The following is a 72,089-nucleotide window of genomic DNA, read 5'->3' as shown; positions in this document are numbered from 1 at the left end:
CTAACTCATTACAGTGCCCCATAAAAATAAGACTATACTTAAGTAAGTAAAGTAGCAATTTAATTTTTTTAAAAGAAAAACTAAAATACTACTTTAATTATCAAAATCTTATCATTTAGATAGTGACTAATTGCGTGCATCATTGATTCAAAAGATTGACTTATGTGTGTATCCCTATTTTTAACTATGAGGTGAAAAGGAGTTTCATAACATAAGTCAAATGATTATCTTAATTTTGTTAGAGATTGATTCTTAGTACTATAATCAATTCAATCATTTAACTTAACTCACTTTATAAGAACTTGCGTAAAAGTACCGTACTTAACCGACTAGGAACACATACACGTGTCTCATTTCACCAGCTACTCTATATTTTTCTGCCATCCACCTCTTCCTCCAATCAATCTAGTATCTCTCAATCTTCAATTCCTTTTGAACTTAGAGAAAATGGGAAGAATCTTTGTGGTGGAGTTGGAGGGCAGGTCCTATAGATGCAAGTTCTGCAAAACTCATTTGGCACTTGCAGATGATCTCATCTCTAGGGTAGGTAAACCCTTTAATCTTCTTTTTTTCTTTAATCGTTTTTGGAGGAACTGTTTCTTGAGTTATTAAGGGTTTCTTAGATTTTGTTTTTCTGTTTTTAAGATGATTGCTACTATAAGCATTATGCATGGTTTGTTAGCTTTCTTGCTCTACCTTGGTTGCAAATTATGTAGTGTTTGTTTGGTTTGAAGTTGAAAAATCACATTTAGAGTTAAAGTAGTTTTCTATAGTGATTGTTGTATCATTCATCCTAATGATCTTTGATTATCGGTTTTTCAGACTTTTCATTGCCGGAGGGGAAAAGCATACCTTTTCACTAATGCGTGAGTATATTTCAGTTTTTATTGTTGACGTGTCAGTGTCAGTGCATGTGTCCGTGCTTCATAGATTCAACATGATCGATATTACAAATAATCCTGAAAATATGGTAGTCATGTTCTGCAATGATCATGTTCACATTGTTAAGGAATTGGATTCATGAGTTTAGAATGAACACAATGCAAACTACCCTAATCTTTGAATTCAACTGAATAACATATGAGCTGGTTTGAACTTCCAGCTGTTGAAAGGGAATAATACAGACATGGTGCAGTATTACACTGTGGCTGTGCTACATTTAATCATGGTCTTAAATGTTGCATCTATGTAAATTTTTGTTGCAAAATTGTTTAACTCTTAGGTTTATGACTTTAGTAAATAAGCCTATGATGTACCTAGGAATATGAAGCCGATAACTTTTATATGTTCGCTATCTATTCGAAACATGTATGCTTTTATAATGTTGCTACTAACGCACATTGATTCAAACCTTTGGCGAAAAGAACATGTCTAAAAAAGAACCGAAGCTGGTTTGAGATGACTGCATTTTGTGTATTAGAACTTGTAACACGATTTCTATGTATAACATTAACATGTCTTGTTTGCACATGAATTCAACAAGAATTAGGGAACACTACAATTGTTTGACTGTTGTCATGATTAGTTGATAGTATCGCTAGACCTGAATATTCTATACTCTCTACGGTGTGCTTATGTTTCGAGTTTGTGAATCAGTGTGAACACGACAACTGGACCACCAGAAGAAAGGATGATGCTTTCGGGATTGCATACTGTGGCAGATATCTTTTGCTGTTGCTGTGGTCAAATACTTGGCTGGAAATATGTAATCCTCCTTTTTTACTCCATCTAAGTTTCATGTAGCAGATGAAATCTACTACTGCCTCCGTTCCTAGATATAAGATCTTGTTGACTAAATCACAAAAATTAAGAAAACCGGTAGTATTTACAATAGGTTGCAAAAAAATGTAATGTAATTCGGAGTATGTTCGTAAAAAATAGTTAATGCAGTTGAAACTATGAAAGCCGTCATACAAATTAGGGACAACGAAAAAAATTAAGAGGGTTTTATATTTAGAGACTAATGTAGTAGACGAAATCTCTTAGCTCACAACTTCCGATCCTTTGTTAAATTTATCATTCCTTTTCAGGAATCTGCACATGAGAAGAGTCAGAAGTATAAGGAAGGGAAGTTTGTTCTTGAAAGGTATTTACTTTTCATATTACGAAGTCGCTATATCTTGCTTAAGACAATTTAGTTGAACTTTTTACTTTTATAGTGCTTAATACCTTATACTTATTGTGCATATCCTGCATATGTTAATACAACAGAGGAAGCATTGTTGACGATATTGATTTCTCAACGGAATTCTATATCGATAGCCACGCTAGCATGAGTGACAGTGAAGATGCTTAGTACCTTGAAACCTTATGGAGGACTTGCTGAATCAGTGCTTCTGTATATGCACAGCAATAATAGTGGCGTCCCGAGAAAATGTTTAGAATCAAAAGAAGCTTTCATTTAGTTTTACTTTTTTTTTGTTTTATGTAGCAAAAGAGGAATCTCAATGGTGTGTAACCTATGTAGAAGGAAAAAAGATGCATCATGAAAGAGATGTTTTAGATTTTCTGCAAAATCTTTAAAAAGAACATGTTTAGAATGAGATTCGAATTTCATAGCTCCAATAAATATCGAAATAAACTACTCACTTTCTCAATCATAAAGTGCAAATTTTGTTGGCATTTGCTTAATCTGAGAAATTTCTACTTGAAGTTCTGCCTAAGAATTATCTTAAGTATGCAAAACATGTTCCTTATAAAAGACTTTAGGTGTTTAGAGGAGTAGAATCTATGGTGTTCTATACAGGGACAGTTCATATCATTAGCTTTCTCTTATAATTATCTATATTTTGTAATTACAAGTTAATGAATGATTTTGTTTTTACTTTTACTTAAAGTTAAGTATTGCCTCTACTAATTTTTTTTGAATAGTTTTGTTTTTATGGAAGATTAAATATACAACCATATGAGATAACTTGTTGAACATATATACATATAACACCTTAAAAATAGATGACTTTTAACATGGACATACTACTTTAGGTCAATGGTTGGAATTTTTTCAATGTTATTACTGGATTGTAGTGATGCATCTTCAGACGCATGATCACTCTCTTAAGTTAGCTAGAAGATTGTTAGATAGTTGCATTATAGAGTTTGGTTACTATTCATGCTAGTATCGAAGGTGTAAAAGACACAAGAAAAAAGATTTCAACTGTGTTAGCATTGAGATGGGTCATCATGAGAGGGAAACATCTATATTGGGTCAAAGACTAACCTAAATGTTAAAGATTCATCCAAACAAGTGAGAGAAATTCATTCAAAACCTTAAGACAATTGTGTATGAGTTCTTTCACTTATAAAGTGTTCAACTTCCACTTTTCTAAGCAATGTATGACTTACACAACTCACACTTATTTCTCAATAATCCCCCCCTCAAATGTGATTACATCTATTATTTTCTCCCTTAAGTAGAAGCTCTTTCATTCACATGTTTGTATCGTCATTGACAAACATCTGTACCACATCACAAACATTTCAACGGGGTCGCCTGACCACCACCATGTCAAGAATACTTTCGATACAAGGAGTCGATCTCATACTCGAACCTGACTTTGATACTAGAAATGAGTCACCACAAGAGGAATCATCCGTGTTGGATGAAAAACTTACTTAAAGGTCAAAGACTCACCCAAACATATTCATCCAAAACCTTAACGAAATGAGTTTATGGATCCTCGCACTTATAAAATGTTTAACCACCATTTTTTCAAACAATGTGTGACTAACACAACTCACACTTGTTTCTCAATAATCTCCCCATCAAGTATGAGTCCATCCACTATGTTCTCCCTGAAGTTGAAAATCTTTCATCCACTTACTTGTACCGTCATCGACAAACATCTTTATCATGTCGCAGACACTTCAACCAGACACGCCGTCTGACCACCACCAAGTTAAGAAGACTTTCGATAAAAGGAACATATCCCTTATTCAAACGTGACTCTGATACTAGATATGGATCATCACTGTTAGAACAAGATTTGTTCTGATCAATATTCTTAGTTTTGATGATAACAAGGATATGAATTTTGTGTGAGATAATGTGGTACTCTAATACATTGCAATTTCCCTTTCAGGAAATATATAAAGAGTATGCACAAATCAGCGCTCAGAAGCTTTGTCTCAGAAGGTTCAGCATGCAACATCAGAACATGGTCTGGCAAGACATCAGAAGATGGTCAAGGCAGAATCAGAACATGGGTCTATGGAAGCATCAGAAGAACTTGAGATCAGAAGCAGAAGCACTGAAGTTCTCATGGTATCACGCTCAGAAGCACTTCAAGGTCAGAAGACAAGAAGATGCTATGCACCAAGCTGTTTGACTATGATGATATTCAAATATTTTATTCACAAACATCAGATCAGAAGAAAGTACAGGTGGCAGGCTACGCTGACTGACAAAAGGAACGTTGGAAGCTATTAAAGGCAACGTCAGTAGACACAGCGTGAACAAGGCTCGAGGTAGTTGACAAAAGCGTGAAACATTAAATGCAATGCTGTACGGAATACGCAAAGCATTAACTGCGCCCAACGGTCATCTTCTCAAGTGCCTATAAATATGAAGTTCTGATGAGAAGCAAGGTTGACGATTTGCTAACAATAAACTTGCTGAAACGCTGTTCAAATTCAAAGCTCAGAAACTTCATCTTCATCAAAGCTCACTACATTGCTGTTGTAATATATTAGTGAGATTAAGCTTAAACGTTAAGAGAAATATCACTGTTGTGATTATAGCTTTTCAGAAGCATTGTAAAACTCTTATTTGATTATATTAATTTGTAAGTAACTAGAGTGATCAAGTGTTGATCAGGATACTCTAGGAAGTCTTAGCTTGTGTCTAAGCAGTTGTAATTAGAGTGATCACGTGGTGGTCAGGATACTCTAAGAAAGTCTTAGCTTGTGTCTAAGCATTTGTTCCTAGAGTGATCAGGTTGTGATCAGGATACTCTAGAAGACTTAGTCGCGGACTAAGTGGAAAACCATTGTAATCTGTTGCGATTAGTGGATTAAATCCTCAGGTGAGGTAAATCACTCCGTGGGGGTGGACTGGAGTAGTTTAGTTAACAACGAATCAGGATAAAAATAAATGTGCAATTTGTTTTTATCGTTCAAGTTTTTAAGACTACACTTATTCAAACCCCCCCTTTCTAAGTGTTTTTCTATCCTTCAATCACGAGGGAAAACATCCACATTGGATCAAAGACTCGCCTATGAAGGAGTGAAAAACACTTAGAAATGGGGGGATTGAATAAGGGTTGTTTCTTTTTGGCAAATAAAAAATGAACAGAATTATTTTATCCTGGTTCGTTTGAACTCAAACAACCTCCAGTCCACGCTCACAGGTGATTTACCTCCACTGAGGATTTAATCCACTAATAAAAAATGATTACAATGGTTCTCCACTTAGATCAACCTCTAAGTCTTCTTGAGTCTACAGATCACAACTTGATCACTCAAGGAATTTTGGTTTACAAAGATATAATCAAATACAAGAGATTAAGTTTGCTTCTAATAAAGTTGTAATCACCAAGTGATTTTTCTCTTAAGCTTAAGTTTTAATTCTCACTAAGTATACAAAAGTATGTGAGCTTGAAGATAAAATTTGCTTCTTTGTTCTTGAGCTTTTAGCGTGAGAAAGGATCAGAGTCAGATAATGAGTATATGAAAAATGAACGTAGGCTTTCTAACATTTTTCCTTGCTGACATCTTCCTTTTATAGGCGTGAGAATATGACCGTTGAATAGTACTGCATTTAATGCTTTGCGTGTACAGTACAATGCTGCATTTAATGTTTCACACTTTTGTCAACTACCTCGAGCCTTGCATTAACTGCTACTTCTGACTTTGTCTTTTATAGCCATACTTCCAACGTTCCTTTTGTCAGACACACAGACTAGACTTTCTATCTTTTCATCATTTGCTTCTGTACTGGGTTCAGACTTTGCAAGTCTCTTTGAATATCAGAGTTTCTGGCGTTTGGTGCATTGTTAGAACTCCAACGCTTCAGCTTTTGGAAGTTCGTCAGAGCGTGATACCTTTAGAGCTTCAGAACTTGCTTCTGCTTGTTATGATCTGATGTGGCCATCCAGAACATCTGAGTCAGAGCATCTGAAAGCTAATGTAGTGCATACTCTTTTGTACTTTTCCTGAAATGGAATACTCAATTTATTAGAGTACCATATTGTCTTATACAAAATTCATATCTAATGTTATCATCAAAACTAGAAAATATGATCAGAACATTTCATGTTCTAACAGCCTAAAGGTCAAATACTCACTCAAACAAGTGAGAGAGACACCACATATTCACCCAAAATCGTAAGACAATAGGTGTATAGATCCGCATTTATAAAACGCTTAACCTTCATTTTTTCAAGCAATTAGGACTTATGCAACTTGCATTTGTTTCTCAAGATATTAAAGGTGTAAAACACACAAGAAAAAAGAGTTTGAATATTGTTGAGATGTTTTTTTTTTAAAATAGATTGTTTAAAATGGAAAAAAAAGGTTTTAGATGTTGTTATTGAAGGTAAAGAGATATAGAAAAGATAAGACGTACAAAGTTTATGTAAATCACCTCACAATCTAGATTTACACTGAGTTCCTTCATACTTGATAGACTTCGACTATAATTTAACTGATTACAAATTCATTAAGGTATCTTCTAGTTCAAATGATTTATACTTTAGATTTCTCAACATAAAAAGCTAACTACAATTTAATCTCTTTGTTTTCTATAAAAAAATTGTCTACAACTTAATCCTGTGAGGAAATTACAATTAATAAAATGATAAAGTGTTTGTGTTTATATTTGAAACTCTACTAGAGAATGTTAACAATATTTAGTTCAATACAAGTGTTTTTCTTTTAATAAAAAATATATAGAATTTATGCTAATTTGATGTTTTTAAGGGTTAATAAACTTTTTGGTCCCTCAAAATATCTCAAACTTCAGCTTTAGTCCCTTTAAAATTTTCCTTCAAAGAATAGTCCTCCTAAAATTTTAACTTTTGGTCCCTCCTGCAATTTAGCAATGGTTTTAGCGGTTTTTTTATTTTATTAACGGAATTAGAGACTGATCGTACCTGATCAGTAGAATCGTCGCGGCCTGCTCGGATGCTGGGTCTTTGTGAATTGAAAGGGGGGTGTACCTGCAAGGTAGTCCGATGCCAAAATGAGAAGAGGAGCAAAGGAGAGAAAGTACAAGCTAGAGGTTAGAAAGAAGTGAATACCTGACCCTCTAGTGAAAGAGGGTATTTATATCCCCCAGCGCTGGGCCATGATCTCGCTATTTGGGCTGGATGCCCAGGCCCAATTAGGAGACTGCCAGGTTTCCTGAACAGAAATACCGGAGGTGCGTGAGTGCCCTCTGTCCTGGTTAACTGCTCCGAAGTTCAAGGGAGACGCGGTCTTTTAGGGACCACATGGACTCCGCAGTATTCGGGGGGTTGGATGTGAAGAAGCCCTACGAGGAGCAGGGTCCTCGGAAAAAGGATGCTCGTGGAGAGCACCTAAGTCGGGCGCAGGGCAGCTCGCGGGGAGTGTTTTGCCGAGCATGGCAAAGATGAGCACCCCAAACCCGGTTATGGGGCACAGAGTGGTTTGAGCCTCTAGGGATGGCAACGGGTCGGGTCGGGTGCGGGTTTCACACTACCCAAACCCGCACCCGAAATCGGCACCCGAACCCGAACCCAAACCCAAATGTTGTTCGGATGGAAAAATAACACCCACGCCCACACCCGTTGGGTTTTGGGTTTTTTCACCCAAACCCAAACCCGTAACAAAATACACAAAATACATTTTTCCTACAACTTTCCACAATATTATTTATATATATATATATATATATATATATATATATATATATATATATATAAGCGGGTGTGATTTCGGGTTTCGGGTGCGGGTTTCACACTACCCAAATCCGCACCCGAAATATCGGGTGACACCCGAACCCAAACCCAAACCCAGTCAACTCGGGTTTTCACCCATTGACTCGGGTTCGGGTGCGGGTGGGCCCCACGGGTTTGGGTCTACTTGCCATCCCTATGAGCCTCCAAGGTGGAGTGGGTCGAAACTAAATTGGGCCTAATCTTGGCCCAGTCCAGAACATAGACCATTTTAGCTACGATTTTGTCATGAGGGGACAAAAGTTAAAATTTAAAATTTTAGGAGGACCATTCTTTGAAGAAAAAATTTAGAGGGACTAAAAATGAAGTTTGAGATATTTAGAAGGACCAAAAAATTCATTAACCCTGTTTTTAATAATTCTTTCTTTCTGATTTGAGTTAAGCTTGTTCTCAATAGTTTGTTCATGAAAGTTCTATCTTTTTCATCAAAAGTTGTTGTTCAAGATTTCTGTTCTAAATTGTTATTCAGTAAACTAATTTTTTTGTTGACTGAAACACTTGATAGATTAATAGAACCTTTTATTGGATTGTTGCATGATATATTTTTTGGGATTACTATTTTGTATAGTAGTTTCATACAACTTTGTACTACTGACATAAAACTTGTGTGCACTAATACCATTGTACGTCATGTATTATTGTTACCAGATTCTCAAATTTGAGTGTAATACACTGAGAGAGAAATTATCAAATTTATTCTTCGGGAGATAAGCTTTCAAATAGAAACTGACTAATCACCAGAGAATAAAACTGAAAGAGGATGACAAAATCATCTTATATACAAAGGGGAAAAGTGTTACTTTGAACTTTAGCGTTTACTAAAAGAGTATGATGACTTGCTTGTAAAGCGCTTAAGTGGAGGATAACAATGTTAGCACTAGTCATAACATAATAGAGCATAATCTTTAAACACGCGCCTAGATGATACTTTATCATATGTGTTCCCACAATTTCATGATGAATAATGTGATAGATGATATATTGTTAGATGCATCTTCAATTCAAATGATCATTTACATGTTACTTATGATTTTATTGAAATTTTGAAGGAGAAATAATGAGAGAGCTTTGAAAAAATAGAATGATAGAGTGGAAATAATGGAAGGATTTTTGGTTGGGAGAATTTTAGAGAGTTTGTTTTTATTCATAATACAAAATAGGCTCAATACCCTTTTTGGTCCCTTATGTTTACTTCGGAGTCCATTTTGGTCCCGTTTATTTTAAAACAACCAACTAGATCCTTTATCTTTCAAAAATGTGGCATGTTTGTCCTTTCTGCTAGATCCATTAGTCAAAGTCAAAATTGTGTGTCAAATGGCGCTGATGTGGAAATTAGTTGATGAGGTGGAGTTTGATAAGAGTATTAAGTTAGTAATGTTAACTTTGTCATTTTCATTTCATCTTTGTATCCTAACATAATGAAACCTTAACAAAGGGACAATTACAGATATATCACTGTAAGCTTAATGGGTTTTGAAATCAATGAGTGAGTTGCTTATACATCACTGTTAACAATTCCAAAGGTAACTAGATGCTGCAAAAATGTGTGAACATCAGATTTCTTCACATTCTCCACACCAATGCGTTCTTCCAAACCCACCTTCAATTTCTGTGCAATATTCTTATCAAGTTCATTCTTCTCATCTCTTAAACCATCCAATTCCTTCTTATTCTCTATCACAAACTCCCAAAACTCTAATGCGACCATATTCAAACAAAACGAATTCAATTTCATCACCAATCCCTCACCATTATCAACCTCACTGTCACCTTCAGATACGGTGGCGAATTTTGATCAATTTTCAGTAGCTAAGGAGAAATGGCAGTGGCGATGGCTTTTGTGTTTCGGCGGTTGACCAATGTTAATTTTGTTGTTCGATTGGTGGTTCTCGGTGGTTCATTTTGCATGGTGGTTGCGCGGCGTGGAAGGAGGAAATTGAATAATTTAAAGGCACACATTTAAGTTGTAACTTGAAGCTTTTTTATTTTTCTCTTAAAAAGATTAAGAATATGTTTGGTATTGGAATAATGTTTTCTATTTTTATTTTGTTTTCATTGTTTGCTGCTTTAAATATATAAGCAGAAAACAGATAAGACAATGGATAGAAGAGGCAAAGCATGAATGTCATGGTCAAGTTATTCAAAAGACTAGAAAACCTGATAACAGGGTAAATATCAATTTGAAATCTAGGTTTGAAGCAAGGTGTGACTTGAGAACCAAAATTATATAATGGAGTTGTAGGTGTTGGTGTTGTCACATCGGAAGTAGTTGAATTTATAATTGTCTATTAATATATAGACTTAAATGCACTTTTAGTCCTCTTATTTTAATGTTTTTTAACTTTTAGTCTCGTATTTCAAAACTCAATTTTTTGGTCCCTCAATTTTACTTCTTTTAAGATTTTGTTAGTCCTCCTCCATTTTTACACACGTGGCTTCTTCATTAATGACGGGACACTCTTACATTGAAGCCACGTCATATTTTATTTTATATTCCATTTTAATGTAATATTATGAAAACTTAAATATGCAAAATAGCAATATTTCTCTTATTTAATATTTTAATGTCATATTCAATTATTTAAATATATTTAATATTATTAATTATTAATAATTAAAATCACATGTATCATAAACATCTCAAATCATCCATAAACAAATTCATATCTTCATCAATCTGAAAACACAAGTCAAAAAGTAACAAAAACCCATAAACACAATCCAAAACATATTCTTTCAATGTTTTGATTCTCTTTTCTTTCTTCCCTTTTTTTTCTTTTTATTTGTTAGTATGCACAATTTTAATTTTTATTCAAAGTGACAAATTAATATCCATCATTTGACAATGAATGACATGAACATTCATACATTCAAATAGATGAAATGAAATCTATGACATAGATGTAATAAAAAAATCCAAGACTTATTACTATAATCACAACTCTATCAAAATTGAAGAATCTCCAAAATCAACAAAATTAGAATTGATGTTATAAAAAAAACTTCTTCCAGATCTAGGTTTTGTATTATGGTTATTTTCTCCAAAATCTCTTATTCCACTGTCGAGGAGATTGTTTCAGCCCATATGTATTTTGATGAACAATTTTTTAGTTTTCTAGAGATAAAAAAACACCAAGGATCGAGTTAAAAATCTCCCAAAAAGTTATGTCAAAAATATCAAAGGATATATGAACTTTTCAAGTATGATCAAAGACAATCTCTTATAAATGATTATGTTGAATTTTAATAAACAAAACAAGAGAAAATTATCTCTCTTTTAAATTAAATATTTTCTCCCCTTTTCTATCATCAAACAAAAAGAGTGGCAAAAATGTTTAAGAATGAATGTGCTAAATAGCTTAGACGATTAACAGGCAAATAAAAAGAAAGATAAACAGGTAGTAAACACAAAAAAAAATTATGTTAATATGCATATAAAAAACACAAGATTGTTCAACAAAAAAACACAAACAACAAAGCTTAAAACAACATAAACCAAAAACACAAAGAAAGATATATACTTGGGTTCAGGGAATCTCTCTAAAATGAGTACTAGGGTTTATTCTATGGTTGATTGGTTGATTACAATTTTGTGTTAGTTGTTGGAGAGACTTTGTAGTTCGTGGTTTATGATAGTAACAATTGTGTCGAGTTCACTCCTTGGCACAATATGATAAATAACATCAAATAGATATTGCAGAATTCACAAGATCTCCATCAAGAAACACATTCAAATTAATGCAATTTAAAGTAGTGAATGCTTCAACTTGAGGTTTAGATAAGCATTTTCTTTGTTTAATATCATAGATCTTCTTAGCATACGCATCCAGAATGTGAGATATTGGATCGAACTCTAGTATGGTTGAAGGGTAGCTTCTTGGTTCGATAAGATTAAGCATGAAGTTGAAGGTTGTTCACATGCTTGTGTCGAAGATGCTAGAGTTGTTAGCATGTTAAATTAGGTTTTAGTGTTTAAACCCTAATTTGTTAAGTTAGCTTGTTTATTAAGTTGGCTTGTGTAATGGGCCTTGTGGAAAAAGCCCATTAGTTAGTATGTAGGTTTTATTATAAATAGCATACTAGTCTCTCATCATTGCTAAGCTGCAAATCCTAATTTAGGGTGAGAGAGGTTATTTGTTATTCTTGTAAACTTGTAATCTTGTTTTAAGAGAAAGTAAAAGAATATCAGTTATAACCAATTTCTTGTGTTCTTCTTATCTTCCCTAATTCTCTATTATATTTTGTTCTTAACATCGTTTTCCACAACAAATTGGTGCGGTGAGCGTGGAGAATATGCCTTCAACAAAGTATGAGATTGAAAAGTTCACCGGAGTGAATGATTTCGGTCTGTGGCGCTTGAAGATGAAAGCCCTACTGGTTCAGCGGGGTTGTTTGGAAGCGTTGAAGGGAGAGGCAGCCATGAATGCTGCATTAACGGCAACAGAGAAGACGACTATGATTGAGAAGGAACACACCGTAATTTTGTTGAGCCTTAGTGATAAGGTTCTCAGACAGGTATCAAAGGAGACGACGGCATCAGGGTTATGGGCGAAACTTGAAAGTTTGTATATGACCAAATTGCTGGTAAATCGACTCTACCTGAAGCAGGCTTTGTATTCATTCAAGATGGTTGAAGACAAAGTGTTGGCTGAACAGTTGGATATGTTCAACAAGCTGATTCTTGATCTTGAAAATATTGATGTAAAGATCGATGATGAAGATCAAGCGTTGTTACTATTGTGCATTTTGCCTCGATCACATGCTCACTTCCAAGAAACTCTCTTGTATGGAAGGGAGTCTATGAACTTTGAAGAAGTTCAATCGGCCCTATATTCAAAGGACCTGAACAAACGAAAGGAGCATAAACCTTCGATTGTTGGCGAAGGTTTGGCCGTTAAAGGAAAACTCTTACGAAAGGATGGTAAGTTTGACAAGAAGAAGGGAAAAAGCCAGTCGAAGTCTTACAGTGGCGAAGCACCTGGCATTCGATGCTATCATTGTAAGAAGGATGGTCACACAAGAAGGGTGTGCCCTGAACGCCTGAAAGATCATGGAGGTAAGGATAATGGCAATGAAGCCATTGTTCAAGATGATTTCGAATCATCTGATGTGCTTGTGGTTTCAAGCAGTGACTCGAGAAGAGAGTGGATTATGGATTCAAGTTGCACTTGGCACATGACTCCAAACAAAGACTTGTTCGAGGAATTATGTGATCAAGATGGTGGATCAATATTGCTGGGAAACAACAAGGCTTGCAAGATTGCAGGTGTTGGATCTGTGAGGTTCAAACTCCATGACGAGTCAATAAGGTTGTTGACTGAAGTCAGGTATGTTCCTGATTTGAAGAGAAATCTACTTTCTCTTGGTGAATTCGACAAGAAAGGATATGTTTTCCAAGGAGAGAAAAGTATCCTAAAAGTCATGAAGGGTTCGAAGGAAGTCTTGAGAGGCGTGAAGAAACAAGGCTTGCATACCCTTGAGGCTGAAGTTGTAAGTGGTTCGACAAATGTTGCATCCACGAAACCATTGTCGAAGACAGAAATCTGGCACATGAGATTGGGCCATGTCAGTGAAAGGGGTCTGGTCGAATTAGGGAAACAAAATCTGCTTGGTGGAGACAAAGTCGAAAAGCTGAAGTTTTGTGAACCCTGTGTACTTGGAAAATCTTGCTGAGTGAAGTTCAACAAAGGCCAACAAAGAACACATGGATCCCTTGACTACATATATGCTGATCTTTGGGGACCTGCAAGGTGTGCATCACATTCTGGGGCGAGGTATTTCCTATCCATAGTAGATGATTATTCCAGAAAATTATGGGTATTCATCCAGAAGACTAAGGATGAAACTTTTGAGAATTTCAAAAGTTGGAAGACTCTGGTCAAAAATCAGACTGGCAGAAAGGTCAAGAGGTTGAGAACCGATAAAGGCCTTGAATTTTGCAATGAAGCGTTCGACAATTTTTGTGTTGACTCTAGTATTGCAAGGCACAGAACTACTGTAGGTACTCCACAGCAAAATGGTTTGGCTGAAAGGTTTAATCGAACTATTTTGGAGAGAGTCAGATGCATGTTGACTAGTGCGGGGTTAAAGAAGGTGTTCTGGGCTGAGGCTGTTTCGACAGCAACATATCTGATAAACAGATGTCCTTCGACAGCGTTAGATATGAAGACACTTGAAGAAGTTTGGTCGAGACATCCACCAGATCTCGACAAACTGGGAGTATTTGGCTGCATAGCCTATGCTCACATTAGGCAAGACAAGGTCGAACCTAGAGCTCTGAAATGCATGTTCATGGGATACCCTGAAGGAGTCAAAGCTTATAGGCTATGGTGCCTAGAGCCAGATCACAGGAGGTGTATCACCAGTTGAGATGTAGTTTTCAATGAAGCTGAAATGGCTTTCAAGAAAACTGATGACGATGGTCGAAGTGCAGAAGAGCTGGAACAGGTAGAGATTCCTGTTGAGGTGGAGCACGTTGATACTGAATTGCATATCCCCGATGAAGTCGAAGAAGAAGCAGAAGATGCTGAGGAAATTGAGGAAACTGACGATGACTACCTATTGTTGAGAGATAGGTCGAGAAGATTCATCAAGGCACCTCAGAGACTTGGGTATGCAGATCTTATAGCTTATGCCTTAATCTCTGCAAGTGAGGTTCTAGACAAAGAACCTAGAGACTACAAGGATGTTTTGAGGAGTCGAAATAAGACTGAACGACTGAAGGCCATGGATGAAGAGATGAAATCTTTTCATGATAGTCATACCTGGGAACTGATCAAGAAACCTGCTGGGGCAAGGTTAGTCAACTGTAAATGAATTTTCAAAGTTAAGGAAGGAATCGAAGGAGTGGCGTCGAAAAGATACAAGGCAAGGTTAGTTGCAAGGGGTTTCACTCAGAAAGAAGGTGTCGACTTCAATGATGTGTTTTCTCCTGTTGTGAAGCATAAGTCCATTCGAATGTTGCTTGCCATGGTGGCATAGTTCGACCTTGAACTGGAACAGGTAGATGTGAAGACTGCGTTCTTGTATGGTGATCTAGATGAAACAATCTTGATGAGGCAACCTGAAGGGTATGTCGAAAAGGGGAAGGAAGAATATGTGTGCAAACTGAAGAGATCTTTATATGGGCTGAAACAATCTCCTCGACAGTGGAATAAGAGATTCGACAAGTTCATGGCACGCATAAGTTTCATTAGAAGTCAGTTCGACCACTGTGTTTACTTTCGATTTCGACCTGGTAATTCATTTGTTATTTTGATGCTTTGTGTGGATGATATTCTCATAGCAAGCAACAATGTCGAAGATGTGATGAGGCTGAAGGCTGAACTCAATAAGGAGTTCGATATGAAGGATCTGGGAGATGCTTCCAGGATTCTTGGAAATGACATTCGAAGAGATAGAAAGAAGTCGAAGTTATGCTTATCTCAAGAGGCATATCTACGGAAGATTATCGAAAAGTTTGGTATGTCGAATTCGAAGCCAGTTGTTACTCTAACAAACCCTCAATTCAAGTTGAGTATTGATTAGTGTCCCAGTACTGATGTCGAAAGAGCCTATATGAATAGCATCCTATATGCTAATATAGTTGGTTCTTTGATGTGTGCTATGGTCTGTTCTAGACCCGACATAGCATATGCAGTAAGTCTTGTAAGCACGTACATTGCGAACCTTGGAAAGGCTCACTGGCAAGCATTGAAGTGGATTTTAAGGTACATAAATGGGTCTCTGAACAGAGTCCTAATTTATGGTGGAGCCTTAGGTGAAGATAGTAAAGCAGAAATTGAAGGATGTGTCGACTCTGATTATGCAGGTTGTATGGATTCTAGAAAATCTATTTCCGAATATGTTTTCACTATGTTTGGCACTGCAATTAGTTGGAAAGCAACACTTTAGAAGGTTGTTGCTCTATCAACCACTGAAGCGAAGTATATTGACCTGACTGAAGTTGTGAAAGAAGCATTGTGGCTTGAAGGTTTTGCGAATGAGCTGAAACTTCAAGGTCGAGGTATCATTGTTAAATGTGATAGTCAGAGTGCAATACACCTGTCGAAGAAATCAGCCTATCATGAGCGAACTAAGCACATTGATGTGAGGCTGCATTTCGTCAAAGGAGTAATCGAGCGTGGAGAAGTCCAAGTGCTGAAGGTTTCGACTAAAGACAATGCTGCTGATATGATCACCAAGACATTGCCGAGTTGCAAGTTTTTCCACTGTATGCAATTGATAAAGCTGCATGAAGAAATCTAGTTTGTTCCCTTGACGTTGTAGAGTTAGGTCCAAGATGGAGATTTGTGAGATATTGGATCGAACTCTAGTATGGTTGAAGGGTAGCTTCTTGGTTTGACAGGATTAAGCATGAAGTCAAAGGTTGTTCACATGCTTGTGTCGAAGATGCTAAAGTTGTTAGCATGTTAAATTAGGTTTTAGTGTTTAAACCCTAATTTGTTAAGTTAGCTTGTTTATTAAGTTGGCTTGTGTAATGGGCCTTGGGGAAAAAGCCCATTAGTTAGTATGTAGGTTTTATTATAAATAGCATACTAGTCTCTCATCATTGCTAAGCTGCAAATCCTAATTTAGGGTGAGAGAGGTTATTTGTTATTCTTGTAAACTTGTAATCTTGTTTTAAGAGAAAGTAAAAGAATAGCAGTTATAACCAATTCCTTGTGTTCTTCTTATCTTCCCTAATTCTCTATTATATTTTGTTATTAACATCGTTTTTCACAACACAGAACACAGAGCTCTATCAAGTTTTACTTAAAAATCTATGTGTTAATTACAATAAACTTTTGATCTTGTTCTTTGTTTTGTTCCAACCAGTTATTCATCCAAATTTGTACTTTAGATCATTATTTATAAAATTCTCTAAGAGTTATACTATACTTTATATTTTGGCTCAGATTATTAATTTTATTAATGAATTTACAAAAAAAAAATCTTTTAAGTTTGGGAAGGTAAGTCATGTATTCAAAGATGAAAAGTTGGGTTGGTTAAGTACTGATTCAAGAATGCCATGAAAAAGGAATGAGGGTTGAGGTGGAGAGTTAGGTGAGATGAATGTATGTTGTTTAGAGGAGGAGATGGAAGGTGGTTTATATGCCAAGGAAGTTCAGAAACAAGATATCTCGTTCGTAAACAATGGACTCAGATTTTGTTTGGAAGTTAGATAAAATAATGGTTGTTGGATTTTATTTTTTGAAATTGAATATTCCTCATTGAAAGAGTGTTTTATTATGGAGAATCTTATGATATTATTCTTGTGAGATTTTCTCTCATTAAGAGAGGTATAAATTGCTCCATGTTCAATCATATTTGTCTAAAAAGCACTAAATCCAAAAACCACTTATTAATTTAGTGGGATTGAGTAAAAGATATTTCATTTTGGTCTAATATAGGTATAAAGTTAAATGAAAACCCTAATATTTCTATGCAGGATTAATTAGAATAGGGGACGTATCAAATGAGAACTTTAATTATTATGATAACTAAGAACTTTTAATAACAACCATACGATTTAAAATCAATGCTCATATATGTATTTATGTGATATGTATTTAAATTAGAATTTATTTATTAATTATTGTCTCTTGAATTTGAGTGAAATCTGAGACATTGATTTTAAATCGTATGGTTATTATTAAAAGTTCTCAGTTCTCATAATAACCAAAGTTCTCCTTTGATACGTCCCTAATTAGAATATATCATAAATAATACTAACAAAAATACTATGTGCTTGTTCTATTACAGACAACATTTGGTACAACTGAAATAGTAATGTTTATAAATAAATGGACATACATATTAGGAGTTCGTTCAAAGTGGTAGCAAAGTACTAATGATTACCAACATGTTAATTTCCTCTAGTCCAATAATAATCGCTCTCATAAGGAACTTTAAACATATAAATCTAAACAAAATAATAAAGATTGTTAAAAAGATATGAACAAGATGAACAAAATAAGAGATAAGAGCAATCAAAACAACCTTGAGAAAAGATTTGTGAGAGTTAACTACAATGTGAATATGTCAACTAAAAACTACCGAGAAATTAGCTTGGTGATTCACGATGAGGATGAGATTATACCATCCACGATGACTTGGAAGCATTTAGGGTTTGAAGATGTATTGGTAGCGGAAACTTACATGATGTCACAAACTTTAATTTTTGCAAAAGATTCATGTTTCAGTAAGACTAAAATGGAATCCAAATGTTTGAACCTTGTTTATATAATAAAGAAGAAGACAAGCATGAGTGGCTATGCTAGAAGTTTTGTTACAACAACAAACAAAGTTAAAGTATAGTTTGATGAGTTTAGACTTAAGAATGCGGGTCATATCACCAATAGGGTTGATTATTTTCTATTTCTTTTAATTTAGATTGTTTTTATAGCAAAGAAAAATATCATAAATAAAAAGAAAGTACAGATAAATTGGGTGACATAAATCTGACCCAACAATCACATATCAACCCTAATGGAATATTACAACTATTAGAAACAAAAGTGGTATAAAAAAGACAAACTAGACATAAATCCAGTATAAACCCAATGTGAAGCAAAAAACGTACACACTAACACAATCCAACAAATCCAACACAGGACCTGAAACCAAATTGCGAAAGCAATGTGTGTAAAAATCTGCAAACATTATATATGAAACCAAAGACGAGCTTGAATAATCAAATCCATCTCTTTAAGAATGGTAAATGTATCGACCGCCAACATGGACAAATACACGTACCAACAACCCATGTGAAATAAACCACAACAAGCTTAACAACCTTTTGAAGCCTAACAAACTAGACCGTGACGAGCAAGTTCAAGACATATGATCGGACAACAACTGAACATTGTAGCAACAAGGCTTTGACTACCACATAACCAATGATGTGGTGTTGAAAACTCAAGCATCTTGAAAATTACAGTTCTCAACAGATCTGAAAAGCACCTGAGGTCAACGTCAAGAATCCAACACCAACACCGTCGAAAAGTAGTGAGAACAACAGTCAGATTCAAATCAAAACCACCAATAGCAGACCCAACCTTTGTAACAAAACATCAAAGCAACGTCGAACCAACCACTATAAGTCATCGAAATCAAATGTCGACACACCAAGACACCACCGCTACTGAATACTCGCCACGGTTGAAATTTGATCTAATTTTTGGATTGAAAAAAATCCCGAGACCTTATTTTATTTCATCTTCATTTTAGTTTAAAAAAATAATAAATAAAAATAAACATGATACCATTAAATTTAGTTAGTTATTTTAAATCTAAGGAAATAATAATGTTCAATATCATCTCATATTTTAATATTATTTTATTTTAAAAAAAATTAAAAATTTAAAAGCTTAATTACAATTTTGATCCCTCTATTTTGTCTTTTTTTCGATTTTAGTCCCCCATTTTTAAAACCACGATTTTGGTCCCCCTTCTGAATTTTCGGTTGAAAAAGAGACCAAAATAGGGACTAACTTTGTAGAAAAATGCAAAATAAGGGGACAAAAATTGCACAGAAAACTTAAAAAGAGGACTAAAATAGTGGTTTTTAAAATAGAGGAATCAAAATCAAGAAAAAGATAAAATAAGGGGACTAAAGTTACAATTAAGCCAAATTTAAATTTATTTACATTAAATATATCAATATCCAATCAAATTGTGTGAAATATAATTATCACATTTTTGTGGGTGGGGGAGTAGTTAGGACAATCTCAAAGCAAGGGCCTAAAGGGTATATATATTTGGTTCGAGCAACATAGTTCCGAAAGTGGCATAAAATACCGCAATCGAGTTTCTTCTCATCGCTAACTAACGATACAATCATCAACCTTTATCCGCATTCTTGTTCCTCAATTCATCTAACCCTAATCGCTTCTTTACACAATCTCTTCTTCTTCCCACGCTTCAATTTCTAATCCTTTTATTTTTCAAAGTTGATTTTGCAGGTTGCTTCAATGGGGAAATCCTCCACTTCACTCAAAAAGAAACATTCCAAAACTTCCTCTAAGGTAATCTCAATTATATTCTCATTCTTTCAATGTAGGGCGTTTAATTTTAACTCTTGGATTTATTCATTTTAGTTAGGTATTCGATTTTGAGTTTCACATTTTTCCCCAAGTTGTTGCCGGTTAATTTTTTAGGAAAAAATCCAACTTTCTTTCTCTAATATTGCGTGTGTTTTGTAAATTCGACTGAAAATCTGTATGTAAGTCATGTTCCCTCTCCAGTACATAAAAATCTGCTTTTTTTAATCTCCTTTTGTTCTCTGGGTTTTAGGGTCTGTTTGGATTGTCTTGTTTGAACTTATCCAGTAGATAAGCACTTTCAAGTTTGATTTTTAGGAAAAAATTCGAACTTTCTTTCTCTAATATATTGCGCGTGTTTTGTGAACTCGACTGAAAATTTGTATGTAAGTCATGTTCCCAGTACATAAAAATCTGTTTTTTTATATCTCCTTTTGTTGTCTGGGTTTTAGGATCTGTTTGGATTGTTTTGTTTGAACTTATTCACAACATAAGCATTCTCAAAACTTTTTGAGAGAGTTTATGAAAATCTATGTTGTCAATAGCATTGCTATAACATTGTCTTAAGAAAAAAAAAGTATAGTTGTCTTTTCTAACCCTTTATGTGGCCTAATACTTTTCTTTTTTTAATTCCCGTGTTTTCTTTCATCTTGTATCCGATTCATTCTTTGCGTGCTCTGCTGCGTCTTTCATCTTCTTTGTTTTGTTCTGCTTCGTTTTGCTTCTTTGTTTGTGTTTTGTATCTTCTGCGTTTGTGTTCTGTTATGATTATTTTGATTTTATATTCTTTGTAAAACACAAGATCACAATAAAAATTGTAAGATCCTTACTAAAATGAAAAAATAACAGTATGTATTTGAAGTATTTTTACATGATATATGTTAGTAGGCCAGTGTATTCGGGAGAAAATGACTCATTTTCATATTCTTTAGGCATGTATGATTGACTTTTTATACTTTATTACTAACACATGAAACATTTGTTAGACATTAGGGCCATATTTGGTGAATTACTAGGATTATCTTAAGACAATTAGCTAAAACAAACCCTACAAGTGAGATGTTTATTCTCTAAACCCTAACTTCATTTCAAAAAGCACGCATTCATCCCTGCCGAACTGTTATTGTTGTGCCTCTGCATCATGTCATCCTTCTCACTTTTAATGGCGGTGGTTGGAAAATGACCAATCATGCCCGAAACTGGCAAACATCGCACAAAATCAATAATTTTACAAATTTTTCACAATTTGACTACAACACGCGATTCTACTTAAGATTGGAATCGTGGGGTGAATGAGATCGGAAAATCTTAAGATTTTAAGATCTAACTCGAGATCTTGACAACCATGCAATCAGTGCTTAATTAAGTTGTTTATCCAAACATGACCTAAATGTGTTGTTTTTTATTTGATTTGGCTGTTGGGTTTTCCCATCCGCCGAGTGTATATAGCTTGTTGAGTTGATTAATTTAACTGAACATGCATTTTCCTATTTGTGTCTAATTTATACTCAACTTGGTGGTTTAGTCAAAGGCTAGCAGTAGAAGTAAGAGTAGGAAATATAAATCAAAGAAGGCTCGTCGCCATGAGGTTTCTCTTTCTAGCTCAGACTATGATGATTCAAAAAACATGGACACATCGGTGTCTTCTAGTTCTGAAGATAGGTCTAAAAGAAAAAGGGATCGGTCTCGCACAAGAAAAGATGTGAAAAGTCGTAAGAAGAGGTCTCGGAGACGGTCATGCAGCAGTGACAGCAGTGAGGACTCTCTCTTTGCCCGGAAGAGAAAAAAGGAGAAGAGGAAAAACAAGTATGATGAGACAAAGGAGAAATCCCGTAGGAAGAAAAAGGTTAAGATAGAAGCGAGTGCTAGTCCGGTGAGCAGTGGGTCACGAAGCTGCTCAATATGTCCGGGTGGGAATGAGAGCAATGATAATGTTGAATATGAGCGCTCCAGGGGAAGAACTGAAAGAAAGGAAAATGACAAAAGACGAATGAGGGGAAGAAGTGGAAGTGCCAAGAGTGGTAGATATAGGGCTAGGAGTTGTTCACCTTGCAGTAGTCCCCATGGTGAATGTAATTATGAAGGGACTGAAGAGAAATATGTGCCCGAGAACAAAACGAGGTGGCTCCGATCAGTTATTACTGTTGCAAACGAAGGGGATGAATCTAGACAATTTTCTGGAAATGAAACCAAAGAGGAAATTGTAGATGATCTTGACTATCCTTGTAGAAGTAACGACAGTAACGATGGGGGCTCAAAGAGGGAGTTGGATCATCATCGTACACAGCGTACACCAGAAGAGGAAATAAGGGCCAAGGATGATATAGTAGATATGAATGGCGATGTTAACTTTACAGAGCCCAAACTTTGTGATATCGGCAGCCTTGAAGTTTGTGTTGGGACAAGTGAACCTATAAAGGAGGAAACAAATGATGTTTCTAGGGCTCTGAATGATGTTGATTTGGAGTTAATTCTTAGACAAAGAGCTTTGGAAAACTTAAGAAAGTTCCGAGGTCAAGTCCAGTCCCACGCAAAAGCTTCTGAACAGGAAAATAAAATTGTCAGCCAAGTGAAGCAACCAAACACCGATAAAGAGGAACTGGTCCAAGATAAATCTAATATCAGTAATGTTGCTATAGCGACAAAATTTGGTAAGCAAGCACCTGTAGAAGAAACTAGTTTGCCTGTTGGGAGAAGAAATTTAGTTACTTATCCGAAAAACAATGGAAGGAATTTGAAAGTGGACAAAGAAATGTCTGGTTCTGCTAAGATTCAAATGGCTAGTGCACCAGAAAAAGTGGATGCAGACAGCCATTGCAAAGTAGTCACTGAATCTACTAATAACAAGACGGGCAATTTGGAATCCACCCCATCAAAATCTTGCCATGATTCACTCCAAAGTCGCTCATCTCTGAAGCAAACAACCGTGTCCGGACTTCCTCGTGAAAAGCTGGTTTTGGCAGAAAGTATTAAAAATGCGGGTACTTTTGAAGCTGCTCATACCTCGAGTCACAATGGCAGTGATAATGTCAAAGGCATTAGAGGCGTTCCTTCTCTTGGTTCTGAACCTTCTATTCTTGAACCTAAATTTGAGCATAATAACTTGGACAAGGGAAAAGATGTTGCCAATGCTCATTCTCAGTTTAAATCTAAGCAAACATCTGATTCGCGCGAACCTTCTAATGCAAAGTTGCCAGTGAGCGAGGCTGATGAAGAAAGGAATGCGGCTAAGACAACACAATCTTCAATCCAGAATATTGATAGCAGTGCGACAGACATTGTCGAGTCACGCAATGTTGCTACCCTTGAATCTGTAGAAAATAATCCAGGCAAACTACAAGATGGATCCAACCAGGGCTCTCAGTTTGAGCAGAAAACAATGACTGTGATGCGGGGTGGTGAATTGGTGCAGGTGAGTGTGATAATCTGTCTTATATATTATGAAATTTGTGTCATCATGGTGAGCCATATCATACTATATATAATCCATTGCTTTCACTAACCTTTTTATTATTATTGCTAATATTTTGTGAATGTTCAGGTTAGCTACAAGGTCTATATCCCTAAGAAAACCCCTGCCTTGGCTAGAAGGCAACTAAAGCGATGATCTAAACAATGATTTTATTCGATGAAACTTATGTAGAGTTGTTTGTGGTTTCATTCACGAACTCTTAGAGCTACATCAATTTTCAATTATCTATATTTCGTTTAAGTGACTTTGGAGGTACGCCGAAAGGAGTATGCTACTCAAATAACGGTACAACCATTGCAACACAGAATAATGTTCTGTTGGAACATGGAATTTAGAGCAAGTGTTTCAGTGAATATTTTTTGGAAATGGATTGCACGTCGTTGAGGATTTGGATTGTTCGATGAAGGTTTTATGGTTCACATTTTGGTTTTGTGCATTAAACTTGTTTTGTAAACTTAGAATTTTCTTACAGGTTCAGAGACTTTCGAGTAACTTCAAGGGTTACTTCTTGAGTATGGCTAGATGACATTTATAAGTTTGTTTACAATAATATAGCATTGACTATTTTATGCAAGATGAATAGTTTCTCATTTAACTACACTTTCTAAATAAGAATGTTAAATATTGGGCTAACTGAAGTGCACAAAACCCAAACAAAACAAAACAAAAAAGCATATTAAAAGCCATATTTCTATTGGAATTTCGCATACCAAAATATTTAATCCTAATAAAAATATATAAATAAACTCTTCTTCTATTTTTTAATCTGCTAACAATAATGAATTGTATTAGGTATTTTTTTCTTAAAGAATAAATTTAAGACTTATTTTAAATCTTAGTCCTCTATTTTTTTTAATTTAATAATTTTAATTGATCATTTATATTTTCAAATGGGCAAAATATTTTTAAAATAATTATCAAAATTACCATCATAAAAAATATTATGTAAAGTGATTAAAATAAAATTTTATATTAAATAAAATAATTAAATCAAAATTATATATAATGGTTAATGATTATATTCGAACAGACTACTATTGTAATTTTTAAAAAGTATTTTAATTTGTCATTAGAATATTAATAAGTTTTCAGTTAAATTTTGAAACTAATGATCAGTTTGTTTTTGTTTGTTTTTGCTTAATTTTTTGAATATTTTTTATAGTGTAATATAATTTTGTGTAAATAAAAAATTTTGTCATAAAAGTTTAAAATTAAAATTTGGTTTCAATAGTTATTCTTAAAATATTATTTTAGATATTTCATCATTTTAATAAAAAAAAATTGAATATCAAAATTTTAAAAAATTATATATGACATTGGTAAGCTTCCATTCAAATATTTAGGAGTTCCTCTCTCCACAAGAAAAATCACTGTGAATTAATGTCAATCCCTCATAAACATAATGTTAGAAAAGATCCAACATTGGTCATCTAATTTACTTAGCTATGCTGGCAGACAACAATTGGTGAAAAGTACCCTGATGTCCATTGCTGGTTTTTGGATGCAAGTTTTCCCTCTCCCCTAAAAGTATCATCAGAAGAATTGAGTCGATTTGTAAAAACTTCTTATGGTTAGGGAAAGCCACGGGTAGAAAAGCCTTGATTGCCTAGGAAACTGTTTGTCAGCCTAAAAATACAGGGGGTCTGAACCTGACTTTCCTTATGGACTGGAACAAAGCAACTATGATCAAATTGTTGTGGAATTTGCACATGAAAGCTGACAAGCTTTGGATCAGATGGATAGGAGCTTATTACTTGAAGGGTGACAATATCCTGCAGTGGCAAGTAAACAATTCCCTCTCCTGGATAATTAAAAACATCATCAAGATGAGAGAGGTAGCTCTGACCAGTGATTATTGGGTGAAAAGTATCCATTTACAAAGGTTCAGAACCGGAGACATGTACAAGGAAATCAGGGGCAGTGGTAGTCCAATTCATTGGAGAAAGATCTTCTTCCATAATTATGCTAGGCCTCAAGCTTGTTTTACACTCTGGCTTGCTCTTTGGAACCGGCTCCCCACCAAAGACAGACTCGAGAAAATTCAAATTGTAACAGATGGATTATGTATTTTCTGTGGACAAGCAGAAAGTATTGGACATTTGTTCTTTGCTTGCAGGTACACTCACGGGATTTGACAAACAATGCTATCTTGGTTAGGTTATAATAGAATCAGTGGTGATTGGCTAGTAGAAAGTACTTGGCTGAGTATGGAGACAGCAAAAAAAGGTTGGAAAAGAAAGCTCCTTAAGATGACAGTGGCTGAGAACGATCTATCAGATTTGGCAAGAGCGTAATGGGATCAGATTTGGCAAGCAAAATCTGGACATAGAGATTGTTAAAAACATTTAGTATGTGGTGGTTTTACGAGCCCATAGCAAGAAATATCTTAAAAACCATGTGCAGATAGATACCTTGGGAATTAGTTAATGTTGATTTTCTTTGTGGTTTTTGGTTGTTTTGATTCTGTTGTAGCCTAGATCTAGATGATCGGCATGTAATGACTTGTTTTGGGTAATAAAAATTCTTATTTTACTCAAAAAAAAATTAAAAAAATTATTTAATTTTAAAATTATTTCAAATAGTTTTTATAAAAATTATAATTTCAGATAGGTTTTAATCTTAAATAATGTAGGTTCATATTAGGACGTAAAAATTAGTATTTTAATTTAGAAAAAAAATATTAAAAAATTTATAATATATAGAATGACAGTTTTATAAAATCCATTTTTAAAAATATTTAAAAAAAATTTTAAGCTGAAACAATTGCAAAATTGATAATCATTGAAGAATTATTTTATTTTATTTACAAATCTGTTATTAACTTTTGAAAATAAATTTAAAAAATTTAAAAACTTAAACTTAAGAGAAAAGCTATTAAAAAATAATTATTTTATTTTAGTTTCAACAACGAAAAAGTTTTAATATACATCCCTTCTAAACCTATTTTTAGAGTAAATCACCAATCACCATATATATTTGAAAAGTACGTATGTATTTATACATTTTAAATTTAATAGTTAATATTTAAATTTATATTACTACTATTGGTGTCAAAAATTAAAATAACAAATATTAATCCATAAAATAGGTCATATATTAAAATTATTTTTAAACAATTATTATTATTTTTAAAATGTATCAAATATTTTATTTCTTAAATTTAATGCGAATTAAGTTTCGGTCACGACTATATCAAATATTTTATTTCTTAAAAGAATCATTAAGCGCACAAAAAAAGAAAAGGAGCAATAGAAAATTAGCAACAAGCCAACAATAGCGTTTGTTGGCATAGAGGGAATAATAGAGATATGGTGTTTTCTTCCAACCCTTTCGCGCTAAGCGTTCCCGAACCCGCCTTCGAATCCTGGCTTCGCGACACCGGCTACCTCGAAATCATCGACCAACGCACCACCGCCGCCGCCGAAGCAACCACCGCCGTCGACTCCAACTCCTCCCCATTAGCTCCCGTAACTTCCATCTCCTCCCGAATCCTAACCCTCTTATCCTTCGTCACTCTCAATCCCTTCGCCAAACTCATCGCCGATGATTTCTCCGGCGACACTCCTTCCTGGTCACGCTCCTTCGTCGGCTCCCCGTCGTCGTATTCCTTTCCTTCGAATCCTTCACAAGCTCGCTTCCGCGTTCATGAGAATGTTAAGCGCTATGCTCGTAACTACGCTTATCTTTTCGTCGTTTTCTTTGCTTCTTCACTGTAAGCACTCTCTTCATTCCTTTCTTAATCAATTAATCTCTTTCTTGTTACAACATGAAATTGAATTAAAAATAAATCACTTTTTGGCAATTTCAGGTGCTTAATTATATTGAAATAGATTTACCATTTATAGGACTAATGTGATTGATGGTTTCAATTGTAGGGTTTATTTTTTAAGTATGGTTAATTTTGAGAATGGAATTGTTTATGCCTACAATTTTAGGGTTAATTGGTGATTTTTTCTACTTGACTCTTTGATTTTGTGTATAAAACTGTGTTTTTTTGTTCTTGATGGTTGCAGGTATAAAATGCCACTTGCTCTTGTTGGGTTGATATCATGTTTGGCATTGTGGGATTTCTTCAAGTTCTTTACTGAGAGATGGGGATTGGATCAATATCCTGTCATTCGGCAGTGCTTGCTTCGACTTGCCCAATTTGGTGAGTAATAGTAATTTCTTATAGGAGGATGTTATCTGTGTTGTTTTGTTTTTGTTTTGTTATCTTGGTTTCTTCTTTTTATCGCCATAGTATGATGATAATAGAGGAACAATTGCTAGTTTGTGTTAGTCGTGATTCTGTTTATCTGTTACAATTAATTGTTATAGTTGGTTCTTGAAGAATTAGTTTTATCGCCATAGTATGATCAATATCCTGTCATCACTATCTTTTAATAACACATGTTACTCTTGAAGAATTATTTTCTCTCAAGCTTTCAATCCCTTTACCTCGGGGCCTTATATTCTTCACAGATGAACTGGTTTTCAATTGGCTTTACAAACACAAAACCTGTGGATTTTGCCATAGTCTTATTGAGGATGTGATAAAACAATAGCATCTAATGACTAATGGGCATGTGCTTCCTGTACCTTGCCTTGAACTTTCGATTGAATCGAATACTCTTTCCACCTCACAGAAAGAAGGGAGAAGAAAATTCCCTTGCTCTCTTATTTTGGTAATAAATATGCCTGCTCTCTTCCTATGCCTGTCTAATTCTTTTTTTAATCTGTTATGTAGTTAGCCTCATGATTTTTTTCTTGCAAGTGTCTTGGGCTGAATTCATATGGCATCCTGTGTATGTTTTCTTTTGTTTTTATAACGTGTGGTGCTTTGCGTGTGGATACTGGAAAGATATCCGTAGCTTGATGATGTTCATAAGGTTAACTGAAAACTCATGTTTCTGAATCTCATCTTTTGCAGCAACAGCAGTTATTCTAATATTTTCCAATGTTCAAATGGCTCTCTTCTGTGCCATAAGTGTCAGCTATGCAGGTGAGTCTATATTTGTTCTTTCAACTCTCACACCTTAGTCCTCTTATTATTGGATTCTTAAGTTTTTGCTTAAAACATATACATGTAGGTGTGATACTGCATGCTGCATTTCGGAAGTTGACCCCTGCACAGCGGCCTTCGGTGGTCAGAGGCGGATAGTCGTTTGATCAAAGAAACAATGGTCCACTTGCCTTTAGACGATTCAAGTTGCTCTGATATGGAAGGTAGCTCTTACAGTGAAGAAGGGAACAGGAATTTAGTACAGAAGATAGTGCAATGTAGAGTTCAGGGAACAGGTATAGGCTTAAGTTTTGAATAAGGATAAAACTCAGGTAAACTGCTCTAAGCATTGTTCCTATTGTTCTTTACTAAAAATGAAGCATAATTATCACCAGCAATTTTGAAAGGGCATAAAAAACTCACCCCTGTGAAAGAAAAAGATTGTCTCTTTGTGAGAGGAACATCAAGAAAAGTGATTGCAACACTAGATGTTATTGTTTATATTATTTTACTATTTTAATTTTTTTCAGAAATTTCTACTTAATTTGGTTGCTCAACTCACTTTAAGAGATGATAACACCAACTAATACTTGCTTTACTCATTAAAGCTCTTTATTAATTCTAAAGGTATGATTAATCAATTTAGTGAGCCTGGTAAATATAAAAGAATGTTGTTGGAGAAATACTCTGCATGTCATGTTCATTTGAAGACATTTGTATAATTATTAGATACTTCAGCGGCAATACCTTACACAAGTGAATATTTCCTCTTCACAATTTTGGGCAAATGTAGTCCTCCTCAATTTCTGGTTATTTTTTATTGAGTTCAATCCTTGTTATGTTAGGCAAGGCTAGTTTAACCTTTTTGAGGTAATGCTTGAATAATTAGATTCCTCGTTCCATTTAACTTCTTGACAAACAATTATACAAGATTCAGATAGTACTTCTCCCTTTCATTTTTAAAATAATTGGTTTTGTCTCCCATTTTGTTGTTTCTACCTCCCAACAAATGTGTTAGGAGAAAACCGTATCTGAATGGGTGTGTCTAGAATGGTGTATTTGGACTAATTGATTTTTACAAGAGGGGTTAAAACAGCTCTTTACTTCTTTAGGAGAGGGATTAAAAGCTAAAGAGGACTAATTATTGCAAATCCAATCCTACACTGATTATGGGCTAATTTTATAAGTAAAAAAATATATGAGATTTTGTGAAATTCGCTCCTTCTTAATCAATACTCCAAGAGCTTTTGAATAATTTAAAAATGTTATTTGGATTGTATTGTTTGGAGCATGTTTTTGAAGTTAAGATTTTAGAATTCAAACAAATATAATAAACTGTTTCATTTAAATTAAATTTTGCAGCACAACACATTAACAATACTAACAGCACATCAACTTAAAATAATAAGTGTCAATTAAACACAAACACATGCGATCATAAACAACAACAACTATACCAATACAATTTTATCCTATTAAGCGGGGTTGATTACTTGAATTAAATTTCTTAATATTATTCTCTTATAGTTTTTCTAAATTTTCATTTACCTATAATTGTTTGATTCTTTTCATCTAATTTATTCTTTTTATAATATAATCTACATGTTTTCTATCTACATGTACAAATCACTTAAGTTTATCTTTCATCATCTTTTATATTATATGTGCAATTTTCAACATTCTCTAATATTGTCATTTTGAATTTTATCTTATCTAGTCTTACTACACATCCAACGCAATATCTTCATCTCTACTGCACTTATTTTATTCTCGTATTGATTTTTAACTGCTCAACATTATGCCTCGTACAACATCTCATATCTTGTCGATGTTCGATAAAAAAAATTATAGCTTGAGAGGTACTTTTTTGTTACATAAAATTATCGTGGTCCTCCTCCATTTCAGTCACCCAGCTTGAATTTGATGGTTTACATTCCTTTTATTTCTTCATTCTTTTGTATTACGAATCCAAAATATTTAAATCGTGTCACTTATGGTATAATATGGTATTCAAATTTAACCTATAAGTTAGAAACGCTTCTCTTTAGTAAACTCACATTCCATATTTCATATTCTTTGTCTTACTTCTTCTTAGACGGAAGTCATGTATTTCTAAGGCTCGTCTCCAATCTCATATTTAAATCATCTGTCAATTCTTTAAGTAATATTATATCATATACAAAAAGCTTACATCTCAGTGTCAGGTCTTGAATGTGTTTCGTGAGTACGTCCAAAATTTGAGTAAAAATATAAAGGATTAGGATTAAACCTTGGTGCAATTTTATTATAATGGAAAAATCGTTCGTCGCTTCATCACGTGTTTACACACTAGTCGATACTCCTTCATACAGATTTTGAATAACCCGAATATAAACTACCCTAACTTCCTTTCTTTCTTCTTCACGATTTTTCACAAAATCTCTTTATGCACTTTATCATACGCCTTCTTCAAGCCAATGAAAATTAAGTGCAAGTTTTGTTGGTCCATCTAATACTACTCCATCACATTTTCGTAGTAGATTGATTGTTTTCATAGTCGACCTCCCAAGCATAAAATCAAATTGATTATCTGTAACTTAAGTCTCTTTTTTAGTCTCTGTTTGATCACTTATTCTCATAATTTCATGGTATGACTCATCAGTTTAATACTCCTATAATTTGTACAATTTTGTATATCCTCTTTGTTCTTACAAATTGTAACTATAACGCTTCTTCTCCATTTATTCAAAATTTACTTTGACCTTATAATTTTTTTAAAAAGTTTGGAGAGTTACTCAATGTCTCAATCCTTAAGAATTTTTCACACTTCGGTAGGTATATTGTCTGACTTGTCCGTCTTAGTGTTATTTGATCATCTTCTCTAATGTCGAGAGTCTGTTAGAGTCCAGTGAGATATAATATCACTCATTAAATAAACTATAGAAATACTTCTTTCACGCATCCTTTATATCATTTTTCTATACCAAGATTTTACCTTATTCATCTTTAACATACTTTACTCGATCCAAATCTCTTATCTTTCTTTATATTTTCTTAGCAACTCTATATATAGACTTTTCTCCCTAATTTTTAAAGATTGGTATAATCCGTCAAAAGCTTTAGTTATTTCTACATTTGTCGCCTTCTTGGTCTCTTTCTTAATTTGTCTATATTTTCTCTAGTTTCGGCAACTTCTACACCTAGATTATTCTTTAAAATACTTTTTATCTAACTTTACTTTGAACATTCTCATCCAAGCACCATGATTCCTTACCATTAAGTCCAAAATCTTTTGAATCTTTCAACGTCTCTTTAACTACTTTTCTAATATCTTATGTCATATTGTTCCACATATCATTCACACTACCTTTAGGTTGTTTGAACCATCTCTCTTAGATTTTGCGTTGAAAACTCTCTTCTTCTTTTTTTTTTACCGTAGTATCCCATATTTCTATATATATTCCAATAAATGTGTTTATATTTCATGTTCTAAAATAAATCCTACTCTCATGAACTTGTTAGGAAAAAACAAAGCATAGAGAAAAAAGAGGAACAAAATAACAACACAAGAGATTAACGTGGAAACTCCAAAACCGGATAAAAAACTACGACCATTGTCAAATGACAACCAGAGAATAACACTATATGTAAATGGTTACAATACATACACTACCCTCAAGCCTCAGCCACCCAAGACTTCACCAAATACACACTCTCTCTCCAAAGTAAATATTTAACTACCCCTCACAATACTCTAAAACAAGAGTATAAGAGAAAATATAAAAAGTCAAATACAAGTTTAAAGTACTTTTGATTGATACATCTTAGAACGAAAAACTTGAATTCTATATATAGCCTTTGTCTCCTTATTCCTTCACAAAACTAAGCGACGTGAGACTGAAAAGAACTTAAATTCTATATATAATCTTGGACTCCCTATTCCTTCACAAAACTAAACAATGTGGGACTTCTTCAACATATATATTTTGAACCAACCCCAACAATCTCCACCTTGATTAAAAATAATACATTAGCTTTCATTGTCTTCACCGACAATCATAGTTTTAAAAACTATCATACTCTCTCATGAAGAATATATTTCACTTGAAGATAAACCACTTCAAGAATTTCACATTATCATCACCGACAATCATATACTTTATCATGAAGAATAAATTTCACTTGAAAATAAACCACTCCAAAAATTTCACATGTCAAAAACTAGATTGAAAACTTATGGTGTAACTTCTTTGTTGGCAGGAAGCTCTTCAACCACCGACATAATATTGCACCTTGTGTAATCTTGATTATATAAATACATCTTTGACTTGAATTTTCCACGAGTCAAAAAAATTCTTCCACCAATTTATATAAGTCAATCTTCACTGCACTTGAAAAACTTGACATTGCTTCCAAAACCTTTCTTGCGGCAAAACAATTTTTTTCAACCAACACAGAGAATACAATTTCTTTTCTGATGTGAAAGATCAGCCAAAACTGCAACTACAAAGCATACTAAAAAAAATTATACTCCACCAAACCAAGGCTATTGATACCACTTGTTAGAAAAAAAACAAAGCATAAAGAAAAAGCCACAAACATTGTCAAATAACACTATGTGAAAATTGTTATAACATAAATTACCCTCAACCACCGCAAGGCTCCAATACACACGGAGTCTCCAAAGAAAATATTTAACTACCCCTCGCAATACTCTAAAATAAGAGTATAAGAGAAAATATAAAAAGTCAAATACAATGTTAAAGTACTTTTGACTGTTACATCTCGGAACGAAAAACTTGAATTCTATATATAGTCTTGGACTTCCTCTTCCTTCACAAAACTAAGCGATGTGGCACTTAAATTTTTTTGAATCCTATATATAATCTTGGACTCTCTCTTCCTTAACAAAACTAATCAATGTGAGACTTCTTCAACATGTATATTTTCAACCAACTACAATAGAATTAACTTATTTATCCATACCCATTCACGATAATGTTATAAGACTTGCTTATTTTTCACGACATTCAGGCAGCGATGCAACAACCCATGCTCTTTTGATATAATATTTGAGCCATACAATATGTTGCTTACGAGCAACGACCTACTATTCACATTATTACAAATTTAGTTCATGTCATAGAGATTTAACATAATTATACGTTAGTTGTCGGTCGCTTAACACAACCATCTTCTTTTACCTCGACTTCAAATCGGCTATGCATAACAAGTTAAAATAGGCTTTACGATACATGTTTAGATTTCATCAAATGTCTTGAGACTAACCAAAATACATATCAAATAATGAAAACATGACTATTATATTATTATCGTCTTGAAGTTGCATGCTAGTGAAACAAACACCTTCATCAACGTCGATTGACGAACATTGATACTCAACATTGATCATCTTTTGTGTTGCGGTGGTTGAGACGACCATTTAGTTGGTCTTTCTGATTACACAATGTAACATCAACATTGATCATAAATAAATTAGGGTTATAAATACAAGTTTATATGAATTGTATTCAAAATCGTCTCAAGTTATTTAGAGACTTTGTGTAAGAAGTTGAAGTTAGTTTTAGATAAGTCAAAAAAATATTTAAAATGACTTTATTTAACCGTAAATTAATCTTGAAATATGCGTATAAAGATTTTTTTTTTACCATTACTTAATCATAAAAAAGTGTAAAACTATATGATGTAGATCACATTGCAAATTCTAAAAAAAAGACATTATTCCAAACTAAAAAAAACTAGTTGATTCCATGCTCCCAATTTTAGGACCATGTTTACTTTCTTTTTTTTAATTTTTTTATATTTTTATTATTATTATTTTATTTATTTACAGAAGACCTAATTTATTCACTTGCGCACTTAAATTTCAAAATTCAATTTTCACGTGACGCCTCACTCGAGTTTCATATCTCCCTCCAAAATCCCCTTTCCCGGAACTTTGAAGGAACCCATCCATCGGAAAATCATGGCGTCATCTTCACACGGCGGCGCTTCTGGTCGGATAAAGAACTTAGCTGCTACCTTCGGCTCCGATATTCAACCTTTCATTTCTGTAACTCTCAAACTCCCTTTTTTCAACCCTTCTTTTTTTAGGGTTTTCTTTATTTCACACCATTAGTTTCCTCTCAAAAGAACTTTTTTTTCATGTTTCTACGTAAAATTTAAGAAAATTTTTAACGACTCGTGATGTTAAATTTTTCTGGGTTTGCTTTAGGATATCCGAACAACAGTGGGCGTGATGAAGAATATTGCAGTTCAATTGGAAAAAGACAATCTTCCTGACAAGGTTTTTAAATTAGTATCTGTTTAAAATGGTTGTGATTGATGGAAAGTTCAAACTCCTTTGTTTGTTATTAGTTTTGGAATATTGTTCATGTGATGAATGAAAAGTGAAAATTATTTTAGGTGAAGGAAATGGAAGATGCTGTTGTTGAGTTAGTTGAGTTATCTGAACATAGTGTGCATTTTTCATCTGCTGTTCAAGCTTTTGGTAATAGATACCAACCTGGAGAACAGGTTATCAAATCTCATCACTTAATACTTATTATCAACTTATCATTTAACTATTGGATAAATTATATGAAACACATACACCGGAAACAGGACACTGACACAGACAGTCGACACCGGTCATAATTTGAGAAAATGAATAAATTGAATGTAATCACAATCACAAGTGTCGGTGTCAGTTTTGGACACCGATACAAACACGGACACACCGTTTTTCTGAGGTGTCGGTGTCAGTTTTGAACACCGATACAAACACGGACACGCCGTTTTTCTGAGGTGTCGGTGCTACAGAGGATAAATAAATGTAACATCAAATGGCTAGTTAGGTTAGTTATTAATCTGTTATCTTAGTTGTTTGACCTTATTAGTCCTTTTCTCTGTATGTAAAATCCAATTATCATCAATATAGTTGTTTGGTTGTGTTCATATTTGTTATAATGACACTAACACCACCTTCGTCCAAATGCTAACTTTTCTTTTGATGTTGCAAATATGCAGTTGACTGATTTTCATAAGGTACTCGAAGATGAAATTTTGCAGTATAACGCCAATCGAAATTCAGATGTTCAAAAACACCCTTTAGTGCGGCAGTTTAAGGAAGCTGTATGGGTATGTTTCTTGTCAATATTAAATGTTGGAAGATTCTTATCCCTCGCTTTCTTCTCCCCATTTTCGTTGGTGTTAGTACGTACTTGAATATGTCTAATTCTTGGTGTTAATAAGTAGTTGAATATGTCTAATTGTACATCAAGTTTATTTCTTTTCTCTCTTTTGGTCAATCATTACTCAGTGAACTTCCCTACTTAGAATATATCTAATGGTATTAAAGATTGTGAAGCCTATCACTCATTCAGAGTGTTCTCTTCTCCGCTGAGTGCTGGCAGTGACTGGAAAAAATAGAACTGCAACTTCTGTCTTTGGTTAGAATATATAATTGCCATGACCTTAGTTGTCATCATTGTTTACAATAATAGGATCCAAGTCAATAGATTGACATATTCCCACCATTGGGTGTGCTTTAACACAAATGACAGAAATATTATGTGTCAACTTTCTCATGAGATGTGATTTAGTACTCTGTCTCACACATGCGCGCACATACACATTGAGTACTTGTTAATGTCATTTTGGAAATTTCTGTTTCCAAGATCTTGTTGAAAAATAAAAGCAGTTTATGTAACATATGCAATATCTTTTTTTATGCAGTACTGACATATTTCCAAGTTCCTTCTCAAAACTGTTATTCAATTCAAGGAACAATCTAATTACTTTTTGTTTATCTTTTTGTTTAGAAAGTGCATCATGAGGGACAGCCAATGCCAGGTGAAGAGGAGGAGGACATTGTAATGACCAGTACCCAATCTAATATTTTGAATTTTAAATGTCCATTGAGTGGAAAGCCTATTACTGAGCTTCAAGAACCAGTTCGCAGGTACCACATGAATTATTCAAAATATTAGTAGCTTTTTATACTCTACATTCTTGCATTTACATCTCGAGGAGGTAGATGCACCTTGGCTTTCCCCACTATTCCATATTCTATTGTATGCAGTTAGGTAGTTCAACACAATTTCTGGATTTCGACAAAGTTACAAATTTTAGTTCAAAATTTAGCAGGCTAGGAGTTTTCTCACTTTGTTCAACGGTGAATGATGATAATGCTTTATGACATGGTTGATAAACTTCAACTTAAATACTCTTTAAGTTAGCAACTAGGTAAGTCATGCGAGACAACACAGCTATTGATCATACAAGTAAACCACTAGAAATAAACTCTGAACGAAATCTATATTGCCAATGCACTTGAAGATGTTGTATAGATTTCGGAACCAATTGGACTGATAAGACAAGTGGAGACGTGAATGAACAATGTAATTTCTTGAAATACAAGACAGCTATGATCAAACCTTGATGGTGTGGGATAGAGTTTTTTTTTTCTTTCTAAAAAAGCCAAAAAGTTATGTTAATACAACTATTCTAGCAGAAGGCGTGCCCATAATAAGAAGCCGTCAAAGATACGTTATAGGAACTAAATAGTTGTTGGGATAATTCTCAGAAATCACCACAAATTAGTTGGTTAAATCTTTCTTTAACAATCAAAGAAGTGATTGGAAAGACTGCAAGACAAACAAAGAACAATATTAAACCAAATTGAAAAAACAGAAAGCAGTAAAAAAGAACACGAGAATTTACGTGGTTCAATCATAAAGCAATGTGCTTTAGGTCTAGTCCACGACAGCCACTATTCTTAATGATCTTCCTTTCTTTTGAGGATTACAATCTCTCTAGACACAGGTTTTTCCTCTCAAGTTTATAAGTAGAAGAAATTGTGATCTAGGTATGAATCAGAAACTAGCTATGTTTAACCAACAAACTACTTATAACCTAAGTTAGCTAACCAGCTGCTGTAACAGAAATGGTTACAGTTTGTTAACAAACGGAATTTGCTAACTAAAACAGAGTGTCGAGATGCCACACATAAACAAAACAATGTGGCCAAAACAAACCGAGAACTATTGGTTAGTATTAATGTTTAACTTTGTTTTGTATTATCTTGGGACCAAATATTACTGCAAGTTTTTTATGTGTTTTTCACTGAATCACTTGTTTTGTGGATTATCTTCTTAATGTATTTGGATATTGATATTGATTGATATATATATTATTATGCTTGTTACTAATTCTCTGATTCATTGATGCAGCATGCAATGCAGGCACATTTATGAAAAACAAGTGATAATGCAATATATCCAGTCAAAGAGTAACCGTACTCGATGCCCAATACCAGGTATATAGTTATTTTTTAATAACCTTGACACTAACTTTATGCCATCATTGCATTGCTTTTCAACCAAATCATTGTATACTAGGTTGTCCAAAAGTGTTGGATGCAAATGTGCTGGTACAGGACCCATCGTTGGCTGTGGATATTGATGAAATGCGAAAAATGAACAGCAAAGAAACTAATGTAGAGGATTTCACCATGCTTGATGAAGATGAATGAACGATAAAACCAACTGGTGATATGTTTTTGTCTGTAAATTCTGATAGTTTTGGACTTTCACTTTGTGGCCTGTATTAGTATTTTGGCATTTGTTTATTGAAGTGGTTTATTGAAGTAAGTTTCTGACTTTGTTTTTCATTTCTCATTGTTCAATCTTACAATATTGTGCTCCCTCTACTTAACCTGTTATCTTCTATTTATAATTATTGTTTTTCATGTCCTACTACAGCGTCTTTAGTTTAGATATAAATAGGAGTGTAACCGGATCAGAAAAACCAATTAAACCGACAATTCAAACCAAACCAAACTGAAATAAAATCGATTGTTTATGGTTCAGTTCTCGGTTTTAGTTTTTAGGAACCGCTAAACCAATGAACCGAACCAATGGAAATAATTACCCTATAAATTTTTTATTTCACCTATCAATAAGCTCAAATTTTGTATCAATTCCAACCATTCTCCATTTTCGTTTTCACTTTCTTCCTTTCAGCAAAACACGCATCTAGAACCAAACTCCAAAACATAAAAAGTGGAAATCATAAGTTACAAAAACTTGTTTTCACTAAATTACTTATCTAGCTACCGCCTCAAATGTTGCTCTCACTATCCTCATTATGATATGTTTTGGTCTCCTTCTTCTTGTTCAAGTTCTCTTCGTTAATTTTCATATTTGTTTTTACCTTTTTGGTTTTTTCTTCTTCAACAAAACTTCTTCTAGTCTTGTTACAAAATAGTTTTAATGTGTATTTAACGTGTGAAACATGTTAATTGATGCGTGTTTTTCTGTGTTCTATTTGTTAAGCTTTCAAATCTATTTCTAACATTCTGATGTCAAGTTTCAACTTTTATATTTTATAGTGAATTTATTTCATGATGCAATAAAATCATGTCACTGTTTTTTATGGATTAAGAGCAACTTGTAAGCTGTTTGAAAAAATAGAGCATGAAACAAATGACATGAAATGTATTATTTTAAAAAATAATAGTATAAAATACACCGAAAAATACGATAGTGGAGAATATATTGATGAATATAATGTTTTAAAAAAAACATTAAAAACCGGTCAACCGAACCAAATCGGTTAGTTTGGTTCGGTTCTATTTTTGAAAAATGTTAAAAACCAAACCAAACTGATGAAGATATTATTGGTTCGGACCTTTTTTATATCAAAAATCGGTCCAAACTGATCCGATTACACCTCTAGATATAAAAGGTCAGAGGCATGTTCGTTTCAATTTCGTTATTGAGACATAATAAAATAGTTATTTTCTTTAAATAGATTAATTTTTTAAACAAATAAATGTTACTCCCTCTGTCTCATAACAGTTCTCTCCTATTTTTATTTCTCTCAAATTATTTGTCCTTTTAGAATACTGATGTAATATTTTATTATTTCTTTTTACTAACTTACCCTTATTTATTGTATTTTAAATCATGTAACTGCTCCATTACTTATTAATCCCACTAGTTATTATTAATAAGTTATTTCAGTAAATGGCATTTATTTTATCATTGAAATCAACACAATTAATCATTATCTTAAAAAGTGTGAAAACCGCAACAGGTATACATTGTGCCTCCATTCTAGCAACCTCCTTTGATGGGACATCCACAAAATCAACAGCAGCAACAAAACGAGTATCAACAACAAAATCAACACAAACCTCAAAATAACCAAGAGATGAATTATGTTCTCTTTGATCCCGTACCTATGTCATACAACCAAATATTGCCCTACTTGATTCAGAGAGGGATGGTCGAACTCAAGGCCTTCAAGTAAAGCTGTCAAAATGGGTTATCCGGCCATAAATGGGTCGACCCTAATAGGCTCTGGGATTTTTAGGGTTGGGCCAAAAAGGTCCTGTGTAATATGGACTAGTGAATTACTACCATAATACAATAATGTGTTTCGGGCTACCCAACCCTAAATGTGTTTCGGGCTACCCAGCCCTAAATGTGTTTTTTTATTTAAAAAAATTAAAATAAAAACTCCATAATATTTTATTATAAATAAAATTAAAAATTATATTATTTTAAACATAATACATTTTTAAGTACTATATTATCTCTTATAAATACAATAATGTGTTTTTAAATACAATATATGTCTGAATTGTATAAAATAATACTTGAATATTTAACATAAGAGAAAAACTAATATAATACGATGAAAGGATGTTTGATTATATTAATGTATAATATTTAAAAGAGAAATATTGAATAAAATAGAGATAAAATTTAGCGAGGTGAGAAAATTCAATGTGCTATTTTGAAATAAAACAGTATAAATATTAATATATATTTTTTAAAATTTATAACTATGCGGGCCTAATGAACTACCCACGACCCATATGTGTGCTAGCCCTAATGGGTATCGGGTTTTTCCTGGCTGAACTAAAAAAGTCCTGAAAAATACAGACTCTACTTTTAAGGCTTAATCCTAATGATTTTTCGGGCCTGGTGGGCCGGTTCATATGGGCTAGTCCATTTTGACAGCTCTACCCTCGAGCCTATGATACTAAGGGTGGACAACAGTCGGTTACGGTTGGTTTCGGATAAAAAACTCAATCCAATCAAACCAACGGACCAGAATATCACATCCAATTTCGTCCATCTGGTACCTCGATTAAGGCGGTTTCGGCTTAAACGGGTTTTCGGTTATTCTGATGGGTTGTAGTAGTTTTGAAAGTATAAGAGAAATAGATAAAAAAACACACAAATTTTCAGCAAAATCAACCACTTATTTTGCAATTTTTCCACCATGTATTTCTTCTCCATTTCCATCTTCTTAAAAAAGATAACAATCTAGCAGTGATTGTTGTATTTTTTTCCCTTTGTTGAAGCAAATATATGGAAAAGATAAACTAAGATAAACTAAGATGCAATAGTAATGGGTCCTGATCTAGTTATAGGCATTTAATTGTGGCTATTTTTTGCATTTAATTGAACATGATTGGTGGTGGAAAATCATGTGTTAGTGTATGCGACTGGGAGAAAAAAAACGAGGATGAAGGAAGCAAAGAAAGAAGAGAGATGAAAGATGATTAAGATTTTATACAAGTGAGTCTAATAAACAAATTACTTTTTGATTAAGTAAGATTTGATAGTAATCAATAAATATAAGGCAAAATACTCTTTTTAATCCCGTAAGTTAAGCTCGAGGTTTATTTTGGTCCCTTAACTTTAAAAAGTTTCAAATTGATCCCTTAACTCTTCAAAAGGTGTCATTTTAGTCCTTTTTGGCATATTAGCGACGGATTTAACTCTTCAAAATCTGTCGCTAATATGCCAAAAAGGACTAACATGACACCTTTTGAAGAGTTAAGGGACCAAAATGAAACTTTTTGAAGTTAAGGGACCAAAATGAACCCCGAGGTTAACATACGGGACCAAAAAGAGTATTTTGCCTAAATATAATGTATATTTTAATGTATAAGAGTAATTATTGTAACTTAAAGAAATGAAATATTGGACTTGTGAATGAGAACTATCATGAGCTGTATTCTGCAAATAGCAGCCCTATTCTATGCAAAGAGCAGCCTATTGTCCGAGTGCATTAGACTAGAAGTATTATTAAATAATTTTTTTACTATTGAACGGTCGGTGTTGGATTTCGCTGGATTAAAACTGTCAATCCGATTTCGTCCGTTTCAATCCATTTGTAACTGAAAAAATGTAATACGTGAACCCGTAAACCATTCCGAACTGACCCACTCTTTTATTTTCTCTCGGTTACTACTGGTTTCGGGCGGCAATGGATTTTTTTGTCCACCCATATATGATACCGCCATACCCACCTACTTGTGATGCAAATTCCAGATGTGAATTTCATGCGGGAACATCCAAATATTCCACTAAAAACTACAAGGCCTTAAAATTTATAGTTCAAGAGCTGAACATCAAATTATTATCCTTTAAAAAAGAGGGTCTGAATGTAAAGAACAATCCAATGCCCGTTCATGTTGGCTTGTCTGTGAAGGCTGTTGAGGAATCCGTAAAGTGTGATGTGATCAAAAAAGTAAGAAGTGTGAAAACTTCATTGTTTCTGATTCGCAAAAAGTTGTTAAAGCGTGGTATGATCCCAGAGGTCCACGCCAGTTGTGAAATATGTCTTGATGATCTAGGCAATTGTGAAGAATTAAAGATATGCCTTCAAAAGCTGGTGGATCAAGGGTTGTTTAGATATGCAATGTGAAAGACGATGAAAGCATTGCCACTCTTGGACCCTTTGATGATAAAACCAAGAGGGATCAAAGTCCTCTTGAGATCCCATATCCAAGAAAGTATGCTTAATTGCCAGTAAAACAAATATCTCCCTTAGTCTTCTGTGTTCCAACTCCATTCCCTTTCGAGAGCACGAAAACAATTCCCTTGAACTACAATGCTACAACTTATGTGAAAATTTGAAACAGAGACAGGGAAAGAAAACCATTGGTAATAACACAGCCTAGTGTCACCAATTTAACTGGTACTAGAGGAATGACTCGCAGTGGTTGAGTATTCACTCTCGAGCAATTGCAAAAAAAGAATGACGAGACACCGGTGAGGTCCTCAAAAGGGAGAGAAATTTTAGACTCAGACAAGGAACATGGACCATCGAAAGGGACCGTGTCCCAAGATGAGGTTGAAGAATTTCTTAAGATCAACAAGAAGAGTGACTATCAGGTAGTGGATCAATTGAATCACATTTCGTCCAAGATATCCATCTTATCCATGCTTTTGAGGTTTGAAACTCATAAAGAAGCATTGGTGAAAATTTTGAGCACAACCCGTGTGACTTAGGATATCACTGTAGATTAATTTGATGAGTTGATAACTAATATCACTACCAGTAGATGCTTGGGGTTCAGTGACGAAGAACTACTAGTGAAAGGGCAAGCCCATAATAAGATTTTGCACATATCTATGAGGTGTCTCGACACCATCCTCTTAAGAGTTCTTGTGGATACGAGCTCGTCTTTGAGTGTCATGCTAAAATCAACACTCATGAAGTTGACTGTGGAAGGAGTCCTTATGAGACCTAAGTGAGTGTAAGGTGTAACACCCGGAAATTTATTTAATTATTTAAATAAATTATTCAAGGATTTAATATGGAAATTCGATCGAAGTTGGATTTATTAGTGATATCATAAGATGAGGAATTGGATTATTTAGTCGGTTAGTCGAAGAATTAATAAAGTTGATTTTTGTTGAAAAATAATATTAGTCATAATATTATTATTTAATTTGGTTCAGTTGTGGTGTGGTATATATAGAAATATGGTGGTGTACGATTAGTAGGCCCATTAAGAAATAATAGTAACTATATTATTATTATTTGATTTATTGGATTAAAAGGAGAATATATGGAATTAGGTTTCTATGGAAATAAGGTTTGGCTTTTGGGAGAATAGATCGTGAAACGAAGTTGCCGACAAAGAGGAACGAGGCTTTGGCAGCGGAGGGATTGATCGTGGATTCGGGGAAAAGGCAAAGGCTTGCACTCAATCGGATTTTAGAGGCGATCTCAAATCCAAGGTAAGGGTGGGGTTCGGATCTTATAACCGGGAATATTATGATTGTTATATGGGATCGGGGTTGTATAATTTCTACCATGATTTTGTTTAACAGTGCGATCGTTAAATCGTTAATTATTCGGTTTTGTAAATCGGTGAATTTGTGTTGAACTGTTGTTATTGGTATTGTTGAGTAGTATATTTTTTGCTGGTAATTGACCCAATGTTGTGATCTGATAAATTGATGGAATTGAAATCGTGGTATGGCTTTTGTATAATTATAGCCAGCAAGAGTCTGTAGTCGGAAGGAATTAGGAAGAAATTGGAAGGAAGAAACAATCTGGAGACGAGGGCCTCCAAATGGTGGTGGGACCCCCTTGTAACTGAGACAGACGTCACATGGCCCTTGAAGATGGGGGAGGGCGCCTTCATGGGCCCTTAGAAATTGTAGACGGGCGTCTCCTTGACTGTGACGGGCGTCATGCCCTTGTGGAAGAATGAGGCGTGCACCTCATACTTAAGGTGGGGGCCACTTTGTTGTTTTATTCTTTCTCCTCACGTGTGTGTAGTGTGTGTACAGTAGGTATGACTCTGGGTAGTCCTTGTTAGCTCTACTTAGTATATATAATGGTTAAAGTAATATAAGTATTCTAAATATAATTATGCAGATGATTAATAGGCAAAAATATTGTATTGGTAATAGAAAAATAACTTAGTGAATATTTGATGGAAGTCTCAGTAGCATGCCTATAATTTAGCAAAAATAATATATTTGCTGAGTAGTATATTTTGCTAAGCAGTGTTATTTTTAGTGAGATAGAACACTAGTATTAAGTTGCAGGAAAGTAGTAAGTCCCTCATTTGACAGCATAGATTTTTAGTAGTAGTGTAGTTGGTAGTAGGAGTAATTAATCAGTAACAGTATAATTAAGTAGTAGTAACGGCGGTTAATGAAAACAGTATCGGTTAGTCACATTAGTAAATTTAAGCGGTAAAATTAGTTGTCTGGAATTAGTTGGAATTGTCGGAGTAAATCACGCATACTGAGAGGTATTTTTGGTTGATTTGTTTCTTTATAATTATGTCGAATGAGTTGATATGCAGGTGCAGTATAATTATTTCAGTTTATAGGAATGTGTTGTTGATGAGTTGCTATTGAACATGTTGTTTTGAATACTTGTTACTGATTCTGTTATTGCCAAATATGTTGTTGTTGTTGTTGTTGAACTGCCGTTGATTATAAGTTGTTGTTGATAAGTTGAATTATTCTGATTTATGGACAGGTTTGAGTTGTAGGTCGAATGACCAGCGTTGATTTAAGTTGATGCAATTGATGCATGTTTAAGTTGTTGTTTTCGTTGTTGTTGGTCTGGTTGTCATTGTTGATATTGTTGATTGTATGTCATTCATAATGTCGCATACATTGCATTGTTTAAGTTGGTCTTGATTGACATTGTTTAAGTTGGCCTTAATGGCACCCTGTTCAAGTTGTTGAAATGCCTCGATAACCTGACATATGTTTAAGTTGGGAGTTCTGCTCCAAATGGTACCACATGCATGTGCATAGTTTGTGTCACATTTCGAGTCATTGTGAAGTTGCCGTTGTTATGAGTTGTTGTTGATATAAGTTGTGTTGGTTTGAGTTGTGAAATAGTTAATATAATTATTGTGATGATTGTTGTTGCTGATGGTTGTTATAACTGTTGTTACTAGTTGTTGCTATAATATTATTATAACTGTTGTTTGAAAGTAGTGATGATTATGTGATTCCTATCTAATATAATAATTATCATACTTTTGTTTATATTTTTCGATATCTCACCCCTTCTGCTGATGTTTCCCCTACCATGGGAAATAGACACGTACTCAAGATAGCGGTGGAAGTTCGAAGTGATTTAATGAAGTCTTTAGTTGTTGTTAGTCGAGTTGGTGTGTTGCTCTGATACGTAGCACTCGGGATGGGATCACAATTGTATTTGTTGTTTTGTTGTTGTGTTATTACTATAGCTGTTGAAATTCAAGTTGAATAATAAGAATTAATTATTGTTGTTTTATGTTGTTTTTAGTTGAATAAAAGTTGATGAATAATTATAAGCTGAAGTTTGATCTAGCTGAATAAAGTTGTGTATGAATTATAATTTTAAAGTTGTAGATGCCGAATGCTATGTATCAAAGATAAATGGAATACAGGTTGTTTGTAGTTTTAAGTTGAAAATATAATGCCTCATGTTTGATGTTTAAAATTTTCCACACTCTAATTTTATTATAATTACCGGGTAGAAAATGGAGTGTTACATAAGGGATACATCAAGGTATAATACTATAATAAACTACAAAATTGAAATTATGATAAATTGCTCTATTCAAAATTACAACAAACGATAATTTGAAAATATCGAAAAATACGACAAAACAACAAAATACACAAATGAAATTACACTGTTATCGACGAAGCAATTTCAGATGTTCCATTCCATTGCTCTTGATGGTACCATAACATTGAGGGAGACCAACTCATCATTGAGTTGGAACGGGTGATATCTAAAGCTCAAAAGATATTTATATGATCCTTCGAGTCCATTCTAAGTTTGATGAAGAAAATAAATAACATGAGGAGGATCCCCACCACTTTTGCAAATATTTTTAAAAGGTTGTTGAGAATCATTGATCGGTCAAAATCTATCTTCAAGATCAAATTTAGTTATTTGTTGAATAGAAGAATTAGTTTAAGGTTTTGACGCCCATAAGTAATGAAAAGAAAAAGATAATGAAAGCACAACTCTTGGCTTAAAAAATGACAATTTTTTCCCATTAGCGTGACAACGAGATTATGAAGAGGCATTATTTCCAAAACATGTTCGAAGGGCCGAAAGAGAAAAATGCTTTAATGGCTTTCTTCTTATAACATACTTTTCTTGTATTTGATATTGTCTTGGTGATAAAATCATGATAACACTCCCTTCCCATTTAAGCATTCAATAACATCATTTAATTTTACACATTCTTGTTGTGACAATTGCATATGTGGAAACAAACGATATCGAGATCTGTCCACTCAGGGATGTTCCTAGATAGATTTTGGTGTTTCAAATTACTCTTCAATAAACTATGCATTGGTGCATTCTTGCAAGATATGTTTTTTTATCCGTTCAAATGAGTTAATCTCTATATCTAGACGAGAACGCTACCTGGCCATATAAATTAGGTCTAGGATCATTCTTAGCTTTTCCATTCTTCTTGCTTCCTTGTTTGGTTTCTGAATCTCCCATTATGCTTGTCTCTACTTTCTTGAACCTTCCTCCATAATTTTTATTACTTGTAGCAAACTTTTATTCATATTTTATATACTTATCAACCCTTGCAAGTAGTTTGTTGAAGGTTTATGGGCTATGATTCCATTAATTTTGGCGAATTTGGACTGTGGTTGAAGTTTGAGACTTAACTAATATTTTTTATATCATCGACAACTCTCTTGATCAGTATTGATTTTCCGCTGAACATCTCAATGTAGGATCACATTGATTTGTCTCTCCCTCGTCTAATGGACCCCATGCTTTCCACTGACTTTGTCTGTCTTTGAGATGCAGTGAAATACGCAGAAAAGCATCAACAAAGTTCTCCTTAGAAACCAATTGACTTGTTTCTTAGTCCTCTAAACTAAGACATAGCCCCTGATTTTAAAATGATAACAAACATCTTGCATTTTCGTGGGCCTCATGCTCCCCTAAATTTCAAGAGAATGTCGACCACTTCCATGTGTCTGTCGATATCATTTGTTTCGTCATAGGTCCTCGTTCCTAATGGTTTATGGAGTTCCTTCTTGATAAGGTATTCATTGGTTCTTCCAATAAAGGAATTTCAGAAGGATACATCTTTATCCCATTCGAAACCATCAAAGTATGATGAAGGAGAAGTTTTCCCATGACGAAGATGCAATGCCTTGGTCGATCTCTTTCTCGCTCTGATTTTGGCAGAGAATGCCTTATAGGCGACGAGGAATGTGTTATGCGTCTTCTCTGGCCTTAAGGCCTCAAGTTCTTGAAGGAATAGTCACTGTGATTTGTGACTATATTCTTATGGAGAATATGAGGTGGGGAATGGTTGTAGTTTGAAATATTGGCTTCTTAAAGTTATTTGTTTTGAAACTCCAAGGTTGTGATCTATATATTGAATGTTTCAATCAAGTTTCTCAACAAGATGTTTTGTTTCATTGTTTGTTGTATGATCCCTATAGTGAGGCTATGAGGTGCTATGTCGCCCCTTTCTTGGAGTGAATATTTGTTTATTTCTATTGGTACGAGATGTTCATCATTTAGTGGGGGATAACAAACTTCTCAACCTCAAAGAAGGTTTGATATGATTTTGTGGGTATGATGAGGAAGTTGTGAGCCGATATTTCCGGTTGGAGTTTCTTCTCACGATTTTTCTGGCCATAAGTCTTCGTCGGTTGGAGTTACGAGTCGTTTTGTTTCTCTGATTTTCCATTTAGACGTTTGAGTAATGGTTGAACGTTATCTTTTGTTTCCACATGAGACTCATATGTTCCTTTCGACCAATAAATGCTTATTTGATAGTAGATTTGGGTAGGTTTAGAGAGCTTTTGAATTACGAGTCCTCAATGATCTATCATTCTTAGTGAGTTAGAGATGATACCTGCAAACACTCTGAAACCTATGTTAATTAATGTCGAATGAGAAAGGTATAAAGATTATAAAATTTATGTGTATCATTAACTTGATGTTTTCGATCCCTTATATAGAATATTTTTATGGTTTATAGAGATCTATTATACATCATTATAAAATACTAATATAAATGTTTCTTAAAGTGGATTTCATATATAATAACGTTGGGTCTTTGTTTGAACCCTATAGAAACAAGTTTATATCATGTTGAAAATTGTGAACTTGGTGTTAACAAATACTTGAATTAATCCTACTTTCAATTATAAATTAAAATAATTATTTATCTTTTAATTAATTTTAAAGTGATTATCATATGTCACCAATATAGTGAAAAAAATGTATCAATATCATCATTCATTCATGTTTGAATTTTGAAGAAGCCGTTATTCCTTCTAAACCTAAACATTCATACACCCCAATAACATTCCCAATTGCTGATTTATTATATTTGGAGGCAAACTCACACATTTTTGGCGGCAACAATGTATTTCATGAAAAAGAAATTACACTTTTTTGCCAAAAAATAACCAATTAAGATACTCATCACAATTTCTTTTCCTAGCGCGTGTATCTTCTGTATTTCTCTCCGTACCAAATTGCAATTCAATGATTTTCTATTTCAGGCCTTAGTTTATATAATATTTTTTTTCTTCATTTTTTACAATCATATTATTTTTATATGCAATATATTATTTTTTTTAAACCTTTAAATTTTATTTGACATACTTCAAACAATTTTTCTTTTTACAAAAAATAATTTCTGTTGAGAGTTTTAAACAAGTTAAAAATAATTTAGAACGAAGAAAATTAAATGCTAAATTTATCGTTTAAATGATAGTATAATTATTTTTTTAAAAATTAAATAAATTTTGTGATTGAAAATTTGTCGTTTACAATATTATATATAGATATTGAAAATTTGTAGAAAAATTATAGAAAAAATATATTTTATGTATTTTACTGCGGGTTTGAGTTTGAGTAAAAAAATTCGAACCCAATAAATATGGACATGAGTGTTATTTTACCACCTATTTGAGTTTGAGTTTGATATCAATTTCAAATGAGAATTTAAATAATACGAAACCCGCACCCGACCGACCTGTTGCCATCCTTACCTCCAATGTCTCCTACAGTCCTACTACTCTTTAGGAGGGAACAAGAAAAAATATAAAATGTCCAAAACCATCGCGTGAAGCCACGCTACCTACTCGCGCTTGTTCATGAGCGAGTATATATACCTACACCCAAAAACCCTCTTCAATTTTGGTTTCTGTGTAACCCACAACACTGAACATAAGAAAGAAAAAAAAAAACTTCACCGTAGAAAACTCAAAAAAGCTTCATAGAACCGCAAAACCCAGAAACCCAATATTCACCCAACAAAATAAAAACTCATAACTTCCATTCAATCCAACCCTAAATCACCAAAATATTATTTTCTCATTCGATTTCTAGGGTTTCATTGCCCCTGAAAATTTCCACCTTTTACCATCAAACTGACCTTCAACTGATGGCGCTGTGTTGTTTTCTTCTCAATTAGAGTGATTCCGAACACCCAATTGGTTGTAGAAAACAATCATCGAATACCCATTTGCTAGTTTTCTACAGAGCGGAAAAAGTTTTTATTTTTCCATTTTTTTCAGTTTTGTTTATCTGACTTCTTGGTGGAGTTTTATTTATATTTTGTTTTGCATTGTTGTCATGCGATCATTAGCTTCTTCATCGAGTAGGGGTGTTGATTCGGGTTCGAGGGTTAGGAAGAAACATAAGAAGTTGGATGCAATATGCGAGGAAGAGTATAATCGAAACCATGGTGAGTTGAATGAGGGTGATAATTTGAATGAGGAGGGTTCAGGAGTTCGGAGAAGCTCGAGGGTTAGGCGTGTTCCGGTTGTACTGGATGCCTCTCCTTCGCCTAAGAAGAAACGGCAGAGGTTAGGGAAAGATGTAATGGTGAAGAGTGTGGAAGGTGATAAGAATTTAGGGAGAGAAAATGGGGGTTCTGTTGGTTTAAGATGGAGTTTGAGGTCGAGGTCAAGGGGTAAGAATGTGAGTTTTGAAGTGGAGGAGAGAGAATTGCCACGTAGGAAAAGGAAGCTGTTTGATGAGGAGTTGGAGGTTATAGAGGTTGATAAGAATGAGGAATTGGAGGGTGATAGGAAGGAGGAATTGGAGGTTGTAGAGGTTGATAAGAATGAGGAATTGGAGGTTGTGGAGGGTGATAGGAAAGTGGAATTGGAGGTTGTGGAGGGCGATGGGAAGGAGGAATTGGAGGTTGATAAGAAAGTGGAGTTGAAAGGTTATACACGAAAAAGGTCTAGGTCGAAGAGAATGGGGAAATTTGAAGCGACAAAGTATGTAAAAGGGCTTGAGGAAAATGAGTGTCAAGCAGTGGAACTTGTAGTTGTATTGAACCAAGGGGAGGGGAGTGCTTCGGTTCCGGAGACTGAATTGGCTGATGAAAATCCAAAAGATTTGAGAGATGAGAATGCTGCTTCTGAGATGGGGAATGAGGAGAGAATTGAAACTGACAATTTGCAAGCAGAGGAATGTAGTGGCAATGTTGAACCGTCTCTAGTGGAACATGTAGAAACTGTTGATGAACAGGGTGATCAAGTAGAGAGTGAGAAGGAAGAAAAAGATGCAAGTGACGAGGTTGAAATTGCTGGAGTTTCAACTAAACAGGTAGATAATGAAGGTTCTGTTGATAAGGAGGTTCACATCGAAGAAAATATCTCGAAAGATGAGAATATTGGGAGGAAGGATGAGTTGAAACAAGCATCGAAAGACAAGTCTGGGTACCGATGTATCAAAGAGGGCAGACGGTGTGGTTTGTGTGGAAGAGGAAGCGATGGTAAGCCTCCAAAAAGGTTAACTCAGGATAAAGGTGAAAGTGAGAATGAAGCTTATAGCGGCTCATCAGCTTCAGAGCAGCCTACTTATGATACCTGGGATGGTTTTGATGACGAACCTGGTTGGCTTGGGCGTCTTTTGGGCCCTATTAATGATCGTTATGGTATAGCTGGAATATGGGTGCATCAGAATTGTGCTGTATGGAGTCCAGAGGTGTGATTTTAATCTAATAGTTTCTTCAATCTTGGTTTGCATTGGTAAATCAAACACATTTTCTTGAATCATGATTTTTAGCATTCGATTCTGCATATCTGTGGTTGAACGTTAGTCTAGGACTTGAGAAAATGATTGTGCTGAATACGCCAATTCTCGTGTCCTAGTAAGAGTATTGCTAATGGTAATTGTTAAAAAGGTAGCTTGTGTGCTGTGGCACATACATCTCGAGCTTCCTAGTTATGGCTTAAATATAAGTCAACTGTTTACTTTTATAGAACTCGGTCTAGGATGCTGTTAGGATAGTTTCTTTGAGCAAGAAATAATTCCTAAAATAATGGTATAAAAACAGATTCAAATGAATAAAGCTTGCAAACAAATGATGAATTTCTTATTGATCTAGCGAGATTGGAAGAGAAGATACAAACAGTATACAATGAATATTATAACCTTATCTTCAAAAACTATCTCCCCCTCAACCCTTGAGGGCTATTTAAAGACTTTCTAAGAAAAACCAACATAACAATCTTAACAACCACCTAACAAACTTATCAACTTGCTAACTAATTTCTATTAGCTTCTTAACTCCAATCCTAACAACTCCTCTTTATTCTAAATCCCAACATATGTAGATAAAACACTAGATTTTCTTCCTTTTACTTAATCATTTGTGTCATTTCAATTATTTAATATTTTTTTTAATACAATATGGATGTTATATAATGAATATTTGTCCATAGAGATCAGAAGGTATTGTCAACTTGTGAAGTGGAATGTTCTTCTCATTCTTTATCAAAACTTTGTCACATGCTAATAATCTTCCTATTTGAAGCTTAGTCACCTTTCCAAGTAAATATTCATTTTGACAAACTCTTGCAGGTTTATTTTGCTGGCTTGGGATGCTTAAAAAATGTGAGGGCTGCACTTTGTCGAGGAAGAGCACTGAAGTGCACACGTTGTGGGAGGCGAGGGGCAACCATTGGTTGTCGTGTTGACCGTTGTCCTAAAACTTATCATTTGGTTGGCTCCATATTCTTTCTTTTGAAATGCAATTCAAAATATTCTACAAACAAAGAAAACATGTTTTTTTTTTTTTTTACCAATCTCAACCAAATCTAACACTCTATCTATCTTTTGCAGGCTTGTGCAAGAGCAAATGGTTGCATCTTTGATCATCGGAAGTTTCTTATAGCTTGCACAGATCATCTGCATCTTTTCCAACCTTGTGGTAATAAATATTTAGTCCGGATAAAGAAGTTGAGGGCTAGGAAAATGATGTGGGAGACGAGGAAGCGTTCAAATGATGCTTCAAGAAAGGATATTGATGCAGAAGAGAGATGGTTGGAAAATTGTGGGGAGGATGAAGAATTTTTGAAACGCGAGAACAAGAGGCTTCAACGTGATCTATTGAGAATAGCCCCAATGTATATTGGTGGTTCAGACTCTGCTGGCAGTGAAAACTCATTTCAGGGATGGGAATCTGTTGCTGGGCTTAAAGATGTCATCCGTTGTATGAAAGAAGTTGTTATTATTCCTCTGCTATATCCTGATTTCTTTGATAATTTAGGGCTTACACCTCCAAGAGGCGTTCTTTTGCATGGGTATCCTGGAACAGGGAAAACTTTAGTGGTCCGGTCATTGATAGGTGCATGTGCTCGTGGAGATAGACGGATTGCCTATTTTGCCCGTAAAGGTGCAGATTGCTTGGGGAAATATGTTGGTGATGCTGAGCGTCAACTAAGACTGTTATTTCAAGTTGCTGAAAAATGTCAACCTTCTATTATATTCTTTGATGAGATTGATGGACTGGCACCCTGCCGAACTCCACAGCAAGACCAGACGCATAGTTCTGTCGTATCAACATTGCTTGCCCTTATGGATGGTTTAAAATCTAGGGGCTCAGTTGTGGTCATAGGTGCAACAAACCGTCCTGACGCTGTTGATCCAGCACTTAGGCGCCCTGGAAGATTTGATCGGGAAATTTACTTTCCGTTGCCATCAACTGAAGACAGAGCTTCCATTCTTTCTCTTCACACACAGAAGTGGCCAAAACCAATTAGTGGATCCTTGCTTGGCTGGATTGCAAAGAAAACTTCTGGCTTTGCAGGTGCTGATCTTCAGGCTCTTTGTACCCAAGCGGCTATGAATGCGCTGAAGAGAAATTTCCCTTTGCAAAAGGTTCTATCTGTAGCTGAAAAAAGAAATTCTTCTGGTTGTAAGAACACTCCTCTCCCATCATTTACTGTGGAGGAGAGGGATTGGGTAGAGGCTTTTTCTTCTTCGCCATTACCGTGTTCCCAAAGAGAAGCTGGAAATGCTGCAAATGATGTAGTATGCTCCCCTCTTCCTGTCCAACTTATTCCTTGTTTATTGCGTCCATTATGCACTATTCTTGTATCTCTTTATCTCGATAAACGTCTGTGGTTGCCACTTCCTATATCCAAAGCCATGACATTGATTAAGGATGTAATAATTTCTGCTCTAGACAAAAAGAAAATGCCCATTGATCATTGGTGGTTGCACCTTGATGATTTTCTTCAAGAAACTAATGTTGCTTATGAGATAAGTAAGTGCCTTAGTTTTTCCGGCATTTTATCTGCCAACCATGGTTTTTCCGGTTCTTGCGATATTGTGGATCATGCTGATGACAAACCCTCCATGAAAAACCATGTTAACCTGTGTAATGGTAGATTACCAGACATGGGAATGACCAACAAATCAGGTTTTAGAATATTGATTTATGGTAATCCCCGATCTGGCCAGAGACATCTTGCTTCATGCCTTCTTTACTGCTTTATTGGAAATATTGAAGTACAAAAGATTGATATGGCAACTATTTCACAAGAAGGACATGGAGATATTGTGCAAGGGATTGCACAAATATTAAGTATGTTTCTTTTTCCTAGCTTTTACCTATGCAATGTTGGTTATTAACATACTATCCTTTTGGAGTTTATTGTTGACTACGACTCCGTTTAGCCTGACCTACTGTTTGCTTATTTTCACTTCAAAGCTGGGCCAAACAGTATTTTTCAAAAGATTTTCAAGTAGTTAAATAAAGTTTTTCAAATCAAATAGGACATTTAACAATTTTATCTATCTTTCATCATTTAACTCAAATTTATCGAACGGCGTCATTTGATCAATGTAATTGACCCCACTTAGTGGAATAAGGCTTGATTCTTGTTGTTGCTGTTGTTTTGTCATTTAACTCAAATTCTATCATTCTATAAAAAAATCTTTTTAGCTAACAAATAACAATAGTTATCAAAAAACTTTAACTTTATTTCTTAAGTTCTTAATTTCATCTTTAATTCTGAAGTAGCTTTTAATGCAAAAATAAGTGAGACCAAACAGAACCTAAGTATGCTAATTAACAAAAACTCAGGGATATAATAAGCTATCCGACATTTGCTTACTGTTTGTTGAGGCTATGACTTTTGGCTAATGCTTACAAAAAGTGCTTTTTATCTCCAGCCCTTAAAAGATGTCAAGTGTGAGAGTTAATCAACTTTGTTGCTCTATGCAAAAACATGGAGGCTCAAATGCTTTATAATTGTAGTAATTTCTAGATCCAATACTGATTAGTTTCTATGTGGCAGTGAAATGTGCTAGCATGAAATCTTGTGTAATATTCATGCCAAGAATTGATTTGTGGGCTGTGGAGGAGGATTTCAAAACTGCTGAAAAGACGGATTCCTGCTCAATAAATCAACTATCATCTGCAATAGACAAGTCCTGTTTCCCACCCAGCCAAATTGTTGAGAAGGAAAATGGGATCAATACTGGGAAACACCCGGCAGATATGATCGAATCTCAATCCAACAAAAAGGCTTCATATGCCTGGATGACATTTATTGAGCAGGTGGAGTCCATTGGTCTATCCACATCCTTGATGATTCTGGTACGAATACTTTATCTTGCTTGTAATAAGTAAAAAGTTTTTGACAATTGGTTCCTTGAATTTTTGCGCCTTTATTTTCAATTAAATGTTTTATATTTTCATAAGCTCTGCTATTTCTTATTTCTCAGAGAGTATACATTAATACTAATTCTAACAAGATCCTTATATATATTTTTCATTTGTAACAGGCTACTTCAGAAATTCCATATCCTGAACTTCCACACAAGATAAGAGGATTCTTCAAAAGCTATCAATCAAAGGACAGACAATCAGCTCCTACTGTGCAAACAGTTCCTCAGTTCTCTCTGCAGATTGACGAGAATTTCGATCACGACTTGGCAATCAATCTATCTGCTATAGAGCTTTTAAGAAATGTAACTGAGCAGCGGATTCAATTGATTCATCAGAGATCTCATTCTCACATGGGTGTCCAGAAGCTTGACAGAGCCTTTGAATCAATTGAAGTTTGTAAAGATAATGTCACTCAGAGAAAAGAAAACGAACCAGGCCATGAGAAGAAGGGTGAAGGCCAATTTCCTGAATCCTTGGCCAAAGTTCCCCAACCCAACAACAGTAGGTCGCTAAAAGGAAAGTCGAATCTTTTAATGGCAATATCCACATTTGGCTATCAAATTCTTCTATACCCTCATTTTGCTGAACTTTGCTGGGTCACTTCAAAACTCAAAGAAGGTCCTTGTTCTGATGTGAGTGGGCCTTGGAAGGGCTGGCCTTTTAATTCGTGTATAATCCGTCCTACCAATTCACAAGACAAGGTGGTAATTTCTAGTAGCTCTGGTGGCACTAAAAGCAAAGAAAGTGCCGGTTTAGTTAGAGGCTTGGTTGCTGTTGGTTTATCAGCATACAAAGGTGTTTATAAATCAGTTCGGGAAGTTTCCCTTGAGATAAGGAAAGTACTTGAGATCTTAACTGAGACAATTAACATGAAAATTCGAGCTGGGAGAAACAGACATCAATATCTGCGTATTTTATCCCAAGTGGCTTATTTGGAAGATATGGTCAACAACTGGGCTTATGGATTGTTAAGGTATTTCTGTTTTTACCTTTTGGTCTGTTTGAATTGACTTATTTTAGTTATTTTTTGACATAAACACTTGTAAGATTGTTTGAGAGAGTTTATGGAGACAAATTATGAGATATTTATTAGTTCTCTAGGATAGCTTTTGGAAATGACTTATAGCTTATATAAAAACAGTATAACTGTATTTTATCTTTTGTTATAGAAATAACTTAATGTAAATGCGCATCATGCTATAAGTGCCTAATTAAACTGTTAATCAAAATAAAACTTTATATACATGTTTGTTTTTTTTTTGCTTTCTGTATGATTAGGTCTTTTAACAGTTATTCCTTCCATTTCAGTCTAGATCAGGCTTCCCCAGAGCTTGCAGCAAAGGTCATACCAGCAGCTGCCGGGTCTTTAAACAGTCATCTTGAATGTGAAGACCGCCACATAGCCGAAGGTGAGGATTGCCATTTGGTTTCTCCTGCTGGTGGTGATGATTTGGAGACACTGGAGAAAAGTCCTAAGGGAGTTCCTACCGTAACAACCGAGCAGCATTCCTTGAACGAAATAAATGATAATTTAGGTGATACTGATTGTGAAGGCCAAAGAATACATTCTGAAGGATCTCCACATAACCATCGCTGTCCAGATACGAATATTATCGACTCTTGTCTTGTAAACCAATCTCTTCATCCATCCCTGAATCAGGAGAATGGGGTGTTATCTGGAGTGTCTGAATCGGTAACTGCTGAAAATCACGAAGCTGCAGGTGGAGAACTTGGAATATCGAAAGACTTGAATAAATCCACATGCACTCGCCCTACAGTCATTTCTGAAAATGGATTTCACACCTGTGAGCAGGAGAATATTGAGATTGGCAATTCTAAATCAAGTGATGTTGAATCTGATAAACATGAGAATACTTTAGATATCAACGCCCGTTCAAGTAAGGACAGTGGTCCAGATGAATCCGGGGTTGTTTGCTTTTACCAATGTTGCCCTCATTGTCTCAGAAGCCTCTATCATTTGACGCGCAAAATACTTGTTCGCGAATGGGGATCAAATAGAAGCCATTGGACAATAGAAGATGTCCACGATGCTGTTTCTACATTATCAGTGGATCTTATTTCAGCGGTTAGAAAGTGTTACATGGCAGAAGAAAAAACTTTCACTGATTTATCCAATAGCAAAACATTTGTTGAATATTCAAACCTGACAACCTGTACTATCGAAAATCGAGGCAAAGATGTTGTGCCGGCTGAATGTGTTTCTCACTTGGCAAGTCAAGATGCTAGCGGGAGTGAAGACGCGTTAACCAATGAACCGGTAAAGCTTGATTTGAAATTTGTTTTCAGAGATGGTGTGCTAGTTCCTATGGACCCTGCAAAGGATACCTCTCTTCACTGTAAATTTGAGAAATTGTGTCTTTGTTCTCTAATAGAGTTGGTAGTGAAAACTAATTGCCCTTTAAATTAAGTTAGATGGTTTTATAGCTTTGAATGCTTAGCAAAATTTTGGTGCCTTTGAGGCAGTTGTAAGTAAATTTTATTAGATTAAGCTATAGTTTTTTGACCACAGGGAATTCCCATGCAACTTCTTTGAATGTTTTAACTTCAACAGCAAAAAGTAGAAGTCTTAAATCTTCCCATGTCAAGTAGCTTTTAGATTTGAGTTATGAGATTATAATTCGGTGTAGTTGGGTTGGTAGGTTGATGTTTGATTGAACAATCATCGATGTAACCAACTTCATAAGTGTTGAATTGTCTGATTGTGACCGAACAAACATCGATGTAACCAACTTGTAACCAACTTCATAAGTGTTGAATTGTCTGATTGTGACCGAACAAACGTCGATGTAACCAACTTCATAAGTGTTAAATCGTTTGATTTTGAATGAACAAACATCAATGTAATCAACTTCACAAGTGTTGAATCGTATGATCATGAGGATGTAACAAACTTCATAAGTGTTGAATCGTATGATCTTGATTGAACAAACATCGGTGTAACCAACTTCATAAGTGTTGAATCGTATGATCTTGATTGAACAAACATCGGTGTAACCAATTTCATAAGTGTTGAATCGCATGATCCTAATTGAACAAACATCAAATTTTGTATGATAGGATACAATTTAAATCCCTAACTTTTTCCAACTCAGTTCGTAGCCAAATGTTTAATATCATTCATAATTTTATAATTTAGGATTTTTGTTTTGTTTCTGCAATTGTCAAATAAGCGATGATTGACGGCATAAATAGAACACAATTTTGAGAAAGGTCATAATTCATAAGTTAATAAAAAATAAAGTTATGAAATTCAATAATTTATTTGAGTCATATATTTGAATAATTCTACCTCTTCTTTAATCAAACGATATTTATACGAAGACTTGGCCAGTAGTTGATGAAAAAGATTTTCTATTATAAAGTTTTTTTTTAATATTAAAAAACTTTGTTACGTTAAAATCTATTGATTTTATATAACAAAAAAATGTTCTTGTTGTTTTAGTTCAAGTTTTAATATAAATTGTTGTTTTAGTCTGAATCTCAAGTTTTAATATAAATTCCGTTGAGTCCATTTTAAATTTAAGAGAAAAAACAATTTTAAAATTTTAAAATTTGATTCAAATTTTAAAATTACTCTTATTATTTTACTCAAATTTTTCTAAGTGAGGCTTCCTTGCACTTAAAAAGTCTTATGCAATTAGAAAAAGTAGACATACAATAAAAATACAAAGGTTTAACGTAAAAAATTCAAAACTAGAAAAAACACCATATAAAAATTGTTATAAGATAAAGATTACCTTCCACCACCCTCGAAGCTTTAATACACCTACACTCTAAAAAATAAATATTAAACTATCCTTCACAATAATTTAACACAAGTGTATAACAGAAAATATAAAAATTAAATACACGGTTAAAGTGTTTTTGATTAATGTATTTTGTAACGAATAACTTGATTTCACTACATAGTTCTTTTCCTTTACAAAATTAAGCTATGTGCAACTTCTTTAACATATATATTTTCAAGGAACACCAACAATCTCTACTTTGATTGAAAATAATACACCAACTTCTATTGGCTACACTAACCATCATAGTTCAAAAGAACTATCCTACTACACCATAAAGAGTACATTTACTTGAAACTACACCCATACAAGAATTTTACATTATCTTCATCGACAATCAAAGCATGGCATCAAGAAAATCAAGATAAATGATCACTTAAGATCATATGAACAATCATTAACACCTCCGCCAGCATAAGGCATCAAGGCATCAAGATAAAGGATCACTTAAGATCATATGAACTTACATTATTTTCACCGACAATCAAAGCATGGAATCAAGACATTCGCAAGAAAATCAAGTTCATTTAAACACATTAGGATGTCATAAACCCTAATGATTTGAACTTGTTACATCTGTTCATTAAAACACATTCATATAATAATATTACAAAACATGTTTTAAATTCAAATAAAACGCGCGAAGCTCATCATCATCTTTTTCACGAAACACCAAACACGACAAGTTAATATACATTCTGAAGCAAAATTTCACAAGGAATTTAAATATGGCCTTTAATTTAATTAAAACTCAAAGAATAATTCATAATCAAACAAAATTTGTATGAACCCTAAAATTTCAAACTAAAATTAAATTGCATACACAATCAATCAATGCCCTAGACCTTAGGGCTTTTATTCCTCACATTGAAACAAGTACGAATGTATCAAGAATGATCAAAATGATACTCAGAATATGAAGTTCAAAGTCCAGAAAATCGTACCTATTATGGAGAGATGGACACTTTGATTTAGCTACTTCTGTGGATGGAAAATGATCCCCTTAGCACCCTTGAACCTCCAGGAGTGTAATGCAATCAACACCTTGCCTTGAAACTTCCTGAATTGCTCTAACCAACTCAAGTTGCTAGTCCCAAAACGTGAGACTTGGGTGGAATGATTTGGTGGTTACAGTTGTAATATAATGCATACAGAAGTCTCTATGAGGTATGTAGATGGTGTTTGAATGATTAGAATCTCAAGAACTTGACAATTTCAAGAGATCCGAAAAAATGGACTTTGGAAGTGAAAAATGGATTTTGAGAGTGTTGATGTGAATTCAGGTGTGTTTAAGGTGTGTTTTGCAATGAATTTCGACCCTCTATTTATAGGGAAATTTTGAAGAGTTGAGGCTAATCAGAAATGCAACTTGGTGAGCGTTTGGTTTAGTTGCATTTGAACTTGAAGTTTCATGGATGCTTATGGTTTCAAAGCATAGTACCATGCTTTCTAGAGTGACATGCATGCCTTAGAGATGTTGCTTCTTGCTTTAATGTTGAGTGTGATCAAAAGAAACAATTGCAATGCTCAACGCTTGGCTTTGTGATAAAGCAAACTTTTTCAAAATGGAAGTGTGATCTTTATGCCCAAAATGGTATGATCTTTGAATAATGCCTGAAACACTTATTTAATGCATAAAGGTTTTGTGTAAAACATCAATTATGCTGATATTAGAAGCAATCAAGGACCTGTAACAAAGATTTTGCAGATTTGCAATGGATTGAAATGCATGTGTTCATGTTTGGCACTTGAAAACTTGACTCTACCATGGCAATTTCTCAATTTCGAAACTTGATGCTCAAGCAATATAAATTCATGCTCTTGGACTCTTTAGAAATATGAGACCACATACTACAACTTTCATGTTGATCACTTGATTTGAATCCATTTGGATCATAGAGAAAATTGGCCAACAAAAATTGGAAAAATAACTGTTTGACACTTAGAAATATTTCTAAGTATTTGGACATTTTTACAACTTTGAGACACCAACTTGATCACCCCATAAATTCAAATTCTTGTGAGCTTTTTTATTCATTCCTTCTACAATATTGAAGTATGAAATACCATCTTTAATTATATCCCTTGGGCATGAAAAAGATTGCTTGAATAGGAGGTTATAAGTTTGCAAAGTAGGCTACTTGAACATGAGTTTTGACACTTAGAACTTTTTTCACTTTCTTCGTCTTTGCCCTTTTTGCTAGTTATCTCAATTTTTTTGATTTCATTTGATAAAATTCAAATATCAACCATGTTTTCATAATATTTGACTTGCGAAGGCCATATTTGACCAAAAACTCAAAAGTCAAACCTCGGCCTTGAGCAGTTGACTTTCCATCAAATGAATTCCAAATTTCCAATATCAATGAATCAAAATCCTTTAGCAAATTGAGACATATGAGTGGTTTATGAGGGAGCATATAAGAATTTTTTATCATATTTCAAACCATTAGATCATGTCTTGGTCAAAAAGTCAACATTCTTATGATCTTGGTAAAAACCCTAATTTGATGCACCAGATGAATTAGAGATTGATGATATTGAATTGATGCACACTTGAACTTGAATATTGGTGAGGGAAGATCACTTGATCATATGATAAGCTTGAATCACCACAACCTGATTAAATCAATCACTTGAGCTACCTTGGGAAAGAAGCAAACAAACAACACATTTTTTGTTTTGTTTTTTGAGGTTAGTGATATGAAATGATGCATGAGGATCTCTTGATGCTTTGGTAAATGAGATGATGATGATGATCAAAACATTTTGAATCCAATGCAAATGAAGTGGGATCTTAGGGTCAGAAATTAGGGTATGACACATGCACATGACATATAACCATATTCTCCCCCTTTTTTATGATAACAATATCTCTCAAGGAGATGGTAAAATAGAAAAGTGTAGATAAAAAGATTTGAAGTTTTTAAGCCCCCTTACAAATAAATAGAGTATACTCTGCTCCCGTTGAAAGTATACATCTACCCATTAGTCATTATCAAAAAGTGATATATATATATATATATATATATATATATATATATATATATATATATATATATATATATATAACAAACAACATATAAAATATATATAACATTGAGAAAGGGAAGAAGAAGAGGGATAAGAAACACTTATTATTCCATGTATGATTGATTTAAGATTCCTAACTCTATTCTTATAAAAAATTAATATTTAAGAGGTTTAGTAAAAATATTTTCAAGTGGTTTAGATGATGACACAAACTCAATTACACAATTCATTTTTGCCGACATGATCTCTAATGAAATGGCCTAATCTCAACGTGTTTATTCTGAGAGTGAAGTAATGAATTCTCAGTGAGGTGTATGGTGCTAGTATGGCCGCATTTTATCGCGACGTTATCAATATTAACACCATAATCACTTAATTGTTGTTTCATCTAGATAATTTACGTACAACAAATACCCACAACAACGAGTTCTGCCTCAATAGTGGATAATACAACACTTTCTTGTTTCTTGCTATGTTAGGAGACATGCCAGTTCTCAAGTAAGTTACACGTACAACTGGTACTTTTATGATCCAATTTATAACTAGAGAAATCGGAATTCGAGTGCCTAACTTAAGCATAATCACTCCCTTTGGGGTACCATAAATCCATAAATGTGTGCTAGTGAGATATTTCATAATGCATTTGACCACAAAGAGATGTGATTTTTTGAGGTTTGTTTGAATACATGCACACAGGTAGACATAAAACATAATATAAGGAAGGGATGCTGTTAGATGAAGAAGATAATAAATCATACCTCGGTATTTGCTTTCTTCAACTGCTTTTCCCCCTTTGTCCTTATTCAAACTACATGAAGTACTCAATGGGGTTGAGATTAATTTTGATTTTTCATACCATATATTTTAATAGATCTTTATAATAATTATATTGATTGGTGAATGTTCTTTATTTTGGTTGATGAATTTTTAATCAAAGAAAGTATCGAAGCTCCTCCATCATAGAAGTTTCAAATTCATTCAACATCATATTATAAAATCCTTGCAGAAGGACTCATTAGTAGCACCTAATATAATATCATCAACATATATTTACATAAGTAAAATTTCTTGCTAATTTTTCTTAATAAAAAGCGTTGTATCAACCTTCCCTTTTAGAAAATTATTTTCAAGCACATATTTGCTACAACGTTCATATAAAGATCTAGGGAACTGCTTTAGATCATAGAGAGCTTTTTTGAGCTTAAAAACATAATTAGGAGAAGAGAAGTTTAGAAAAACAAGAGGTTGATAAATATTCACTTCCTCTTGTATGTAAATGTTCAAGAATGTGATTTTTACATCCATTTGAAAGGGTTTGCAATTTAAGATTTATGAAACAGTTAAAAGCCTCCTTATGACTTCTAATCTAGTTACATGAGAATAAGTCTCAACAAAATCTATACATTCCTGTTGATTGTATCCTTTCACAATAAACATAAATTTATTTCTTATAATGTTTTCATTTTTGTCCAATTTGTTGCGAAAGACCACTTTGGTCCCAATCACTTGATTTTTATATTTATTTTGATCTTGATCTTGATATTCTAGACAAGTGTTCTTCAGAATACATGCACAATCAAACACTTCTACCTCTACTAACTCGGAGTTAGTTTCATCAAAGTTAACATGAACTAATTCTTCTATAGACACAATTATTTTATTAAAAAAAATTCTAAAACTTTTACTAGAAGTGAAATATCCTAAGAATAAACCTTCATAAACTTTAGCGTCAAATTTTTTAAAGTTATCCTTCCTGTTATTTAGGACAAAACATTTGCATCTAAAAACATGAAGGTGATAAATATTGGGTTTCCTTCCTTTAGAATTGGTCTTATCAAACATAACAAGCAGTGCTTACCGCATCACCTCAAAAGCACTTAGAAAGGTTAGTCTCATTGATCATCCTCCTTACAAGCTCTTCAAGAGATATATTTTTCCGTTCCACAACTCTAATTTTTTGGGGGAGTTCGTGGAGCACAAAGTGTCCTAAATTTGATTCTCCTTACAATAGTTCTCAAATTTCATATTTTGAAATTAACCTTCGTGATCATTTAGGATAAATGCAATGCTCAAGATAACTTTGACTAATTTTCGAAAGGCAACAAATACGTCTCTTTTATGAGATAAGAATATCATCCAGGTATAGCGAGAATAGTCATCCATAATCATAAGAACATAGTAATTCCTGCCAAAACTCCATATGCTACAATTTCAAATGCCTATTTGTAGAATTAATATTTTTAAATTTAAAGGAGGCCTGTACATGTTTACTTTTTTAGCACGCATCACAAAATCCATTCTTTTTAAAATGTAATTTTGATAAACCATCTACTAACTAAATATAACAATTTAATTATTTTAACTTTAGATCAACAATTTGGTTCGACCATTTTTTTGGGGACATTCTTACTCACAACAAAGAAAAGATAAGATTTATAAGATCTGTTGTGATATTAAAGTTTGATGCTGGCACATGTTCAAGCATAAACCTATATGGACATGGACGTGGTTGATAATAACTTCATAGATTGGCATTATTGCAATCACACTCCTTGTTGTACACGTATTTCATGAAACTATGAATCAATTCGTTAATGTAGAGGACGATTGATGTAGGATGATATAGCTTAAAAAATGAGCTAATTTTACTGATTTTGGTAAATCTTAGGCCAGTGGCGGAGCTAGAAAATTTCTGAAGCCTGGGCAAAAATTTAAAGAAGAAAAAAAATGTTACTAACGAACATGTTGCTAATTCTTCTAAAGGTCACATGATAAAGAAGAAGAAAATTACTGGCTCTAACATCAATGTTCTGATGTACCCAGCTTATGTTGTCTTTTGTCCACTCACAAGCTAGACTTCTTGTAAGTTGATTAACTGCACCTACGAACCATAAAAGCAAACAATCTTAATAATTCAATTAACTCATCAGCATCAATTTATCGAATATTGTAGTATAAATTATTTTTTGTTTCTTGAACAAACATTGACTTTAGTCGGGAAAAACCAGTATCAAAAGAGATAAAAACAACCCCACAAGCATCTTGCGAATGCTCCCAACTCGGCGGCGTATTCTTCCACTCATAATTTATAGTCGAAAGTGCAAGGTCTGCAATCAAAGACAAATTTTAATCACTACTTGATAGGGATAAGAGTAAATACTTAAGGTCTATTTTTCAACAAAAAAACAAGTCAAATATTTCTAATTTCATGATGTTATTATAGACTGAATTTTGCAGATGAATGATTCGAAAAACATAAAACATAGGCATAACTTTGAGAGAGAAAAACTTACAATTTTCATTTGATGTTTTTTTACCACAACAACAAAGAAATAATAGAAAAGGAAGAGTAGGAACACTAGAGTTCTTTCACCCATGATCAACCTAAAAAAATGACACAAAACTTGGCTACTCATAACAAAACTTTACAATGCTGAACAGAAAGATTACAATCCTCATTTAAATCCATTCCATCACTTCATTACATCAAAGAAACAACAAGTACACATAATCAAAAGATCTTTTATTTATCCAATTGAGAATCACAACTAAAAAATAATGATGTTGATTCCAACATTTGAACAATAATATAAAATAAGGAATCAATTGGATTATATGTAAAGTCAACAATCACATTAATATAAAAGTTATGCAAATTTTAATATGAGTTGAAATGACTTTGCCATGGGAGGCTAATGGGATTATATTATATGGAAAAATGGAAATTTAGGCCAGGTATGAAGGGTTTTTTAAATCATCACAATAAATAGTTAATGGTGCATCACTACATGGAACTTGGTTACTTGAGTTTATCAAGTTTTGAATGTTTCTGTGTTAACATAACTAGCTTACACCTGCAGCAGCAAAACCTATATTGACTATAAAAATAAAATAACTTACAAGGATGTTGAGTTTCCCAGGAAAGACAGAGGAAACATCCTCCATGAGAATCTCCTTCTCTTGTGGAACAGACACATCACAAATTAAGCCAGTAACATGAAAACTCAAACGACTCCATTCCTTCAGACACTTATTGAGATCATTTACCGAACACTTAGTGTGCAAGTTGCAAAACGATGGTAACGGCGACAATTTGATACCAATTCATAAACCACAACCTGCAACAACAACAATCATGTACAAGAATAATAATTCAACATCATTAAGTGAAAGAATTGAAGCGAAAAGAGGCGAGAAATTGGTTAAAGCATTCTATCGAACACCTTGCGGGAAAGACTAAAAGCTGTATTTTTCTGCATTTTTAACAGGTAAACATTCATCCATTTAGCTTCATAATGTTGTATGCTAGTATTTAGAATCAGAAACCGAAAAACCAGAACTAACTCGAAATTGTGTCGAAAAATCAACTCGGAACTATAAAAACATAACCGTAAAAAGCAGTTTACCCTAAAAAAGAAGGCAAAGTCCAAACAGCAAAGAAATAGATACAAGATTCAGGTTCTGAAGTCGCAAATTTAGGTTTCGAAATCGTAAAAATTTGGGCCAGAGCCTGGGCATGTGCCCAGCCTGGCCGGGCCTTAAAACCGCCCCTGTCTTAGGCTATGTTTGGATTGATGGAAGAGAGTGGAATGGAATGATATAAACTTATATTTTATTTTTTGAATTGATTAAAAACGGATAGAATGGAGCGGAACCGGATGAAATGCATTCCATCCCATTCCATTACTTTCCATCATTTTTTATACTCTCCGATCTGGGCGAAATTACAAAATCTCTCTATTCCGTCATGAAATACCCAAACAATGGAATGCAATCTTTATTTCATTCCGCTCCGTTCCGTTCCTCCCCATTGCACTCCACTCAATTCTGCTCCGTTCATTTTACTCTATGTAAATATAGTCCTAGGTATGTAGTTTTTGTGGGTTTATACTCTTATATTTTTGGGCAAAAGTTACATCAATCATATTAGCTGAATTAATGAGGAGTTCATTACTATTGTTTCTCTTGAAATTAGAACTCCAATGAATGATAACATATTTCTTACTTGCAATGCATCTTATGCTTTCTTAAACTATCTCCAAATTTAAGAAAAGGAAAAGCCAAAATAAGGGATGCCAATGGAGGTATGATAAATTGGAATTAAGTGAATAAATAATGAGGCAATCAATGATATAATAAGATAAACTAGAATTCAATTTTTAAAAATATTTAAAACGATATATTTAATATATATTGATTTTTGAAATATAATTAAAATTTTAAAAAAATGAATAGATAATTTTTTTTATAAATTTATAATTAATAAAAATGATTTTCATATTTAAAATATTAATAACTAAAAATAAATTATTAAAGTGGGACTCTGAAATTAAAGTAGATTCAATATATTACATTTGTACCCATTGGTTTTTAAATAATAATTAATTTTTTCGTCAAATATTGAATACTAAATTTATCCTAACTAAATTAATGCTCATTTAGAATTTAATTTCATTCATTCTATAATAAATTCTTGGTAACTTAAATAATGAATTCATTAATTTTTTATAAACAATTATTTTTTATTTGTAAATGTTTTTGAATACACATGTGCAATATAAATAAATTAAATTGTAAAAATATAATTAATGTAATTTTGTTGATGAATTTTTTTTTTATTTTATATAATATATGTTACATATTATTTGTGCTTAGCAAGTAATAACAATGAAGTTGTATTTTAAAAAAAAATATAATATTTCCAAATTTTATTTGAGTTAGTAGTGTTAAATATTTAGTCGAATTTACATTAATGAAATAAAGTTTGCATAAAGAAATATTTTAGACTACTCTTAAATTTAATATAGATTATTAAATATTTATTCGATAAGAGAATTAAATAGCTGTGTGACAGAGTGATGAATAATATTGTACTAAATAAATAATAAATTAAGGGGATAACTTCTCTACCCATCACAAAAAGTTGGGTAGTGTACATTCCACCAATCACATTACATAATTTAGTTTTATCTTATTTAATTAATTATTAAATAATATATTTTTTGGTTGTTTCCAAGATATTTTACACTGAATGTAACTTTATCCAACTTTTTGAGTTGGATAGATAAGAATTCACGTCGTTTTTAATTGAAGGCTAATTAAGTAATGAATAATATTGTACCAACAATAATAATAATGAATCATTAATTAAATTATATTCATGAACTAATGTTAACATTTATATTTATCATAGGAAATAATGGTAACATTCATAATAATAATAATAATGCATTTTCATTTTTAATTTTTCTTTCAATTCTTTTTCATTATCTTGTTTCAATATGTTTATCTAAATTAAAATAATTCATTTTATGTTATAATTAGTAATATAGTAGTCACTTTTACACAGAATTTTTTTGAATTGACCGCAATTTATTTTAGCAATCATAAAATTGATACAAATATAAAAAATAAATGTGATAATTTAAAATATTGAAGATTGAATATACAATTTTTAAATTAATAAAGAGAAATAATATAGTCAAAATTTTAATATTTAAATAATAACATTCAAATTTATTGTATTTTAAAAGTGAGTAAAATGTTGGAGCAAAAATATTGATTTTTTTTCCATATGATTGTTAGGTTCATTCACGCTATTATCATTATGGACTAAGTGGATGTGGTTTGTAATATGTAGGGTTGATAATGAGTGAAACTAATTCGAAAATAGTTTGAAATTTGATTCGAAAATTAAATCGTTGAACTAGGTTCATGAATTAAATGAGCTGAGTATGAGCTAAAAACTAAGTTCGTTAACTAAATGAGCTGAATTTGAACTATACATAGTTCGACTCGTTAGGTTCATGAGTCAACTCGATTATATATGAGATAAATTATATTGTCTTTAAGAGTAGCTTTAAATATTTGCCCTAAATCTTAGTATCATATTTTATTTTAATCTAACGATTTTAATTGATAATTTATATTCTCTAGTGAGCAAAATATTTCTACAAATAGTTATACAAATAAAATTAACAACATATAAATTTCAATCTTATAACTTTTATTTTATTTCAATTATTTTTATTTAAAAAATATTAATTTAAAATGTCAAATATATACATAAAAAATAGACTTTAAAAAATTACTTTTAAGTTCGTGAAATAAGCGAGTTGAACCTAACAAGATAAACCTAACGAGTTGAATCGAGATGTTCGTGAACTTCTAACAAGTCGAGTTTGACCTGAAAAAAAATCGAGATAAACTCGAACTCGAACTCGGCCAATTCTTAACGAGTCGAGTTTGAGCTTAAAAAAAAGTTCATCATAACCTCGAACTCGAATAATTCTTAACGAGTCAAACTGAGCTGAGACGAGTTCGACTCGATTCATTTCCAGTTCTAGTAATATGGAACAGTATATTTAATGATATTTTATTTCTAAATATTGACAGACTTAATAACTTTAAAATATAAAATATATGTTTGAAATTTCTTACATATATGTATCATTTACAATAAAAAAATAGTTAGTTGAAAGCAGTGTTACTGTAAATCGTAGAGCAGTCACTTTACACATATATGTTTGGATTAAAATATCTTTATTTAAAAAAAATATCCTACAAAGATGAATATAAAGACAAATTTGTTAAATGAGGCGTCACTTTAGTACACATGAGATCTCCCATCGACTTAACTCCAAAAGCAAAAATTGATTCCTTTAAAATAAATATGAAATGGTATTAGAAAAATAATATAGACAAAAATTATATAATTTAAGAAGAAGATGGTGAAAGGCACCTTAGTAAGTGAAATAAATAAGAAGCATCAAGCTAAATTGATGTAGTTGAGAGTGTTGTTGTTGTTGTCAGCCGTGTGTAGCAGCGACACTATATAGGGGTCATTTGAAAAACCCCCTGCAAAAAAAAAAATTGCAAGAATTTTTTTAACATTTCAAAATTATCTATTTTTTTACCTTCATCACAACCAGTCAGCAAAAAAGCTGACATGACATGTATTTTTTTTTAATGATGTGGATGCTCAGGTGGCTTTTTATTTTATTTTTGATTAATATAAGAAAACATGTTTATTTTTGATTAATATAAGAAAACATGTTAAAATTTTATTGGCGGTGGGAGTTGAACCCACACCCTTCCACTTTAGGTGTGCAGCGCCTGAGATTTTTTTACTCATGTGCCACAAAAATGAAACAAAAATACCAATATGCCATGAAATGAAAAAAAAAATACCAGTTTGCCACACTTTCCTTTGGGGTCCGTCCAGGGGTTGGCCGGACTGATGAAGCACTTTTTTCTCCTGTTGGGGTCCGGCCAGGGGTTGGTTGGACTCTAACTAGTCCATTTTTTTTGTTTTTTTAATTGATTTAAATGTTTTATTAATTATAATAAATGTTTTTTATTAGTTATAATGATTAAAATATAATTAAAAATATAAAAAATATTATAATAAATAAAAAAATAATTTTTTTTATTATAAATAATGATTAAAATACAATAAAATATAATAAAAAACATTATAATATAATAAAAAAAATTATTTGTCAATAAATTTTTTTTAATTGAATTTAAGGATTTATTAATTATAAAAATTGTTTTTTATTATAATTAATGATTAAAATATAATAAAAAATTAAAAAAAATGCTATTTTAATTATTAAAAATATGAGTAAGTCATGGGTTGGACGAACATGTGTAGGTTCGGCCAATAGATGGACGAGCATGTGTAGGTTCGGCCAATAGATGGACGAGGACATATATTTTATTATTATTTTTTTGCCTATAAGTAAGATTGTACAGCCACATTGCGTATAAGTAAGATCTTTCAAGCGACGATTCTCCACAAAGGCAACCTCCACCAAACAATGATCAACCGTTACGTAGGGGTACGAGACCAAAGATACCCAAAAAATGTCTCACTGAGGGACATATGGTCCAACCAAAGAAGAAAAAATAGGCTTTTTTTCCTTGTACCCGTTTATGTATTGAATAAAATAAATATTGGCTTTTTTATTATATTTTAATCATTAATTATAATAAAAAAATAATTTTTATAATTAATAAATCCTTAAATTCAATTAAAAAAAATTTATTGGCAAATATTTTTTTTTATTATATTATAATGTTTTTTATTATATTTTATTGTATTTTAATCATTATTTATAATAAAAAAAATTATTTTTTTATTTATTATAATATTTTTTACATTTTTAATTATATTTTAATCATTATAACTAATAAAAAACTTTTATTATAATTAATAAAACATTTAAATCAATTAAAAAAACAAAAAAAAAAACGGACTAGTTAGAGTCCAACCAACCCCTGGCCGGACCCCAACAGGAGAAAAAAGTGCTTCATCAGTCCGGCCAACCCCTGGACGGACCCCAAAGGAAAGTGTGGCAAACTGGTATTTTCATGGCATATTGGTATTTTTGTTTCATTTTTGTGGCACATGAGTAAAAAAATCAGCGCCTGACCACTAGGCTGGATATTTCAAGTTGTTATATATTTGTTTTTAATTGTTGTTATAGTATCAACTAAATATTTGCATTTAATTACTAATTATATACAACTATATTTTATGTTATATATATATATATATATATATATATATATATATATATATATATATATATATATATATATATATATACTATACTTACGTTAAATATTTACGTTAAATAATAATAATAATATATATAATAATATATATACTATATATATAAATTGGTTCAGTTAGTATAAACTAAAATAATTATGTTAAATATCGTTTATATTTAAAAATATTAATTACTATTTAAAAATAATGTACATATAAAGTAATATATTAGTTAATAGTTAATATTTAAATTAATAATTATTAGTTAATAGTTAATGTTATTAATTAATATTTAGTTAAATTACAAAACCAATACTGTAGCTATTTAAATAAATTAAAAATAAACGAAACTAATTTTATTGATACATATTAATTAATTTAAAAGTAGTTTAATTAATATAGTTAAATTAAAAATAGTAAAACCTATTTAAATTAAAACAAATTAATTTAGTTTATAATGATTTAGTTTATAATGATAATAGTAAAATAATATTAAAATAATATTATTTTAAACAATTTATATTAATATTTATATTTAATTTAACTTACTATTAACTTTATT

At 33.3% G+C, this 72,089-nt stretch overlaps 5 protein-coding genes across 5 annotated transcripts; all 5 read left to right on the top strand.

The window, feature by feature from the left end:
• Positions 1-350: 350 nt before the first annotated feature.
• On the top strand, positions 351-2,597 carry LOC131647858 (protein yippee-like At5g53940). Its single transcript, XM_058917677.1, has 5 exons — positions 351-543; positions 823-866; positions 1,597-1,705; positions 2,031-2,086; positions 2,212-2,597. The coding sequence occupies exons 1-5, from the start codon at positions 448-450 to the stop codon at positions 2,294-2,296; spliced, it is 390 nt and encodes a 129-aa protein (XP_058773660.1). The 5' UTR covers positions 351-447; the 3' UTR covers positions 2,297-2,597.
• A 17,045-nt stretch (positions 2,598-19,642) lies between these two features.
• LOC131653509 (uncharacterized) lies at positions 19,643-23,792 on the top strand. The gene is made up of 3 exons (XM_058923671.1): positions 19,643-19,921; positions 21,462-23,348; positions 23,478-23,792. Exons 1-3 carry the CDS (start codon positions 19,868-19,870, stop codon positions 23,541-23,543), a joined length of 2,007 nt encoding a protein of 668 aa, XP_058779654.1. The 5' UTR covers positions 19,643-19,867; the 3' UTR covers positions 23,544-23,792.
• A 2,853-nt stretch (positions 23,793-26,645) lies between these two features.
• On the top strand, positions 26,646-28,922 carry LOC131647857 (PRA1 family protein H-like). Its single transcript, XM_058917676.1, has 4 exons — positions 26,646-27,120; positions 27,422-27,558; positions 28,318-28,389; positions 28,478-28,922. The coding sequence occupies exons 1-4, from the start codon at positions 26,717-26,719 to the stop codon at positions 28,546-28,548; spliced, it is 684 nt and encodes a 227-aa protein (XP_058773659.1). The 5' UTR covers positions 26,646-26,716; the 3' UTR covers positions 28,549-28,922.
• Positions 28,923-34,244: 5,322 nt separating this feature from the next.
• Positions 34,245-38,116, top strand: LOC131647856 (E3 SUMO-protein ligase MMS21-like). Its single transcript, XM_058917675.1, has 7 exons — positions 34,245-34,441; positions 34,604-34,675; positions 34,795-34,905; positions 35,398-35,508; positions 36,192-36,331; positions 37,602-37,687; positions 37,770-38,116. The coding sequence occupies exons 1-7, from the start codon at positions 34,355-34,357 to the stop codon at positions 37,901-37,903; spliced, it is 741 nt and encodes a 246-aa protein (XP_058773658.1). The 5' UTR covers positions 34,245-34,354; the 3' UTR covers positions 37,904-38,116.
• An 11,223-nt stretch (positions 38,117-49,339) lies between these two features.
• On the top strand, positions 49,340-57,948 carry LOC131653508 (uncharacterized). The gene is made up of 6 exons (XM_058923670.1): positions 49,340-51,150; positions 52,030-52,170; positions 52,291-54,037; positions 54,753-55,054; positions 55,243-56,099; positions 56,435-57,948. Exons 1-6 carry the CDS (start codon positions 49,786-49,788, stop codon positions 57,552-57,554), a joined length of 5,532 nt encoding a protein of 1,843 aa, XP_058779653.1. The 5' UTR covers positions 49,340-49,785; the 3' UTR covers positions 57,555-57,948.
• Positions 57,949-72,089: the final 14,141 nt, after the last annotated feature.

This window comes from Vicia villosa, linkage group LG2 (genome assembly GCF_029867415.1).
Source record: "Vicia villosa cultivar HV-30 ecotype Madison, WI linkage group LG2, Vvil1.0, whole genome shotgun sequence".
Classification (NCBI taxonomy): domain Eukaryota; kingdom Viridiplantae; phylum Streptophyta; class Magnoliopsida; order Fabales; family Fabaceae; genus Vicia; species Vicia villosa.
The sequence above is the reverse complement of the archived record's forward strand: the minus strand, read 5'-3'. Positions and strand labels throughout refer to the sequence as shown.

Excerpts from the sequence above, each read along its gene's own strand:
- LOC131647858 (XM_058917677.1), top strand. The coding sequence starts at position 448 with ATGGGAAGAATCTTTGTGGTGGAGTTGGAGGGCAGGTCCTATAGATGC. Across the intron at positions 544-822 it reads CAGATGATCTCATCTCTAGG|ACTTTTCATTGCCGGAGGGG; the intron begins GTAGGTAAACCC and ends TCGGTTTTTCAG. Across the intron at positions 2,087-2,211 it reads GGGAAGTTTGTTCTTGAAAG|AGGAAGCATTGTTGACGATA; the intron begins GTATTTACTTTT and ends TTAATACAACAG.
- LOC131653509 (XM_058923671.1), top strand. The coding sequence starts at position 19,868 with ATGGGGAAATCCTCCACTTCACTCAAAAAGAAACATTCCAAAACTTCC. Across the intron at positions 19,922-21,461 it reads ATTCCAAAACTTCCTCTAAG|TCAAAGGCTAGCAGTAGAAG; the intron begins GTAATCTCAATT and ends TTGGTGGTTTAG. Across the intron at positions 23,349-23,477 it reads GGGGTGGTGAATTGGTGCAG|GTTAGCTACAAGGTCTATAT; the intron begins GTGAGTGTGATA and ends GTGAATGTTCAG.
- LOC131647857 (XM_058917676.1), top strand. The coding sequence starts at position 26,717 with ATGGTGTTTTCTTCCAACCCTTTCGCGCTAAGCGTTCCCGAACCCGCC. Across the intron at positions 27,121-27,421 it reads GTTTTCTTTGCTTCTTCACT|GTATAAAATGCCACTTGCTC; the intron begins GTAAGCACTCTC and ends TGATGGTTGCAG. Across the intron at positions 28,390-28,477 it reads CATAAGTGTCAGCTATGCAG|GTGTGATACTGCATGCTGCA; the intron begins GTGAGTCTATAT and ends ATATACATGTAG.
- LOC131647856 (XM_058917675.1), top strand. The coding sequence starts at position 34,355 with ATGGCGTCATCTTCACACGGCGGCGCTTCTGGTCGGATAAAGAACTTA. Across the intron at positions 34,442-34,603 it reads ATATTCAACCTTTCATTTCT|GATATCCGAACAACAGTGGG; the intron begins GTAACTCTCAAA and ends GGTTTGCTTTAG. Across the intron at positions 37,688-37,769 it reads TACTCGATGCCCAATACCAG|GTTGTCCAAAAGTGTTGGAT; the intron begins GTATATAGTTAT and ends ATTGTATACTAG.
- LOC131653508 (XM_058923670.1), top strand. The coding sequence starts at position 49,786 with ATGCGATCATTAGCTTCTTCATCGAGTAGGGGTGTTGATTCGGGTTCG. Across the intron at positions 54,038-54,752 it reads AGGGATTGCACAAATATTAA|TGAAATGTGCTAGCATGAAA; the intron begins GTATGTTTCTTT and ends TCTATGTGGCAG. Across the intron at positions 56,100-56,434 it reads TGGGCTTATGGATTGTTAAG|TCTAGATCAGGCTTCCCCAG; the intron begins GTATTTCTGTTT and ends CTTCCATTTCAG.